We start from the raw sequence: 72,089 nt of genomic DNA on the forward strand, positions 1-72,089 counted from the left end.
TTTTGAAATTAAAATGCAGTGAAAAAGATGTGTACCTGTATGCTTTAAAACAATATAATTATACGGGACGGATCGCATCCCCCAGCTTAGGTGGAGGCAAAAGACTGGTTTTGCCCTTCGTCGGACAGAGTAACGACTTACGGATGTCGGGTAATAAGACCTCGGACAGAGTAATGGCATCGAAAAATATTTGGAAAGTAATTACCCGGATGTCGAGCAGAGTAACGGCTCACAAGTGTCAAACACTAGAACCTCAGACAGAGTAACGGCGCCAAAAAGGAAAGTAATCTCCCGGATGTCGGGCAGAGTAACGACTTATAAGTGTCGGGCACTAGGACCTTGGACAAAATAACGGCATCGGAAAGCTTCATAAATTAGGCATTAGGATGTCAGATAGGGTGACTAGGCCATGGGAGACTTCAGGGGTTTGGCCGAAAACGGGTTAGGGAAGGCGGATCCGGGGGACCTGGACTGCGGACAGAGGGACAAGGCTCGAAGGCTAGAAATCGGACTAGGGAAGGCCCCAAAACTAGGGAAAAAAAGGAAAAAAGAAAAACTGGAGCTCTGGGGGTGCCCCCTCTCCTCAAATTGGAACATGTTGAAATGAGAGGGGGAAGGGGGTATTTATAGGCAAAAATCACGTCTAGCGACGGTGCGGTAAAATCTGCGGCATCACGGGGCAAAAAAAAGTAAAAAAAAAGTTTTTTTGGGTCCCTACGATGCTGCGCTGTAGTGCGGGGCCGTGGTCCTTTTTGTAGGGCCGCCATGTGGGGCCACACCAAGGATACTAGGGGGCTGTGGGTGCTTTCGAGGTTGAACAGGGGTTGTCTGGGTTACTTTGAAAAAAATGGGCTTAGTGGGCTTTGCTAGTCTTTCGCGTCCGATTGTTGTCATCGTTGGGGGGGTGACAAAATTCAGCGTCTATAGGCGCATTTCAAAAGCCATTGGAATAAAAGAGATGTCTCCAAAGACCTCTTATCTTGGTACCAAGATTTTTTACCCTCGATCCAAGTTTGCAGGGCTTCAACACATAGTTCATCGGATAAAGAGAAGATTAGCAGGTTGGAAATCTAACCTTCTTTCCTATGCATGGCATAAGATAATCATTCAATCTGTTCTTGTTGCTATTCCCTCTTATCTTATGTCCTATTTTGCTTTTCCTCTATCTGTTTGTCAAATCATTGCTTCCATTTTCTTAAGATTTTTGAATGGTGATAAAGAAGGATCTAGCGAAATCCCATTTAATTGCCTAGTCCAATATCTGCACTCCTAAACCCTTTTGGTGGACTGGGTTTAAGAAATTCAACCACCCATAATAAATCTCTCCTCTTAAAACTTGGATGATGGCTTTTTATTGAAAACCAATCTCTTTGGGATAAATCCTTTAGAGCCAAATATTTCACAATCAGTCTATTTTTTATACTTCTATTGTGACGCCCCGCATCTCGTATTACTTATTTATATTATTTTATTCATTATGCTGGCAGTTTTATGCCAGACACTGAAGAGGATTTTCGATGATTTCGATGTGGATTATGCTTGTAAGTATTTTACTTGATTTTAAGAGATTATTATGGTTTTCATATATTTCACGGATTTATTAATATTTTAATAGTCTTATATTAGTTATGTTGGTTTGATTATTCTAAGTATTATATCCTTTGTTATTTGATTTGTATTTGAATGGATTTATAAGGTTTGATTGATGGCAATGGTTTATTGAGGAATTATTATGACGTGGTTTGGTTCATGGGTTCAACCCATGCTTTGATTTAAGTGATCTTTTGACTTAAGGTTAAGGGTAAGATTGGAAAATGAAGAGTTGGTGAGCTTTACATTAAATCCTATTGGTCTATAGGAGAAGTGGAAATGGAATCTTTTATGGCTTAATTGGAAATCCTCTGGAGACTTGATAAAAATTACAAGAGTGTCATTATTGTGTAGTCAAATATGGTTTAGGGTTGAGAAGTTCATTTTAAAACTTCACATTCAAAGAAAAGAGAAGAAGAGAGAGGAAGAGAAGGAAGAAGAGCTTGAAAGATGAAGGAAATGTTGTACTTGATGTTTTGAAGCTTGTTTGAAGCACCTAATAGAAGATAGATGCTAAGATGGAAGTGGGAGATGGTTCTTCCAAGTTGTGAGCTCAAATTGATGGTTTTCTAAAGTAAATGGCTCTAAAACTCCTTTTGTTTTGAGGGCTTTGATCCATTTTTCGATTTTGATCCCTTATATGATGTAATGGAGGTGTTATGCAATTTAGGGTAACCTTTATTTTTGAGATTTTGGACTAGGATGAAGGTATTCAAGGTTTGAGGTCAAGTAAAGGGGTTTTCAAGGTAAAATTCGATGAACTTGATTTGGATTTGCAACTAAGCCAAGATTTGTGTAATAGATGATTGATTCAAGTTCAATGTGAGGTGTTTTACTAGAACATTGCTAGGATTGAAGAGATTTCATGTTTTGGTTGAGGATTCAAGTGAAGAACCCTGGGTTTTGGGGTTTTCATTAAAAAAACTAGGTATATTTTGATTTGATTTCTTAGATTGTTGATGCATTAGTTGTTTGAGAACTCTAGAGTGTATAGGATCCATATTTTGATGGTTTTATGTGATGCATTTCGGGTATGAAGGTTTGGGGATGAAACCCCCATATTTGGGACAATTTCCCATGGCTGTAAATGTATATGAATTGTTGGCGATGATAAATAGTATATAACCTATGATCCTATGTTAATGTGTTCCTATATTCTTGAATGATAAATGAATATGCGAAGGTGAATAAACATGTTGATGATGTTATACGGTATATGAACATTTGATTTTATAATGATGTGTTTCTATATGCTTAAACAACAAATGATTATGGATGGTTATGCTATTGGCAAATGATAACCTATTAAGGTAAGCGAAATGATATAGGGTTGAACGTGATAATTGATGATTGGCTGCCATGGATAATGCAATGACATATGAATGATTGTGATAATTGATGATTGACTGTCATAGATAATGCATCATGAATGGAATGATCTAGCAACAAGGAATGACATGATGAAAGATGACGAATAAAATGTCAAAAGCCAATATGCAAATCTATGAGGTATTCCAGGCCTTGTGCCAATCAACTGAAGCCACTTCGGTGGTATGGACTGAAGAAACTTTGGTGGTACCGACAGAAGCCACTTCGGTGGTATGGACTGAAGAAACTTTGGTGGTATCGACAGAAGCCACTTCGGTGGTATTGACTGAAGCCACTTTGGTGGTATGGACTGATGCCACTTCGGTGGTAATGACTGAAACCACTTCGGTGGTATGGACTGAAGATATACCAAACATAAGGAATGCTAAGGATGAAGATTGAATTGAAATGAGGACTGATATAAAAGACTGAATGAACGAATGAATGAGATGACAAAGGATGATTAGCAATGTTATTTCTTACTGGGAATTAGCTCATTCCTCGAATGATTACTTTTTTTTTTTTTATAGATGAGACAAGCAAGGATAGGGGCAAGAGTATTGCCATTGTGAAAGAAATGGAGGATTGATGATCTTTTGTTTATTTTGGGGGGTTTGTACCCAATGTCTTTTAATAGAACTTATGGAATGTAAATGTCTTATTTTTGGAGGAGGGTCTCAAACCTGAATGATTGTAAATATTTTTAAAGTTCTGTTCCTCTCTTTGGAGCGTAAGGATATGTAGACAGTAGAGCCATCAATACCATGTGTTAAGTTTTTAGATTGTTTGTCTATATATCACTTATTATTTATCTTAATTCCTGTCGATATTTATTGAAAGTATATTTATATTGAATGTTTCTCCTATGCGGTCCTGATTGGATTCTGGTGTCATGGGCCCCACCTAGTCATTGGATCGGGGTCGTTACATCTACTCTGAAGAAAAAGGGATATTGGGCATGGAACAACATTGTTAGCATTCTACCTCACTTCAAAAGTATGGTTATCTGAAAAATTAGATCGGGTTAGGACACTTTCTTTTGGACTAACTCTTGGGTTCCACAAGGAGTTTTATTTGATTTAATTCTTGCTCAACCCAATTTTAACTCTTCCCATAGAGTTTTCGATTTTTCCATTATGAACTTATGGAATATTAATGTGCTTTCCAATCTCCTACCTCAACACCTTTTTAGACATATTTTTAGAATACCAGTTATTCAGGGCCCTGATTCTTGGTAGTGTAATTTATCACACTTTGGTCTCTTCTCTACAAAACTGGCCTCTAGGTTCCTCCCATGAAACTTTATTCAGTCTCATGCAATATCTAACCGATGTTTACACCAATGGTGGAAATTTATATGGAGATTAAATGTGCACCAAAAATTTAAAATGGTAATCTAGAGGGTAAGGGCATTCCTGTTAAGGATATATTGGCTAAATGGACTGATCTCAACCAACTATATCCAATGTGCAATACTCATCTGGAATCAATCTGCCATATTCTATTTACCTGTGATTTTTCCAAAAGGATTTGAGCTTTGGGCCTATTAGACTTCTTACTTAAAATTTGCAGATGTCCTATGTGTTATTAGTGAAGCATGATCTTAGTCCAGAAAGTGTTGTTATGATTCTTCCGCGGGCGGTTTCAACTTCAAAACATGCCAAAATGGCCAAAAAATGCATACATCAGCACCTACAATGCTAATACCTGTAGAGCTCGTTGAGATCTTTGATTGGATATGTATTTCACCCTATGTTGGTTCAAGTCCAAACCAAACTAGGTGGGTCTCTAGGGGCAGTTTTGTACTTTTTGGGTTAGAGTTTTCTTATATAATGTTGTTATCTCTTTGAGAGATGTGAGAGTGAGGGTCTGTACTTGCTTCACAGAAGTAGTGGAATTGTTCTATCACTCAGTCGTGGATGTACCCTTCCTTTTCGGGGTTGAACCATTTAAATCTTGTCTTGTGTGCTTGATCTTCTCTTTATCTTCATCTTTCTTCTGCAAAATTACCATTTTGGGTGTTGTTTTTCTAACACTATGCTCACAGTTTCTTTCTCAATCTCTTTCAAGATCTATCTTAAAACAAAAGCCAATCCAAGAGGGTCTTTAGCGTTATTACAATTACCTCATATTTTATACGGAAGCACAAGAATCAAGTTGCTTTATCCAATGTTAATCTGAATCCGATGATGATTATCAAAAACACCAATTGGTGGATTGCTGATTTACACCTATCCCCACTTTATGATGAGGATGAGGCTCCTAATATTGGGCTCATGAGGCCCCTAATATCAGGCTCAATGTTAATGAATCTATTCCTTACACTCAAATTAATATTCTACATCTAACAAACCCTATATTGATTTGTTCAGGCTATGTTAACAGGACTAGAAAAGAAAGAAGGTTGGGCTTCTAGAATTTTACACCAAAATTTTTTGTTTTGGTTGAACCTAACTATATTTTGACAAACAATGTGTTAGAAGCTGAAACTATTCCTTAAAGGTCTTCAATTTTTTGATAATATAGGAAATACTAACATCCAAGTGTGGAATTTGTCACAGGATCTACATGCCCCGATCAAACAGCCATTTGGACATTCTCAACTATGGAATTTTGTTCATATTTTCTCTCAATTGAATGTATATTTTGGTAGAATTCTTTTTTGTAGTGATGGAGATGATGTGATCTGTATTTTGTTTAATAGCAGTTTGAAGACTCATCTTCTTATTGTTGCCAGTGCTCTACAAAAATGAAATTTTCTTCGGCAAAATTTTTATTTGGGATCTTGGTGAAAATTGGAATTCTATTTGTGTTTCAATCTTGAGGGCAAGATTGAATTTATGGGGGATGGATTGTCACGTGCAAGGATACCTTGCACTTATCGGTTATTGTAATTAGTTATTTACTACTTTTATTTGGCTTTGAAGGGAGTTGGGTAACTTGATCAATTATTGTAATTAGTGGGTCAGTTGTTGTAGGTGGATAGGAATCCATGAGAGTGGTAGGAGTTATCGTAAGTTGTAACTGTAGCCCTATTTATTATTTTAATACCTATGAATTAATGAATAGAACATGAGAATATTTACCTAAAAAGTCTCTATTGACATAAGAGGATTGGCTACCTCTAAACAAGCCAGACGTCCGGTGGCTTCGTCCGTAAAGCCCCAAACTCTATCATATTTTGTCTCAAGCGGTATGACTAGGATGCCAATTGCCATCCCACTCAGACTGCCAGGATCTCAGAAGCAGTACCTTTACCCTCATAGTACGATACCCAATAATACAAATCAGAGCAGAGGATGTCCTAATAAATAGATCTTATATTAAAGGATTCTAATCTGATAATTGAATATACAAATGTAGTTGATTCTTGGTCATGTTTAATACTCAAAACATATATATGTAAATATTTCATTCATATACAACCATGTAACCTCACAATATCAAAAGAGGAGATGAACCATCATGTTCACGACCATTGGCCATCACAGACATAATAATCACAAGTACAACGCGAGTTATGCTTCATAGGCTCTGGGTTCCACCAGTCCATCTTGTTGGCTTTAGCATAAGATAAGTTGTCCTCGCTCATTGACACCAAACATCTGCATCCACAGCTAAAAGAGTGTGTATACGAGGGGTGAGCTTCACTAAGCTCAATGAAGGGCGGGGACATGCAATCATAAACAAACATAATGACGTGGTGCATGAATTCAATTCCTTTAATTATCCTAAACAATACAGCTAATTCATGGGTTAGGTTCTACTGCAACACAGAAGGATGTATCACTGGTCCTTGAATGCGACCTGGGTCCCCCCAACGATACAACCCTAGTTGTGAAAGGGAGCTTTCCGGTCCCCGAATGCGACATGGGTCACCCAACAAATCCCGTTAAACCCCATCGATCCCGGAACAACCTCGGTCACCCGGCTTGGAACCGCCTCTAGCAACAATCACATCGTAGCGGATGTGGAATTCAGGAAAATCATCATCTGACATACCATGAAGGGCCAACCAACACATAACTCCATGTTGGCTAGGGTTTTAGTAACTAGGTTAATTATCCTAATTAACATTCATCTATATGTGCAGTATGTGGCGCATATATACATATATGTAAAGAGGTCAGGGCCACAGTACCGGAATCATCCATTAACCACACTGTCCTCCCGTCTCCTCCAACATATACATATTCATACTATAGAGTATGGAATTACGGTACCGGAATGACCTCGGCCACACTGTAACCCATTTCCAATTCTTACAGTTAATGTACATGATGAAATAGGAACGTATATCAATATGACAATCTCGGTAGCGGAACCTCCTCGGCCACATCAGATTCCATTTTTCTCACAACACATAATCTCAACATTAAGCAATAAAAATATACATTGTTAAGTTATAAATATCAAACAAGCATTATTTCATACCACTTATATTATTACATGCTATGAATGTAAATACAATCCTAACTAATAAGAAACATGCTAAAAGAAGTTCAAACTACACCCACTTACCTTCTCAACGATGAGGTGGTTCAATTCCAAAATCAAAGCTCATTAGATTCCCGATATGCCTCACCGTCGTACTAAGGTTGGCCTATTCATTTTTACAATGTGTTAGATTCAATATTGGACAAGTGCCCAATGATTTTCCAAAAGGTCAAAGTGCAGTCCCACAGTGAGAACCAGCCGGTTGATGTGACCAACTGATGTACTCATTGACCAGTGGTAAGACTGATGATCAACTGATGACCTTAGCAGTAGCTTAGATTCTCAAGTTTTATCCACCGGTTGATATGAACGGTTGATGGAGCCATTGCTGGGTGGATCCCCAGTTATTGACTGGTTAGTGCTCCGAAAATTGTTCTTCAACTCAGATGAAGATCGATACTTTGCCAGGATCACTTCTACTCCATAGAGAATGTAGGGGATCACCCCACCTACTCACATAGCTCAGTTACATTGCATTTCACCAAGTAAACTCAAAGATACGATTAAGTCTCCAATCAAAACCCTAACTTTTAGGTATTGACGGTTTTGACCTGAAATTACTGGAATTCAATCTGTCAACCAATTAGGTCACATACACGTGGATGCTAAATCAGTAACCAATGCAAAGTCTACTGATTCTCGATGTCGGCACGGAGTTTCCAGCAAGACCTGACCCGAAACTACAAACCCTAGTTTATAAATTAGGAAGAAGGAAGGAGAAGGAGCACAAGCCTAACTGGAGGGGTATGGACAACAACCATGAAGTAGCAGCTGACAGTTCAAGCTTCGAGCTCACTTCCTCTTCTTCTTCTCCTTTCTTCCTTTCATTTCTTTCTTCTCTCCTTTCTCCTTCGTTTAGGTTTTGAAATAATGAGCTTTGAAAGCTCACTCACTCTTATATAGGTAAAAGGCACTAGGGTCTATTTGCCTGTACACCAATTCGGGTCGAAACGAATTAATTCCCCAATTGGACCCCGTGGAGTCCCTTCCTTGACTTCATACTGGTCGTGAAGTTAGAGGTAGGTCACATCATAAGTCTACTACACGAGGGTTGATATGATGCTGGATTTGGGGGCCCCACACACAATAATCCGAAATAAGACTGCAAGACCTACAGGTAGGAGTAGCCGGTTGATGTGGGTCTGCCCATGTTGATCAACCAGTAGGTCAATTCTAGCTCTGCTTGGGCTAGGATTTGATCGGGACTCTTGCCCACACGTGGGTATTACAAGGAATGTTTGTGCTCAGCAATATAGATGTGTCCTTCCACACCTAGAAAAATTTAAATGAGGAGTTCAAGTTACCTCACGATCATACATCCGGAATGGATTAGGATCTTTACTTCAATTCTCCTCGCACTTGTTTGCCAGCTAGGATAGTTAGTGGCATAGCATATACACATTAAGTGCAAACTAGGACTGGTTTGGGCACGGGTATAACATATATATATATATATATATATATATATATATATATATATATATATATATATATATATATATGGAGAGAGAGAGAGAGAGAGAGAGAGAGAGAGAGAGAGAGAATATGCTTTATAGACAAAGCAAGGGCGTCTGGCTTGGGTGAGGAAGCTTACATCATCTCTAAGAGATAAATTAGGGAATTCAATTTTCTTTCTTCCATTTCATATTAGCCTATTAAATAGGCAAAGCCAAAAAAGTAATTAGTAACTCCTTAAACTTCTCCCACATCTCCTACTCCTCATGTACAACTCCAATAACCTCCCTAAATAACTACCTAAATAACTATAGTAATGTAAGTAACATATAACAAGTGAAGCAAATCCCATAGCGGACTTCTTAGCCAAATCAACTGCTTCTATGCAAGTCTCTTCGCTGATGGTACATGCCTTTTCCTCCTTCGATTCAGAATGATCACTTGATGGACGTGCAATGTAGGCCAAGATTTCAATGGTCTCTCCATGATTTAGCATGTTTTCTTTGTAGGCGCTTTTATTTCCCTCTCGATGGCATTGCCGAAGGTGGGGAGATAATCTCACTTTTTCTTGGTTTTGTGTAAGGCTCTTAGCTTTTCCTCATGTACTATATTTTGTTCTTTTTTTCTTCTTAATACAAATGATCTTTTAGCAAAAAAAAAAAAAAAAAAAAAACAAAAAATAAAATAATTTAATAATATGTAAAATCCCTTCTCCCTTGAAAGTGTCATTGTCATCAAGGACAAAGAAATTAAGGAAATCATAATTCCATCAGGATCCCATATCTTAATATGGAATATCCCAGTTACTAAAGTCAGAATGATAATCTCACAGTGAGTCAATCTGGTTGTAGAGAATGGAATCTCCTTAAAGGACATCTTCTTCATCATCTTCATTTTCTTCTTCTTCATTCTCTTCGTTGGTTGTTCTGGGTACACCATTATGGCTATCTTTTCTTCCTTCGGTCTCCTTACCTTGCTTGAAGATGCTTCTTTTGCAAGGTCGTTGGTTGACGTACTCAATTCAATTATGGGAAACAACTCGGTAAGCTTTTCCATGGTCCGGGTAAACTTCCCCATAATTTGTTATTGCCCAACATGAAGTGAATGCACAACATCTTCAAATTTCTCAACTCTTTTTCTCAAACTTGCACTTATTGGTTATTGTAATTAGTCTTCTCGGTTATTGTAATTAGTTATTTACTATTTTTATTTATTTATTGAAGGGGGTTGGATAACTTGATCGGTTATTTTAATTAGTAGGTTAGTTGTTATAGGTGGATAGGAGTCGTCGAGAGTGGTAGGAGTTATCCTAAGTTGTAACTGTAGCCGAATTTATTATTTAAATACCTATGAATTAATAAAGAGGACATGAGAATATTTACCTAAAAAGTCTCTATCGAGATAAGAGGATCGGCTACCTCCAAATAAGCCTGTCTATCCAGTGGCTTCGTTTGTAAAGCCCCAAACTCTATCATATTTTCTCTCCTATCTTCTCTCTCTATCCTTTATTTTCTCTTTTTTCCTTCTATTTCCTCTCAACAATATTCGTGCACTTATCATTTAGCATCAGAGTCTGGTTGATCCTACAACTGTGGGTACGGAGATTGAGATCATCGAGGCCATGCATTCATCCATCCGGGACATGATGGTGATCTCGAACGAGATGGCTAAAGTTTGGCCGGGTTGAGGAAAGAAGCACATTGTTAAATTCATGAAGTCTTATTTGACAAGCACAAGGAACCTATGAAGGGTTTGAGTTTGAACAAAATTGTGATAGTTTTGGAGGAAGCAAAATTAGATGATGATGAAATATTGCAACACAAGAAGATTTGAATGTTATCATGTGACGAAAAGACTGTTGGTGGCACTAACTATTTTGCTTCATGGATTGATTTGGTTGTTTTGAAATATTCCAGTTTGAAGATTCATCTTCTTATTGTTGGCAGTGGTCTTCAAAAATGAAATTTTCTTCGGCAAAATTGTTATTTGGGATCCTAGTGAAATTAGGAATTCTGTTTGTGTTTCAATCTTGAGGGCAAGATTGAATTTATGGGGGATGGATTGTTACGTATCCTTGCACTTACCGATTATTGTAATTAGTCTTCTCGGTTATTGTAATTAGTTATTTACTACGTTTATTTAGTTTTGAAGGGAATTAGGTAACTTGATCAATTATTGTAATTAGTGGTCAGTTGTTGTAGGTGGATAGGAATCATGGAGAGTGGTAGGAGTTATCGTAAGTTGTAACTGTAGCCTGTTTATTATTTAAATACCTACAAATTAATGAATAAACATGAGAATATTTACCTAAAATGTCTCTATTGAGTTAAGTGGCTCGGCTACCTCCAAACAAGTCAGACGTCCAGTGGCTTCGTCCGTACAAGCCCCAAACTCTATCATATTTTCTCTCATATCTTCTCTCTTTATTTTCTCTTTATTATTCTATTTTCTTCAACAATATCCGTGCACTTATCAGTATGGAGGGTTGTGTTGGGCTGGGCCTCACCAATAAATTCCAGTTCAGGTACCATCTAACATCCTAAGCTCTCGTCTCCTTTAGGGATGGGCCCTCTCTTAGCTCTTACCAAGCCCACCAAAGGGACTTTGTAACTGCATTGGTCCGCCTAGCCTTGGACTTTTCCACCCAACCTAGGCTCATCTTAACCAGATAAAGCTGAAACCCTCTCCACCTTTCACTTGCTCTTGGGCTTAAACCTTTAGAAAAAACCTTCCTTGTCTCCCACTGATCATCATACTCCCTCTCCACCTTCACTTGGCAAGCTTAAGGAGGTTGCTCTGCTGGAAGGCCTTGTTAAATGCTGCAGCGAAAGTGATTCAGTACAATATACATCTAAAAAAATTTTACAGCCAAGAATCTCAATGAACACATACATTAAAACTAATAACGGGAATTTGTAGTTACCTATGACACATTGATTGTGTGTTCGTCCAGAAGAATGCAATTCTTGAATATGATCTACGCCGAATACATCATCTTCAATAGCTGAGTTCCAACCTTGAAGAAGAAAAATAATCTTTTTTTATAATTATTTGTTGTACAATTTAGGTTTCAGCCAAGCTTTCTCTTATATAAAAAACCTTAGAGAAGTTTAATATGAAAACATCCAAGGTCCCAGACCTATTGATGTGCTCTAATTTTCAACACAGATAGATGCAATTTTGAATTAAAAATGCATAGATTATTTTCATTTCAATCACACCAGAACAAATCTTCAATACTTCAACATTATTTTCGTTACATACTTTACCAAGAAAACCAAACCAGAAGAAAAACTGAACCGAACCAATCTTCAATACTTCAATGTTATGTGCAATAGTCCCACATCGGTCCCATATGGGATTGGATGTGGGCATATATAATATTGGGTTCCCTCCCCTTGTAGACCGGTTTATGAGGGTGAGTTCTTCCCATCGTAACATTGGTGCTTTCATTGACCCGTCCTTTGCGGTTAGCTACTTGGGACGGGCGACCTGGTGCCAAAGTGTGAGCCGCTAGGAAAGGGCTACCTGCCGCCGGGAAAGGGTCCTGGAACAGAGTGGAGCCGCCTAGAAAGGGCTACCTGATCCAGAGTGGGCTGACGAGGACGTCGGCCGTTAAAGGGTGGGGTAATGTTATGTGCAATAGTCCCACATCGATCCTCCCCTTGTAGACCGATTTATGAGGGTGAGTTCTTCCAATCGTAACATTCAACATTATTTTTATTACAGTCGCACTTGAACAAACCCCAACTTTTATTAAACATGACAACACATTGGCAAGTTCAGAGCAAAGTCCAATTTATTTATATGCTTATTAGCATTTAACAACTTATTGAATCTTTAAGTTATAAGCATAATATCCTCAATTAGCACTGCCTTCCCCGTTTTGAATCCTCAGGACTTCAATATAACCTTTTCCATCAAGCTTCCGAGAAAAGAGTGCCTTGATGTAATCTTCAACCCCTACTCTTCTAAACAATGCTGGTCTACCTGGTCCGATCAAGCTTCTTGCAGGGCCCACTTCTTTATCAGGATTTGGGCTGTAGAATGTCGCCATAGAGAGTCGCTCTTTCTCTGAGTTCACTGTTGCCCTGTGCTCAATGCTGCGGTATGTCCCATTGCTCACAATCTATCATAACAAAGAAATCAAATCACCTATATATGTGAATGGCTGAAGACCAATAACATGAAGACCAAGACACTAAGAATATGTAGTCTTTACCTCCATGATGTCTCCAATGTTGACTATAAAAGAATCTGGAAGAGGTTTAATTGGAATCCAGTTCCCATCTTTTCTTATCTGAAGTCCTTCCATTTCGTTAAGTTGAAGGAGAATGGTTAAACCCACCGCATCTGAGTGTGGTGAAAGTCCAATTACTTGCTCTGGTCGAGGACATGGAGGATAGTAATTCATTCTCATTGATTGCATCCCATCACTAAACAGCTCTATTATCTCACCAGTCTCCATCTTCAGGGCTTTCCCCATCTGTTCCAATATGGCCATGGCAATCTTTTTCAGCTCCAACGAATAAACATCCAATGTGTCTCTGCAAGAGAAGACATTTTAGCATATAAATAGGTAGTTAATTAGCAAATTTGTGAGAGAGAGAGATACTAAACCTGAAAGGAAGGGGGAGTTTGGGAAATAATTGGGGCTTCCGTAGGTATGTTGGCTGGGTTACCAAGAAGAACATGTCTCCCCAATCAAGTTTCTGCTCCACAGATACAACAAAGGCCTGCCCAAAGCCTTCCAAATCTCCTGGTTGCTGCCAGAACTTCTTTTTCTCTTCCATTGGTAGCTTGAAGAACTCTTGAATCTCCAACTTTGTTTTCTCAACCAGTGAAGAGCTGACTCCATGGTTTATCAGCTGCAGTACATAAACAAGTAGTTACTAACTCCTGCATAGTAAAGATCGCTGTAGCGTAATATAAATCAGTAATACCAGTAATCAAAGCTTAGGAGAAGAAGAGTAAGAAGGATAAACGATGGAAGAAAAGAAGAAGGATGCTGAACCACAATAGACTCAGCGTAGAGATCTATCATGGTCTATTCCCTTTTATTTATGGGTGGGTGGTATGGGACTTGGCTCTTGTGCAGCCGTGACGAGAGCTGCACAGGTGCAGCAAAAAAACCACCCCAAATACAAGGGGAGGTGGTCATTTCACATGTGGGGCCCAGGTAGGACCCACCTGTGACTACCGTACCCCTTTTTTTTTGTTATTGTTCAGCGGTGGTGCACCTATGCAGCTCCCGCCTCGGCTGCACAAGATCTTTTTCCGGATGGTACGTCCTGCAAACTTATTTCCACCTACTTAAATATTAACCGTTGATTAACCATGAGATTAATCTCAACCATTCAATGAATGTACATCTGGTCATCTATTACTGGCTGTGACAGCTTCTATGAAGTGGGTTCAGTTTCTAGATTAAGTAGCCTGTGCTCTTCCCGTCGGAAATTTGAGCTGAGGAGCAACTCTTCTTGTCTCAGCCGCGGAGAGAGGGCACCACCGCTTTGGTCCGTGCTTTCCGTGAGTGAGAAGAAGAAGAAAAGGTAGAAGTGAAGGTAAGAGAGACAAGAATGATGACGAACGGATACGGGAACTTAACACCAAGATTGAACTCATTCAAGGTGGTATATTCCGGAGAGGGGAAGGTGAAGGTGAAGGCGAGAATAGTCGTGATAGAGTTGGCAGATTCTTTTGCTGTGTTTTTTCTCTTGGCGGTGAAAGTTTTGCAGCTCACTTCGCACAGCCCAAACGAATCCATTACTGAGTCCCTTTGTTTGAACTTTTTTTTTTTGGTAACACCTCTGTTTGAACTTTGAATGATGTGTGTGTGGGAGTTTGCATTTCTTTTTTATTCGATCTGGAAAGATGGATTTGAAGGGTCTGTACTTAGATATCTAGATGGGCAGAAGAGGGATGGGTTTTTGAGGCCCTTTGAGAGAATTTTTCTCATGTAAATATTCAGATGTACAATTTAGATTTATTTTATTTTTGCTACAATTAGTAGATGATCCTATCTTCTTTTTCGTGTTTTTCCTGATTCCCTTACCTAAAGCTTCTGTTTCGTATTTATGTTTAGAAATTTGGGCTTTGATTATCCAGAACAACGATTTGCTAATTTTTCAATGTTCTGAAGAATTTGTTAAATGGGGCAAACTAAGGGGATGGTGGAATTTTGCTAGAATAGGTTTTCCTTAATTCTTCTTATCATGAAGAGATAAAAAAAAATGCTCAGATTGAGAAAAGAATGGTTCCACAAAGACATTGGGTGTGAGGATGGCATTTTGATGAATGATAGCTTTGTTGTAGAGAGTCTTACCTGTCCAGCCACACACACTAACGAGGCATCTTGTACAGCTGTCATGTAGATTGACTAGAGTCAGCTACACTATAGTGTTCAGTTATTATCTTGCCATGTATATATCTATATATCAGTGTAATAGCTCAGTTATTAATCAATGAGAAAATCCTTTCACATGGTATCAGGACTTAAAAGCGTCTCTTCTTGGTTCCTGTGTCTCGTTTCCGTTTCTTGGTTCTTGTCTACTTTTCTCATTTCTTGGTTCTTGGTCCTTTCAGTCATCATCTTTTCTCTTCTTGATTTCTTCTTGCCATGGTGTCGCCTTCCACATCTCCGACGACAACTCTAGCGCTTGTTTCTGCTAATATGTCACCGCAACTGCCTTTGACGCTTGGTGCTTCCAATTATATGCTCCGGCGGGCACAATTCGTGCCTTTGTTGCGTGGATATAACCTCCGGTAGCTCTTCTGATTCTACTAGCTCCGGCGTCTCTGCACCTGATGTTGCTGCAATTCTTTGGGAGTGGCAAGATCAACTCATCCTGAGCTGGATCATTGCTTCTCTCTCTGAAGCTACTGTCTCTCATATTGTTAGTGCGGCGACCTCTCATGATGCCTGGGATACTCTAGCTCGTGTCTTCGCGCCTTATTCCCGCACTCGGATCATGGATCTAAAGGACCGTCTCTTTCGTCTGCGGTGTGGATCTGATTCTATAACAGATTATCCTCTCTCTACACTCTCTATTGCTGATACGTTGGCTGCAATCGACCAGCCGATCGGCGACGAAGACCATGTGTTGACTGTGCTTCGCGGTCTTGGCACTAATTATCGCTATTTTGCGACATCCATTCGGCTCCGGCCTACTAGGGTTACCTTTGTGGAGCTTTTTGGTTTGGTTCTCAGCCATGAGAGCTTCTTGCGCTCCTCTGACGGTGTCTTTCCGGTCTCTACTGTGAATATGGCTGCTACACAGTATGGCTCATCCCCTGACTCTGCAAGATCTGTGGATAATTCCAAATCTAATCGTCATTCCCGCGGTGGTTCTCGTTATCATGGTGGTGGTCGTTGGTACTTCAATAATTACTAGACCAATAACTCCAAGAAACCTCAGTACTTGGATCAGAATGCTAGATCCTCCTATCGCTCTTCTGGTTCTTACATTCCTTGGTCTGATCAGTTCTTTGGTGGCTCGCAGAACTACCCTAATGTTCATGGCCCTCTTCTTCCGTTGCTGTGCCCTAGGGGTGGCGATACCCAACCCGAACCGATGAAACCGGCCCGAACCAGCCCGAATGAGCCCGGATCACACCGGACCGAACTCTTAATGGTTCGGTTTGGTTTGTGGATCCAGAAAGGCAAACGGTTTGGTTTGGTTTGGGCTAGCCCAACGGTGCACCGGTAGCCCGAACCGTTAGGCTCGAACCCAAACCAAACCGACCTAACCCGATAAATGAGTAAATCAATAAATGCCTAATGCCCCATTGCCCCCTAAATGTGTTGTGATAGTTTTTCACTTTATCTCATATCCTTTGTTAGTGATTACCCAACCAATTGTATCCATAGGCCATAGGACATAGGATACAAAGATGCATTGTATTTGAAATATTTTATGTACTTAAAAGAGAAAGAGAAGAAAAATTAGCACTAATCGGACCTTACTAGTTATATAAAATTGGTACCAAACCGAATCCAAATCGATATCAACCCGTTATCATAAATCGAAACCGACACGAAACCAAACCGCACCGAAACCAAAATCGCACCGAAACCGAATATTTTTTAATGGTTTGGTTTCGGTTTCTATAAAAGTCACACCGAAATCGAAAAGCCCAAACCGAAATCGGCCCGAATTGGCCCGTTGACACCCCTACTGTGCCCTACTGCACTCTTCAATGGTATGTCAGATTTGTACTCAATCTGGTCATGTTGCCTCCCATTGTCCCCAACGTTTCAACCAGGCATTTGTTGGTACGTGTTTTCCTTCCTGCTCCTCTGTTTCTGTTTCTCCTTCTTCTCTGTGGCTGTTGGACACTGGTTCTAATAACCATATCACTGCAGACATTAGTAACTTGGCTATTTCTTCTCCCTACTCTGGCTCTGATCAGATGTTGTAGGTAATGGTAGTCGCCTCTCCATTACTCATATTGGTACTTGTCATGTTTCCTGTTCTGCTCATGATTTTACTTTACAAAATGTGTTATTAGTACCTACAATCCATCGCAATTTACTCTCAGTTCATAAATTTTGTTTGGATAACAATGTTCATCTTGAGTTTCACTCTTCATTTTTCCTGATCAAGGACAACAAGACGGGCCAGACATTATACCGAGGCCAGAGTAGTAATGGCCTCTATGAACTGCCATTAACCAGGGGCATTTCCACAATGTCTTTCTCTGCTGTTCGGATACCTCTGGCTGCTTGGCATTCCAGACTTGGCCATCCTTCATTCAAGACAGTTCGAAGTATCATACACAAGTTTGCCTTACCCATCTACACCACAACACATTCTCTGTGTGGGGCTTGCGCTTGCTCCAAGAGCCATAGGCTCCCTCTTTCTCTTTCTGATTCAATAAGCTTGTATCCCTTAGATTTGATACACTGTGATGTTTGGGGCCCAACCTCGGTTGTATCTGTGGACAATTATAGCTACTATGTTGTGTTCGTTGGTGATTTTAGTCGTTATGTGTGGTTGTTTCCTATGCATCATAAATCTGATGTACTTTCTTTGTTTACACGTTTTAAAACCCTTGTTGAAAATTATTTTTCCCAGACTATCAAGTGTGTTCAAATTGATGGTAGGGGAGAATTTCAGGCCATGGATTCCTTTCTACAATCTCATGGTATATCCAAACGGGTATCTTTTCCTCACACTCAGGCACAAAATGGTGCTGCAGAACACAAGCACTGAAACATTACCGAGTCTCGCCTTGCTCTTCTCCTTCATGTTTGTGAAATCACCTAGAGGGGGTTGAATAGGTGAAGGTAGGGAATACAAAAATTATTGCAGAAATAAATAAGTTATCAATGAAAAGACAAGCAATAAACAAAGATAACACAAGAGATTTATAGTGGTTCGGCCAATACTTGCCTACGTCCACTCCTCTCACCTTAGAAAGAATTTCACTAAAAAGAATCTTGAGTATGAGCAAGAGAACTCGTACAAATCTTGATTAATAAGCAAGAGAACTCAACAACAACTAATCTTGATTAATGAGCAAGAGGACTCAACCTACTCATGATTCAAAGCAAGAGAACTCTTACAAATCTTGATGAATGAGCAAGAGAACTCAACAACAACTAATCTTGATTAATGAGCAAGAGGATTCAACCTACTCTTGATTCTGAGCAAGAGAACTCAACCTATTTATATAAAATATGCAAAAGTGGTACTAAAGATTAGAGTTACCTCAAACCTTAGTAGAGTTTTGCTACCTTTCAATCTTTGAAGCTTAATACAAAGTGAATGAAGGAAGCTTGTGAAGACTATACCTTGAATGGATGCTTGAATTCTCACTTGGAAGTAACTTGTATTGGAGGCTCTTAATTGTGATTAGCAGTGGTGTTTAGAGCCTTAAACAAGTGGGTATATATAGGCTAGGTGGCTTAATTTAATTAGGATTCTAATTTGAGATTAGATTCCAAAGCCAAAGCTAATCCGATATGTCGGATTACCAAATTACCTAATTTAAGCCTTTGTCTGAACAGTCAGAATATAACAGTCAAATTTGGATTCGGTATGCTGGATCATGATTCGGTATGCCGGATCATGATTCAATATGCTGGATCCAATCCGGAGTACTCTGTTTGTTCTCTATGACTGTACATCTAAAAGTTTAATGTGATCCGGTATGCCGGATTCAGATTCGGTATACTGAATCAGCAGACTTGTGTGAATTCTGCAAGTCCTTTAAAGGGCTGATACGGGGTGATGTCCAATTGGCATGGGCACATGGAATTGGGTTATTTTTCACCTCCTAAGGCCTTTCTTCATGTATGCATGCGTGTGTGTGTGCAATACATTGAATTAAAACCTTAATACATCTTTGTACAAATTAAAATACAATTTCAACATTTCTTCAAGTCTTCAAGTCTTTGAGTGCTTGATGTCTTGAATATGTCATAGCTTAGTTTGAATTCCTTCCAAGCATGAATTGAAGTGCTTGTGTTGCATGTGTGTATGTACTCTTGAGTTTGGTCCCCCCCTCACTTGTTGCCATGCTCTTGTAGAGGGCTTCTTATTTATCTAGACTTATTAAACATCTAGAACAAGAGTTAGTACACAAGGTTTTATTTGTTATCATCAAAACCACAAAGGAGTGTGTGAGGTCCTTTCCTCAACAATGTTAATGTCCCTGCTGCATTTTGGACACTTGCCTTCCTTACTGCTGTATACTTGATCAATAGGCTTCCATCCCCACTAATTGGATCCCAGAGTCCTTTTCAGCGGTTGTTTCACGCAGTTCCAGATTATGGTTTTTTGTGCACATTTGGGTGCCTATGTTATCCGTGGCTTCGACCCTATGCATTGATTCATACTCTCGGCCGTGTCTATTTCTTAGATATTCCTGCACTCACAAGGGGTATAACTGTTGGGATATGGCCTCCAAACAGATGTTTGTTGCTAGGCATGTTGTCTTTGATGAGGCTACATTTCCCCTGTCTGCCACTCACACCTGGGATGCATCGTCCTCTACCCACTTAGATCCTTGGTTCTTTAGTCCACCACCTGTGTTGCTTCCCTCTTCTCCTCCACCACGTCCATCGACTACATCATCACCTACCTTTACTCCTGGCCCATCCACTGGCCCATCACCTAGCCACCTGGATGTTCCTCTGCTGCCCTTCCTAGTTCAGTGTTAGGCCCATCTACTGCTCCACCCAGCCCATCCAACCCACCTACCATTTTACCAGCGCTTAGTCTGCCCTCTATACGCACAAATGAGCCTCCTCCTTCTGGGCCTTTGCTTCCTGCTCATCCTATGACTACTTGCAGTAGAACTGGTTCCATTCACCACACCCAACACTTGAATTTGGCTAGCACCTCACATCCATCCTCCTTTGATTTGGTTGAACCAACGAGCTACACTCAGGCCATACATCTCCATGGCGGGAGGCTATGTAAGAGGAGTTTGATGCTTTGCTCCAGAATGGTACCTGGGATTTAGTTCCCCCTACTCTAAAACAAAATATTGTGGGGTGCAAGTGGATCTCTTGTCTTAAGCGAAAGGCTGATGGGTCTATTGAGCGTTACATAGCCCATCTTGTGGCCAAGGGCTGCCATCAGCGCCCTGTTGTGGACTTCAATGAAACATTTAGCCCAGTTATTCGGTCCACCACGATCCGGCTGATCTTGTCTTTGGCGGTTACCAACCAGTGGCCCTTAAAACAATTTGACATCCAAAATGCATTTTTGCATGGGACCTTATCGGAAATGGTGTTTATGTGTCAGCCACTCGAGTTCATTGACCCGGCTGCAGCCTCTCATGTATGCCGTTTACGTAAATCATTCTATGGCTTACGCCAAACGCCCCGGGAATGGTTCAACCAATTGAGTGGTTTCTTGCTCTCCTACAGGTTCTATGCCTTAAAGACTAATGTTTACCTCTTTATATACCGTTGCACTACCACTGTTCTGTATCTCTTGATATATATTGATGATTTGGTGCCTACTGGGAATGATTTTACGGCTATGGCTGCTCTAACACGACACATGTTCATTGAGTTTCCTCTCAAGGAACTTGGTGACTTGAGTTTTTTCTTGGGTATGGAGGTGCACCCGACCTCGGCTGGCTTATTCCTCAATCAGCGCAAGTATATTCGTAATCTCTTGCATAGCTCTCATATGGATTCGGCTAAGTCCATCTCTATCCCCATTGCGAGTGGTGTTCCCTTAGCTCTCACTACTAGGACTCCCCTACCGGATGGGTCTGAGTACCGGCGTGTTGTTGGGGCCCTCCATTACCTAACCCTCACTCGGCCAGATTTTAGTTTTGTGGTGAATCGGGTTGCTCAGTTCATGCACAGTCCGACATAAGCCCATTGGGCTGCTGTGAAGTGTATCTTGCGCTATCTGTGTCACATGCCTACTAATGTTCTCTTTTTTCATACGCAATCTGTGATCTCCCTCCTCACTTATTCGGATGTTGATTGGGCTGGCTGCCCTCTTGATCGCAAATCCACCTCTGGTTACTGTGTGTACCTTGGTTCTCATTTGATCTCTTGGTCTTCCCATAAGAAGATGGTTTCCCGGTCTTCGACGGTGGCAGAGTATCATGCTGTTGCCTCTGTTACTACAACTTGTGTGGCTTCGCTTTCGTGAGCTAGGTGTTTTCTTGGCACAAGCTCCGGTTATCTGGTGTGATAACATCGGCGCCACTTACCTTACAGCCAACCCGTTGTTTCATACTCGTACCAAGCATATCGAGATCTACTTCAACTTTGTTCGTGACACGGTCGCCTCAAAACAACTTCATGTTCGTTATGTGTCGACTGTTAACCAACTTGCTGACATCTTCACTAAAGGGTTATTGCATCAACGGTTTGGCTATCTTTGGTCCAAGCTCACCCTTGGTTCCCCACGGCTGATCTTGAGGGGGCATGTTGTAGAGAGTCCTACCTATCCAGCCACACACACTAACGAGGCATCTTGTACAGTTGTCACGTAGATTGACTAGAGTCAGCTACACTATAGTGTTCAGTTATTATCTTGCCTTGTATATATATTAGTGTAATAGAATAGTTATTAATCAATGAGAAAACCCTTTCACAAGCTTCGGGTGAGAAAAGAACGGTTTCACAGAAGGATGAGGTGGGGAAGATAGTAACTTCAGTGACCTGTTGTCACAGTCTTAGGTATGAGATCAAACATGTTTAACGGCTGAGATTTAGCATAGCTAAATCATTGGATAAAAATGATCCAATGTGCTGTGAAGATATTCTTCTGCACGCATTGCGACATTTAAGCCTTCATTTATAACCTGGATTTTTTTTTTGCTAACGGATCATTGCATTAAGAGAACCAAAAGAAATACAAAAGGAACTAAGTCCAGGCACTAGCACCCAACCTCAAAAAACCACTAAGGAAGGTGGTAGAAAACAAGGATGAACCCCACATTACTGAAATCTAAATCAAGGCAAACCCATGGCATCATGAGCCAGCTGATCTTCAATGTATCTTGGGAGGGCACTGTTGGAAACCAATTCCCCAGTCTTAGCTGCCCGCTTTACCAAGTAATCAGCAATGGGATTAGCTTCCCTGTAACAATGAGAAATTTTCCAGTTGCAAGACGCCAAATACGGCTTGAGCACTTGCCATCTTTGAAGTACAAACTATGGGATGTTTGAGGAATGGATAGACCAATGAAGCCGAATCAGATTCAATCCACAGCTCCCTAATCCCCAACTGCTTCGCAATGAGAAGACCTTCCATCAGGGCCTCAAATTCTGCTACATAACTGCTGGTAGCCCCTAAAGACTTGTTGAAGGAGTGCACCACTTGAGTGTGGTGATTGGAAAAGACACCACCCGCCCTCGCCCTGCCCAGGTTCCTAAGAGAGCTACCATCAATGTTGAGCTTGATCCCGTTGGGGGGAAAGGTTTGCACCAGGACACCTCTAATATGCCACTGGAGGCAGAGGTAGAGGTTACCAGGCCTATAGTTCTGACACAACTCAAGTCTTGGAGGTTCTTAATGCCCTTGATCACAAAGTTACAATCCCTTATTTCCCCTTTAATACAATCCATTATCTTCCTCAGACTGCGAGAAAAGCCCTCATGACATCTTCTATTACACTCCTCCCATAAGATAGCACAAATGACAATAACACCTGCAGCCCAAGGTTCTTTGATGTTCGAGCACCTCCATTTTCTTTTCCACCACTCAAAAAGATCCGAAATAGTGGAGGGTCTACCCCAGACATGGCCAAACTAGGAAGAGAACTCTCTCCATACAGCAGTGCTAAAATCACAATTGAGAAAAATGGGATGTAAAGAATCACTATCCTTCTTACATAGATTGCATCTGGAGGCAAGGCCAATTCCACGCTTTTGGTATTTCTCATTAGTGGGGAGCTTTCCATGAGCTATCCTCCAACCAACCATAGAATGACGTAGTTGAAGATTTTTATGCCAAATCAGTTGATTCCAGGGGACTTTTGGGAATTTTTTCGTAATACCTTCCCATGCCGAGGTAGTGGTGAACTCACCCGAATTCGATAGGCACCAGTGAACTGTGTCCTCCACATCATAAATCAGAATTTGGGTATTTTTTATCACCTGAAACACCTCGGTCATTGCTGTCGAAGTGACCGACGGTAATCTCCAAACCCCAGAATCAATAAAGTTCCCTACTTTGGGCCCATCATTAATGAAGAAATCATCACTGAGGCGGGGGGTATCTTTAATGGAATTTGGGCCCAACCATCTATCCAACCAAAAATTGATGTTCTTACCATTCCCCAAGATCCATCGTTCATTAGCTACCACAAAAGACCACATTCTTCTAACCCCCGGCCAAATAGAAGATGCTCTATAGCCTGGACGAATATTACCCCACTTATTGACGAAGCGATGTCTAAGAAAGGTGCTGGAACTTGAAGCTTCATTCCTAATCTTCTAGGTTGTCTTGCTTAACATGGCCTTATTGACATCCCTGAGTCTCCTAATCCCGAGGCCCCCTTCCTCCTTAGGTCTGCAGATATTGTCCCAGCTAACAGTAATAGCTTTAGCAGTTTCCCCATCTCCCGTCCAAATAAAATTCCTCATCCATCGTTCTAGAGTCACGATGAGGGATGAGGGCCACCAGTATACTACGAAGCTGTGCAGAGGCATGCTAGACATTATTGACTTCACAAGTTCCACTTGCCCCGCTATAGATAAGAGTTTTCCTTTCCAACCCGCAAGTTTATTTCGGACTCTGTCAAGCACGGGGAGCAACATATTTTTTCTAACACGACCTTTTGAAATCTCCACTCCAAGGTATCTAGTATGGAAATTACAGACTGGAATTTGAAGCACCTCCACTATAGCTTGGCGTCTTTGAGGCGAGATGGTTCCCAATGATAATTTAATTTTTTATAGATTTATTCTTTGACCTGAGAATTCTTGGTACCTGCAGAGGAAATCTTTGAGATTCCTGACATACCTTATAGAGGCATTAGTAAAAATAAAGATGTCGTCTGCAAACAGGCAATGTCCCAGAGTTTGCACACCTGGCGAGCCTCGAAGGGAAAGAATTTTCTTTTTTGCCAACAACCTTTTAAGCCCCCTACACAAGACCTCCTCCGCAATTATGAAAATTATGGGCGGGATAGGATCACTCTGACGCAGCCCACGTTCCACACGGAAGAAACCCACCGGGCCTCCATTCATTAGCACTGAAATTCTAGTGGAGGTGAGCAATTGACGCAGCCAATTTATCCACCTTTCCGAAAACCCAAATTTGAGGACCACTTTAAAAGTAAAGTCCCACGAAATTGTGTCATAGGCTTTCTGAAAGTCGATTTTCAGCCCCAAGCCTCCTCCTCTTGTGGCAGAGGACATTAAATTTGCTAGCTCTGAAGCAATAGCAGTGTTATCATGGATGACCTTCCCTTTTTAGAAAGCGCCCTGTTCCTCTGAGATCAGTCTGGGCAAGACCACCTCCAGTCGCCTAGCCATAATCTTAGAGAGAATTTTACAATAAAAATTCCCCATGCATAAGGGCCTAAATTTGTCCAGAGAAGCAGCACCCTCCACTTTGGGGATAAGAGCCAGTAGGCAGTTATTAATTCCCGTAGGGATGTGGCTAGCAAAGAAGAAAAATTGCACCGTCATGCAAACATCTGGTCCAACCATCCCCCAACAGAATCTGAAGAAAGCCCCAGGGAAACCATCTGGTCCTAGCGCACTGTCTGGATCCAAGTCCCACACAGCCACTCTAATTTCCGAGTCAACCAGAACCGCGTCCAGGCGAAAAATATCTACTTCCTCCAGAACCCGAGGTATGTAGTTCAGTAACTCCGCATGCTCCATTACCTCCACAGCCTTATGGAAATTCTCATAAAAATCTACCACATAGTTTTTGATTTGGTCCTAGTCAGTAAGCACCTCTCCAACAGCATTTTTTAGAATGCGGATAGTATTTATAACCTGGATAATTTACAAATATAGTCTGAAAAGGAAACATACTTAAAATGGGAAAGAAACTAATTACTAACTCCTAAAACCTACTTATTACTATTACCAAAAAAAAAAAAAACCTACTAATTGCCAAAGACTTAAAAGAAATAGAGCAAAGTACATATAGAAAAGATGTACCACTATGGTACACCTTTAGCACCAATTTGGCTCTCCTCCAGCTGTGGCGGGAGCCGAAGGATCCAGCCCAGCAAACAAAGGGGTGTTTGGGTCATTTCATAGGTGGGTCCCATGTGGGCCCCCTGAGAAATGACCAAACCCTCCTATTTTTGTTGGGCTGGATCCTCTAGCTCTCACCACGGCTGGAGGAAACCCAAGTCCCCTTTAAGACTCCCCCTCGCAAATGAGTGATGCAGGCCCAACCTGCATCTTGAAGACCTTATCATTAAATTTACCCAAACAAGGTTGGTTTTTAGCTAAGACCACTCAAGTCCAAGAACACCAGACCAAAAGAGAACCATTCTAAGATTAGCCTTATTAGTAGAGAATCTCTACAATGTCTCTTGATGTACCCTAGTAGATTGATGATGTGGAAAGCTTCTTAGTGGATGATGATGTGGCACCCACTTTCTTGAAGACAACATGAAGACTTTTGAAAATAACATCAAGACTCCTCAAAACAATAATCAAGGCACCTTGAAACAAGAATCAAGACATTGTACCTATGCTTGGAACAACCAACAAGAAAGTGGAGAAGAAGCTTTAGAGTTTTTCCTAAGTTAAGATGTAATCTCAACCTTATTTGAATCAAGGGCTGACATATCGTAGGAACTTTTAGGATTTCACTTGCTTTGCCTATAAAAGACCTGACTATATTATTTATAATGGAGACTAGAATTGGATGAATGAAAATTGCTTTAAGCATATGTTAGAACCATGATGAGTTCTCCCTTTTGAACCTAGAAGAGTTTATTCTTTGAAACTTTGAAGGGTTTCATCCCTTCCTTGAAGAGTTGGAGCTTTTCACCCTCTTACATCCTTGAAGATTTGTTAAGTAGGTGTTGGAAAATTGCCCATATAATCTTGAAGAGTTGTGCAAATTCTCCTTTCTTACGACCAATTTTTATAACCATACTTGTTACCCTTTCTTACACCTTAAAAATGTAATTTACCTCCCCCGGTCTCACACTTCCGCCGCCTACATCATTTGGTATCAGAGCTTTGCAAGAGAGGAGACCTTGTGATGGCACCTAAGTATAAAGGTAGTCGTATGGTCTTTTTGAAAGATGAGTCGACTGTAAATATCGTCACCCAGAAACTTCAACTGAAATCAAATCTTATTTTTGATGACTACCTAGATGAGCACATCGACACACATGAATGTATTGAGGAACTCGTATCAGACCTTGATTTGAGTAAACCACTAGTGTTCAAATACCCAGAAGAAGAACCCTATGAACACAGTGACTTCAACTTGCTTGAACCAACTATTGAATTGGAATGTGAGGTACATCAAGAGGTTAGTGGTGATATTCCTCAAGATCTACTTATAGAAGACTCTATTCTCCACCTTGATGACATCACCCCACCATCATCACTCATTTTTACAAGGCATGTTCCCCTACCCCCATTCCCGGTTGAATTCATCTTTGAAGAGACATGGAATGACAATCTAATTATCAACTTTGTTTGGAGTATCGACGACACAAATCAGTGGAATAAAACCTTTGGTATGTATGTTGATCGGTTTTTGGAGATGCTTTCGCTATCATATCATTAAATGTTAGTCCAAACTATTAGAGACTCAATGGCGGGCACCTACTTTGTCAATATGCACCACTCCATACCAACAACTCAAGGACCAAAATGGAGTGTCATTATTCCCAACATAATAATTTATTTCCATGCCTTCAATCCCATTAAAGCAGGTTGCCTCATGCATGAGGTGATCCTTGAGCTTCCATTTGATCCCCATGGAGCTCGAATACTTCTTGGGTGGCATAAGAATTCAGGGACGAATTATTTTGAACAAGGGGAGAATGATGCAGGCCCGTACCAAGACCACTTAGACCACAAAATAATTGTTAGAAGATCAGCCCATATTCAAGCTCAAGTCCAGCCCAAGGCCTAGTACTTAGGCTTGACCCATAATGCAAAGCAAGCCAATGACTAACATCTTTTTAATCTTTATTATGCAATGTAAAGGTTTAATCTCAGCTGTTAAAGCTCAATTGGAGTCGATGGCTGAGATATTAGTAGAAAATCTTAGGGTTTAATATGTTAAAAGCTTCATAGTAGAAGGTGATGTGGCATCCTCCTTGGTGATTGTTTCAACTCCCATAGTAAAAGATGATGTGGTTGCCCTTCTCCCAAAGATTCTCTTGATCCAACTCCTTCAACTGCTTCTCCCAAGAGTCTTCCTTGAAGACTACAAAGTTTTATTAGTCCAAGAAAATCTTCCTAAAAGACTATAAAGAAACAAACATCTTCTAAGGTCTTTTCTATTAGATACCCACTTCACCCTTGACGCTTACATGAAAGCACATTGGAACAACCCCTATGTCTTGGAATTTGCTTTTAGTTATTTGTTTTTTATAATTTTTATTTCCTTGGAATTAAGCATGTAATCTCAACCCTTGAAAATCAACGGCGTAGGAGCTTTTAGGATTTTCTTTATTTTTCTATAAAAGACCTATCTATGTTGCATGTAAGGATCCTATTCTTGAATAAAATTCTCAATTGTTGCCTCAAGTACTCTTGTGAACCAAGTTGAGTTCCTCCCTCTAAAACCAAGCTGAGTTTTAACTTTGATCTTGAAGAATTGAAGATACTCCGGTGACCTCAAAGTGTTGCCACCATCAACCTTGAAGAGTTGGTAAGCCTACCTCAACCAAAGGACCTAGAAGAGTACTTTCTTGGAGTTATTTTCATCCTCACCTATCCTCTATCTTTTCCATTATTTTATGATATTTTTCTATATCCATCTGATCCTTTTCAATCCAAAACCTATTTCATAACATCAATCTGTGAGGATCCATCTCCCTTTGGCGCTTGGTGCCGCACAGAGGTTTTTTTTTTTAATTTTTACTCCTTTTGATTTCGAGAGGGAGAGAAGGGAATGCATCTTCTCAAGTGGTATGGTATTAATTTATGGGGGTCATACAATAAAATGAAATGGAGTGGCCACCTAGGGTTAGGGCTTAGGACCCATTGGTGTAGCCCTAGAAGGGCTACGAGAGTTCGGTTGGTCCGGTCAGAGATTCAGGGTAAATGGTCAGATTATGAGAGTGGGAAGGTGTTAGGTACCCACCTTGTCGGGATAAATCGATCTTTTTACTAGATGTTTGTTTTCGAATATTCTCCCTTCATGAATGTCCTATTCTCACATGCATGACTAAATATGATGCACAAACTATTTAATTAAATTAAACTATGTTACACTAACTACTTTACACTACACGGGAGTACTTGAAAAGACTACATTGTACAAAATTTAAAAGTTAAAGAAGGAAATGTATACATATACACTTTAAATAAATGCAATTATGCAAAATGGACGACGTCCCCCATATCAGGTGGAGGCAAAAGACTAACTTTGTCCCTTCATTGGAGAGAGTAACGGCTTGCGAGTGTCAGATCTTATGATCTTGGATAGAATAACGACATTCTAAGGCTTTGGAAACTAGGGGCTCAAAGGTCGGACAAAGTGGCTATGCCACGGGAGGTTTCCCAGATTTGGCCAAGAAAGGGTTGAGAAAGCCAGACTTGGATAGTCCGGACTTTGGACAGAGGAATGAGGCTTGAAGGCTCGAAATTGGATTGGGGAAGAGCCCCGAAATGAGAAAAATAAGGAAAAATTGGAAAATTGAAGCTTTGGGGGTGCCCCCTCTCCCACAAACTTTGATTCTCAAATGTGGGGGGTGACCCCCTTTTATAGGCAAAGTTTGGGTTCAGTAGCGCCACGAAGAATGTGCAGGGCCGCGGCAGAGCAAAAATAAAAACAAAAAACTCATATTTTGGACGCCGGCGGGGCCACACGGCAGGGCCGTACAAGTTACGGCACCACGTGGTAGGACTGCGTGGTATAGGGCACTGCCTTACAGGGCCGCGACCATGATGCCTCCTCATGGGGCTACGTGAGACGTCTGGGATTGTCTGGGGGTCACGAGCATGATGTATGCTTTATAGGACAGGAGGAGATGTAATGTGTTTGGTTTTCGGGGGCATTGCCAGTCTTCTGCGTCCGATTGTCATCATCGTTAGGGAGGGTGACAAAATTCAGCATCTATAGTTTGTTCCTCTTTGGCTGAGGCCTGTGCCAATAGCCAAAGGGCAAAGATAAAAGATCGCATATTTTGTCATCAGGAGCATCCATCACCGCCACTTTGCTCATAGGTGACGGAGTTGAATGATAAAACCTTGTTTCGAAAAAACCATTCAATGAACGAAAACTACCATCACTTTGCTCATGGGCGACGGATTTTTAAACAACACTTTGGCAAACCATTTGGTAAATCCTTTTTGAGAATTCAGACGGCATTACCTGAGTATGTACTTACCTGATGGGGCAACATTGATCGGCTGGATTTTTTCCTGGCATTCAAATACTTGCCTGTAGGGGTTCTGATCTTTGAACATTGCTCGACCGGATTTCCTCCTGGCATTCGAACAGTACTTGGCGGGAACCTAATCTTTGGGCATTGCTCGGCCAGATTTCCTCCTGGTGTTCGAACATTGCTTGGCGGGAACCTGATCTTTTGGCATTGCTTGGCCGGATTTCCTCCTGGCATTCAAACATTGCTTTACCTATACTCTTGTGATGTGTTAGTATTGTAACGATGAGACGGCATCACAACTAAACATTTTGAAAGTGTAACGATGAGATGGCATCCCGACAGAATTTTTGAAAAGTACAAAGATGAGACGACATTGCAATCGAGTGATGATCGTGTATGATGAGGCAACATCGTGACCGAATTTTTGAAAAGTGTAACGATGAGACAACATCGCGATCGAAAATTTGAAATTGAAACAATGAGATGGCATCACGATCAAATTTTGAAATTGTAACGATGAGACGACATCACGATCGACTTTTGAAAGTGTAATGATGAGACATCGCGACCAAATTTTTGAGAAGTGTAACGATGAGATGGCATCGCGACCGAATTTTTGAAAAGTGTAACGTTGAGACGGCATCACGATCAAATTTTTTTGAAGTGTAACGATGAGACGGCATCGTGACTGAATTTTTGAAAAGTAAAATGATGAGACGACATCGTGACTGAATTTTTGAAATTGTAACGCTGAGACGACATTGCGACTAAAAATTTTGAAAGTTTAATGATGAGACGGTATCGCGGCAAAATTTTTGAAAATGTAATAATGAGACGGCATAGCAATCAAAAATTTTGAAATTGTAACGATGAGACAGCATCGCGATCGAATTTTGAAATTATAACGATGAGATAGCAGCGCGACAAATTTTTGAAAAGTGTTATGATGAGACGACATCGCGACCAGATTTTTGACAAGTGTAGCGATGAGACAGCATCGTGACCAAATTTTTGAAATTATAACTATGAGACGGCATAGTGACCGAAAAATTTTAAAATTGTAACGTTGAGATGGCATCACGACCGAATTTTTGAAAAGTGTAATGATGAGACGGCATCGCGACCGAATTTTTGAACAGTGTAACAATGAGACGGCATCGCGACCTAATTTATAGAAATGTAATGATGAGGCGTCATCACAACCAAATTTTTAAAAGTGTAACGATGAGACGGCATCACAACCGAATTTTTGAAAAGTTTAACGATGAGATTGCATCGCGATCGATTTGAAAAGTGTAACGATGAGACAGCATCGTGATCAAATTTTTGAAACGTGTAACGATGAGATGGCATCACGACCAAATTTTTGAAAAGTGTAACGATGAGATGGCATCGCGACTGAATTTTTTAAAAGTGTAACGATGAGACGGTATCGCGATCGAATTTATGGAAATGTAACGATGAGGTGGCATTGTGACTGAATTTTTAAAAGTGTAACGATGAGACAACATTGCGACCAAAAATTTTGAAATTGTAATGATGAGATGGCATCGCAACCAAATTTTGAAAGTATAACAATGAGACGGCATCACAACTGAATTTTTGAAAAGTTTAACGATGAGAAGGCATCGCGACCGATTTGAAAAGTGTAACGATGAGACGGCATTGCAATCAAAAATTTAAAAAGTGTAATGATGAGAAGGCATCGCGGCCGAAAATTTTGAAAGTTTAACGATGAGACGACGCGATCGAATTTTTTAAAAGTTTAATGATGAGATGGCATCGAGACCAAAAATTTTGAAATTGTAACGATGAGATAGCATCGCGATCGAATTTTGAAATTGTAGGTGCTTTCAAAAGAAAATCCTAGAGTATGGCGACAAGGCCCAAGGGATCATGGCATGGAGGTCCCATAATTTTTTTTTAAAGCTTAATGATGAGACAGCATCGCGACCAAATTTTTGAAAAGTGCAATAATGAGACGGCATCGCGACCGAGTGATGATGGTGTACGATGAGACCGTATTGCGATCAAATTTTTTAAAGTGTCACGATGAGACAACATCACGATCGAACTTTCAAAAGTTGTAACGATGAGGCCGTATCGCGATCAAATTTTTGAAAGGAAGGAAGTTTCCCGGTCCAAAATTTTTGAAAAGAATAATTTAGGGTATGGCGACGAGGCCCAAGGGAACATGGCATCAAGGCCCAATTTTTTATTTTTATTTTATTTTATTTTTTGAGATTTTACCTTCTCAAAATGAAACCAATCTAGTGTGGCCAACTTGGCGATATGAGGGATTCTCGGGATTACCATGAAAACTGCAGTCGTAATCAAGCTGAGGAGAACAGACATCTTAGGGGGCAATTGGCATTCATAGGAATTTCCCCTACCCCCTTTGTGCCACATGATGATGAGAGCAGTGATGATGAGGGTTATGCTGATGATGATGAGGATGAGATGGTGCCAGATGGTGAGATCTTATCCTCTAGTGATGAGAACTAGTCTCGCCTTCTTCCCCTCTTACATATCACATACATTTTCCTTGAATTTTATGTTTTTTAAATGTAAGAATGTTGGTGGAATGATTGGACAATGTCCTTTTTATTTATTTATTATGCTTTATGGAATGGGAATAATATTTTAATCTAATTAAGACACTTGCTTTTTCCTTTGCAATGCACAATTCTAGATATTTTTATTTAATCCCTGATCATTACAAGCATAGAAATGATAGAGGGGTAAGAAAAACCAAAAAAAAGGTGGGGAATTGACACATAGACCATAATGTTACTAGTTGAGGCAAGTAGAAATTAGTATGAGTCAAACCCATTAACCTCACAGCATTGTAGCCTGGAGTCTCGAGAACTGAGGTTTTCATGTCCCACCAATGGCAGTTCCATTGAACCTGCTCGTCTATTCTTTCTTCCAAATACTTCTTCTAGTCCTTGATTGCACAGAATTCCTCAATCTCTCTTCAAATTTGGAAATGCTTGGACTGAAAACTAGCATTAGTTGTAGGTTTGACCAACCATAGTCTCTCCATCAACCATATTTGTAAGATCGTGGGTGATCCTGTGCAATAATCTTTTCTATATCTTCGGGAAGCACTCATTTCATCCAAACCCTTGAAAGTCTTTGCCCATATGGTGGGGATGATGTCGCACCCATCTAGGAGCTGCCAAACGAGGTCCGTCATCATAGGGGGAGCACCCCTTTTTGGAGTTTGTAACAAGTATCTTCCAATCATGCAAAAGAGATATGCTCTCCTTCTGTTCTTTTGTTGAGTTCCCCTGGCTCCTTTTTGCCTGGAGAAAATCCCTTCTACCTTTAAAATATCCACCTTTCTATAATTCAAGATTTCTTTGAATCCCTCTTGGTCCATCCAAAGAAATCTTGTAAAACTTCTTCGTAGTCACTGCACAAGGGGGGCAAAAGAGTCTCCCTGGTGGTGGTGAGAGCATGCAAGCTCGGAATTCTTCAACTGTGGGTGTTGTCTTAACTTCTCTAAATCTGAAAACCTACAGTTTTGGATCCCAACATTGGTGCGCTTATTGGAGCATGTCGTGATGAATCTGCATACACATAATCCTTTTTAGGAATGGTAATTAGATGTCTTTCAAAAGAGTTGGATCATTAGAATTCATGTTAAGGGTCCACTTTCGTAAGATCTCATCGAAGGAGGTCGCCTTCTGTGGATGACACATGTTACCTGTACTCAATTAAAGAGCTTCCTTTATAAATTGGAACAAGTCTTTTTTTAGACTCAAGGATTAGTCAGCTCCTATTTGAAACACAAGGGAGAATGCCAAATGGCGGATCCTTTTTTTTTAACCAACAAAAGTGCCGAGTGGCAGAACTGGCAGAAGGGGTTCCTGAATGATAGAAATGCTGGATGGCAGAATTAGGGGGATGTCCCTGATGGGGACTGGCTGTTGTGACCGCACTTGAGCATGCCAGGTTGCCTACGTATCCTTTGGGAAGGAATCGGGTCAAACGTAGTTCATGTAGACCAAATGGCTACACGAAATATTTTTTAAGTTGGTCCATGTTGACAAGGCCCTTTAGATCCTCTCCATCCAAGTCAGTGAGACAAACTGCTTGCCCAGCCAAGATTTCCTTCACATAGTAAGGTCCGCTTCAATTAGGCCTGAATTTGATCATAGCTTTCATCCCCTTTTCATCAAGGAAGTTAAGCTTATCATGTCTTACTTACATCCATCCTCCTTCAGGCAATTTGCTTTCCATCAATACTTTGAGAGATGGCACTTGGATTTCTACAGGTAATACTACCTCCATTCCATAGACCAAGGAAAAAGGGTTTGCCCCAGTAGAGGTTTGATAGGCCCATAACGTGTGCGGGAGCTTTTCTACCCAATCCTTATGGGTATTAGCCATTTTTTGCAATATGACATTGACATTCTTGTTGGCTGCTTCCACTGTCCCATCAGTCTGTGGTCTATAAGTCATAGACCGATGCCTTTGGATACCAAACTTGGTGCAGAACTTGTTCGCCTTTCCCCATAAATGTGCCCCTTGATCGGATATGAGGGCATGTGGCACTCCATATCTGCATATGAGGTTCTCTTTGATGAACTTTGCTACCTTCGCAGCTGTAAAGATAGCATAAGACTGCGCCTCCACCCATTTGGTGAAATAGTCTATGGCCCTAAAGATGAATTCATGTCCATTGGATGCCTTTGGTGTGACTTTCCCAATTATATCAATGCCCTATGTTGAAAATGGCCATGCAACATTTAATGAATGGAGCTCCATTGGAGGAATGTGAATGATATTGGAAGGTGACATCTCCGCACAATGGCGTGCAATCAACTTCCATGGTTGCCCAATAATACCCATTTTGAGAATTTTCTTGGCAAGCATCCTGGCATTCATGCACGGCCAGCAGATTCCCTGATGGATTTCTTCCATGATGACTTGGGCCTGTTCCTCGTCTACACACAGTAGTTGTATACCATCGTAGGACCTTTTGTATAGCAGGTCACCTTGAAGTACAAACTGCGTGGCGTGCTTTTGTAACTTCTTCTGTTCACTGGTTGTGGAATTTAAACGATCTTTTCTTTCTCTGATGAAGTCAATGATGGGTGCACACCATGACCTTCCATAAGTTGTCAGAACATTTACTAACTCTTCACATGCTGATCCATGCCTTCTATCTACCAAGAATGGGTGAACTTGAGTATCTAGAGTGCATTCAACCATTAAAGCCAAAGTAGCTAGGGCGTCAGCGAATCTGTTATTGTCCCTCAGCAAATATTCGAAGGTGATTTCATCGAAGCTCTTGATCAAGTTCTCCAAATGTTCTTGGTAAGATTTCAGCTTTTCATCCTTTGTCTTCCACTTCCTTTGAGTTTGAAAAATCATGATCGACGAATCCCCATAGACTCTTAGCTTCTTGATCTCTAATGCCACGACGGCTTTGAGACAGATTGCACATGCTTCGCACTCTGCAATGTTGTTGGTGCAAGGGAAATCTAACAAAAATGCAGACGACAGATAGAGATCATTTGAGGTTATCAACAATATTCCTACCCCATATCCTCTTTGATTGGCTACACCATCAAAGTACAATTGCCACCAGTCTTCACAGCCTTCTTTCTCCACACATGCCAAACCTTCATTAAGGAATGGCTATGAATCCACTCCGATCAGGTATGCAGCTAGATAGTCTAAGATTGCTTGTCGTTTTATGGATCTTTGGTTGACATATGTTATGTCAAATTCTGACAACAACAACAACCATCTGGCCATCCTTCCTATCAATGTTGGCTTCTCAAAGAGATACTTAATTAGATCCATCCTTGAGATGAGCCAGATTTGATGTGCAATCATGTAATGTCTTAGCCTCTTGGTCACCCAAATCAGAGCAGTGCATTTCTTTTCCAATGGGGTATAGCGAGTTTCATACTTCAACAATTTCTTACTTAACTAATACACTGCGTGTTCTTCCCTACTCTTCTGATCTTGTTGCGCCATCATGGACCCCATTGATGTTTCGTCGATAGATAAGTACAATAGCAGTGATTCACCCAATACTGGTGGAACAAGGACGGGTGGATTCATTAGGTATTATTTTATCCTTACGAACGCCTCTTAGCAATTATCATTCCATCGCTTTGGTTCTTCTTACTTTAGGAGCTTGAAGATAGGTTCACATACGGTGGTTAACCGGGCTATGAACTAACTTATATATTGAATTTGTCCTAAGAAACCCCGGATTTATTTTTCTATTTTTGGTGCTGGCATTTCTGTTATGGCCTTTATCTTGTCGGGGTCCACTTTTATCCCTTTCTCATGATGAGAAATCCCAAGAGTTTCCCTGCTATTGCTCCGAACACGCACTTCTGAGGGTTCAACCTTAGCTTGTATCTTTAATTCGTTCAAAGAATTTACTCAATGCTGCAAAATGCCCGTATCAAGCTTGAAGATAGGTTCACATACGGTGGTTAACCTGGCTATGAACTGACTTATATATTGAATTTATCATAAGAAACCCCAAATTTCTTTTTCTATTTCTACTGTTGGCATTTCTGTTATGGCCTTTATCTTGTCAGGATTCACTTCTATCCCTCAAGCGCTGACGAGAAATCCCAAGAGTTTCTCTGCTGTTTCTCCGAACGCGCACTTCTGAGGGTTCAATCTTAGTTTGTACACTTTAATTCATTCGAAGAATTTCCTCAATACCGTAAAATGCCCCTATCGAGTGACTGACTTGACAATCATGTCATCCACATACACCTCCACTTCTTTGTGTATCATGTAATGGAGAATGGCAATTGCCACCCTTTGATATGTTGCCCCAGCATTCTTCAAACCAAAGGGCATTACCTTGTAATAATAAGTTCCCCATGGTGTAGTAAACGCTGTCTTTTCTCTATCCTTTGGACACATGCTGATTGATTGTATCTGGAGAATCTATCCATGAATGATTACAAGGCGTGTTTTGTTGTGTTGTTGACCAATATGTCAATATGCAACAAAGGAAAGTCGTCTTTGGTACTGACTTTGTTGAGGTCTCGGAAATCCACGCACATTCTCACCTTCCCATCTTTCTTGGATACGGGGACAATATTTGACAACCACTAAGGGTATTGTGTCACCTATAGAAATCCTGCATTCCATTGCTTTATGACTTCTTCCTTGATCTTCTCACTCCATTTAGGTCTCATCCTTCTAGGCTTTTGCTTGACCGGCCGTGCATCTGGATAAGTAGGCAGTTGGTGTTGCACTATCTTTGGATCGATGCCGGGCATATCTTCATATAACCAAGCAAACACTTCTTGAAATTCCTTTAACAGGGCTGTCATCTGACCAACTTTCTCTTTACTGAGCGAGGCACAAATTTTAACTATTCGTGGCCATTGTTCAATTCCCAAATTTTTGGGGCATACGTCCTCTCGGACATGTTGGGCTTTTCTTTGTTTTAATTGCTTTATAAAACGATGATGTTCGAGAATATCCTCGTCATCAGAAGAACAATGAAAAGAGGAATCAGATGGGGAGAAGACATACTCGGAATGGTTGATTTCATTCATGATAAGAGCAGAAAAACAAGCAGACTCGACAGACTGGAAGGTACTACCCTCCTTGATTACAACAAACTCATCGACAAACAGGACTAACTCGGAGCTAACCCCTCCATGAGACTCTATCTTACTAAACCTTTCAGAGACACCAATCTAGTTCACAATTGGCTCTTGGATAGGGTGAATTAATAGATAAGGTTTTGGCCCTTCTTCCTCCCCTGTAGAGATCATAGCTTTCAAACAGTCCTTCGATGTTCAGTTCTTCTTCAGTGGCTTTCAACTTCATCTATTCTACTTCGAGGTTGATCCAATCGATGTCATCCTGAAAGAAGATTTCAAGTCTTGGCTGGAGACTTCCACTGTCGTGATCGAACCATGTCGCCTTCTTTGACAAATATCCATTCAAAGTCTTAAAGTACGGAAATGGTTTCTTGGCCTTCTGGCATGCTTGGCTCATGTGCTTAATGATGAGCACATTTATGTATGAAATCTTAGGGCATAAAGCATACATTTTACCACATTGGACAGAGTTACTTGGTGCTTTCTTGTGCTTTTCAGGGTTTAGGTGAATTATTATGAAAATGGAGGAGATGATGCTAAGGAGATGTTTATAAGCTTTCTAGAGGTGTTAATAGTATGGATGCATAGCCCATCGAGTCAGCTTCGTAACGGTTCAAACGGCACTTAATTCCGAGTTGAAACGAAGAAGTTATGGCTGTTTCTGTAACGACGCGCGAAAATGGCCTGCAGGGGTTTATTCATAATTATTGACAGTCGGACAGGGACAAAGTGAAGCGGAAGTTCCGATTCCAGGGGCCTTAACAAAATTATCAGAAGTTACTTTACTGTACCCGAAAGATTCCATTTGGAAGGCTCTGGACAGTCCAACTTCAACTTGAGATATCTTGGGCTCTCCAACTCCGAATTGGACGAAATTTGGGTCTATTTTGGGTGATTTTTTGCAAGGAACACAATGGTGAGGCCTATATAAGCACCCCATGCTCCACGTTTTCTGAAGGACAGAATGAGTATTTTATTTATTCTTGAAGGAATCCTAGTCATCACCCTTACTCTCTCTCTCCTCCAACTTCTCAAGGGCACTTTTGGAATTCTACTTGGGATAGATTTATATTTTCTCATTTATGGAAGGTTGAAAAATCAAAGATGCTTTAATTTTATTGCTTGGAGAAGATATCTACAAAGAAAAGGAAGCACTTGTTAGAATTGGAAGTTTATTTTTCTAGAAATAGAAGGTCTATGTAAACAATCTTCTCTTCTTCTTCTTTCTCTTTTTTTTTTTTTTTTTTTTTTTTTTTTTTCTTAGGATTCAAGGCATTGTAAAAGAGGAAAGAGAAGAGAATATTCTCTTTTCTTAGGGAATATTTCTCCTACACTTAGTGAAAATTGCCCCCTACCTCTCTTGTAAAAATTGCTCATTCACTTAGTGAAATTTCTTCCCTTCTTCTCCTTTTAATTTGTGATTTTTGGCTTTTCTAAGTTCTAGTTTGCTTTTATGATTTTTAGTTAATGGTTATAATAGGTTTAGTTTATGCTTTAATTTCAATTTAAGTCTTCAATTGGGTTGTAATTTCTTTATTTTAGTTTAGGTTTTAAGCCTTCTAGTCTAAGTTCTTAAGTTGATGACAAGACTTGAAGATTTAGAAGAGGAGGCCATGGTAAGTTTATGCAAGTATTCAAGTTTTTCAATTACATTCATGCAAGCACATCCAAGTTTTACTATCTAAACTCTCAATCTCATTCTCCATCTCCTCTATCTCTCTCTATCTTCTTCTTCTTCCTCTTCTATTTCTTTTATTTTAATTTTATATGGTTGTGGTTTATGGATGCATTTTTATTCTCTTATTTCTTTTTATATGGTTAGTATGTGTGGCTGTATTTTTATTCCTTTCAATTTGCTTTAGTTTGATAGGTTAGATGCTCATGTGTTAGGACGCCGATTTAATCCCCTAATTTTGTTAGATGCTTATGAATTAGGATGCATTGATTTTCGTTAGTTTAATTAGATTAATTTAACACTTTAACTTGGTTCACTTTGCATTACTTTTAAGTTAGTTAAATAGAGTGGCGTATATCTCATCGTGTTCTACCCGTAGCTACGATTGACTCGTACACTTGTGATTTTATTTTAACTCAAACAAGTTTTTGGCGCCGTTGCCAGGGAGATTATTGTCCATTTTATTTATCTAATTTTTAAGTAGTTCGAAGTGTTTTAGTTTATTATTTTCTCTTCTTTTTTTTGAAAAAAAAAAAGAAAATTAGTTTTTGAAAACCTCTTCTTGTTTCTCTTCTGTTTCAAATAGTGTGCGCCCAATCTAAAGTCCTTCATATGCTTCAACCCTCCATCTTTTGGTGTCCCTCATAGGATTAAGTTACCTATGACGTTATATCTTGACTTGGTTGGGTGGAACTACATGTGACTTATCTTTGGAGGTGACCACTCTTGATAACAGGAAAGCGACATAGTGAGAGTGTTGGAAACATAAACGTATAGTAGACCTCCATTCTACATCAGAATCCATATTGCAGTCGCACGTAGGTGGCTATAGAAGACTATACGGGTTCCCTTGTTGTCAACCTATATGACATCCTTACAGCTTTTGAACCATTGTTTCGCTTTTTGAGGGATAGAGATGCACTATCTACCTTAGGCTCCCTCTTGTTTCTAGTTTTTTTTTTTAAGTGTTTTATTTTTCTTTAATTTTTCTAAAGGAGACCTCATATCTGTTTAGGTGGCTAAGGTGTGGACTCGTGATTCAAGTAATCGTTTTATTAAAAGACCACCTTCTCTACCACCTTTGACCATGGGTGACCAACAACCCAAGACTCTTAAGGATAGGTTTTACCCCACTAGGGCTGCACAGCCCTCATGCATTAGTCTGCCTGTTGTTATAGGGAATAACTATGAACTTAAGACCAACTTCATCAGCATGCTACCCCATTTCCATGGGATGGCTAATGAGGATGCATATCTCTTCCTTAGGGAATTTGAGGAGGTCTGTGCTCTAATTAAGGTCCAGAATTTGACTGATGATGCAGTTAGGCTTAGGTTTATACCCTTTGCCCTAAAAGACCAGGCCAAGAAGTGGCTCTATGGACTGCCAACAAACTCCATTAATACATGGGATGAGTTCACCATTGTCTTTTTGAGAAAATTCTTCCCTCTTCACAAGACCAATAAGTTTAAAAGTGACATCCTCCAGTTCAGGCAGAAACCACATGAGTCCTTTTTTAAATTCATGGAAAGATTCAAGGACCTCCTCTTAGAATGCCCTCACCATGGTTTTGACTTGTGGCAGCTATGCCAAATTATTTATGAGGGTATTGATTATCAGACCAAGCAACTTGTAGAGTCTATGTGTCAAGCAGGCTTTACTTCTTTTTCGAGGAGAATGATGCATGGACATTCTTAACCAACTTGGCTGATAAGACTAGGGAATGGGAATCTTCCCAAGAGGCTAAAAGGACCACTAAGGAGTATCTCATTGAGGGTATGCCAGCCAAGGAGGCCAAACTTGATAGCCTCATAAAACGGTTGGAGTCCATAGTTCTTAAAGAGTCTATACCAGTTAATCCGGTCAACCAGGTCAATCATGTGTCGGTATGCAGTTGGTGCCAAACCCCTGGACACCTTTCTGAGGAATGCCCCAATACCTTGGTGGGCAATTCCAGCACTGAGAATGTAAGTGCTCTCTATCAAAATAACCCATATAGCAATACTTACAATCCAGGATGGAGAAATCACCCCAATTTATCATGGAATCAAGGGAACCAAGCAGGCCCATCCAACTTTAACCATCAAGGCCAGGTTGGTGCTCAAAGGCCCAACTATGCACCACAAAGCCAAGGAATGTCTCCTAACCCCTTTTCCCCTCGTCCAGGACCTTCTATTAATTCTACTAGGTCTCCTCTCCTTGCACCTTATTAGCAACTCCCAAGGTTTATCGATACAAGAGAGGCAACAAGACTGAATGAGATGGACAACAAGATAGCTCTTCTCATGGCAAGCCACAATAACATGAAAAAATAACTCACCCAGCTTGTCACAATCCTGCATGAGAGGGAAACAGGGAAGTTACCTAGCCAGCCTGAGCCAAATCCTAGGCATCAGGTTCATATTCAACAAGGTACCCAAGCTCCTCCAACCAATGTTGCACAAGGCCAACTGCACCAAGGGCCCTCCAGACAGGTAAATGTTGTTTATGCTTTAAGGAGTGGCCGTGAGTATCAACAGGCTAGTGCACCTTAGTCTTTACCATCTCATACTCCTATTGACTCTCCCCCTTCTGAAGAGGCCATTGAAGTGCCTACTGTTCCAGGTTCGTCTGATGAACCTAAAGATATACCAGATGATTTGGTTGAGAAAACCAAAGAGGATTCTGTTGAGGAAGTTAAAAAGATCAACCCTGAAAGAATTTATACCCCACCTGCCCCTTTCCCAAATAGGTTGGTTAGCAAGAAGTCTCCTTCTATGGAGAAGATATTGGATGTGTTCAAACAGGTTCAGGTAAATATCCCCTTGTTGGATGCTATTGCCCAGATCCCCGCTTATGCTAAAGTCCTCAAAGACTTATGCACCCAAAAGCGGAACACCAATGTGCCCAAAAAGGTATTCTTGGCTGCTAACATTAGTTCTCTAATCTCACAGCCAGTAGCAGCGAAGCATAAGGATCCTGAAAGCCCCACCATCTCTTGCACTATAGGCCATACCACTATTGATCATGCCTTATTGGACCTTGGTGCAAGTGTGAACCTCTTCCCTTTCATGTCTACCAACAACTGGGATTGGGAGAACTAAAACCGACCCAAATTACTCTTCAACTTGTAGATCGGTTGGTTAAAGTTCCTAAGGGAATGATTGAGGATGTCCTATTGAAGGTTGGGGAATTTATTTTTTCTGTGGATTTTATTGTTTTAGATACCCAACCCACTGCCAACTTCAAGGACCAAATCCCAATCATATTGGGTAGACCATTCCTAGCTACCAGTAATGTTTTAATCAATTGCAGGAATGGTCTCATGAAATTATCTTTTGGCAATACTTCTGTTGACTTCAATGTGTTTAGGTTGGGCAAGCAGCCTGACATGGATGAAGAGGTGTATATGCTTCAAGGATTTTCGATGATATTTATACGTTCTTTGAGATTGATTTTGATTCGGGATTTTAAGAATGTATGCAGGAATTGGAGGGTGTTGATGATACTCCCTTATCTGAGGTCTGGAGCATCCAACCACCTTTGGAGCCGTTTGGACCCCTAACCACTTTCATTCTCAAATCCTCTATTATTGAGCCCCCCACATTAGAGTTGAAGGCATTGCCCTCCAACCTCAAGTATGCCTTCTTAGGACATGATCATACTCTTCCTGTTATTATTGCTTCTAATTTGACTTCTATTCAGGAAGAAGAGTTGATTAAGCTTCTAAAGGACCATAAGGAAGCCATAGGTTGGACCATGTCTGACATCAAAGGTATTAGCCCCTCTATTGTTCAACATCATATACATCTGATGGAGACCCAAAGGAGGGCTAATCCTGTGATGAAAGAGGCAATCAAGAAAGAGATCCTAAAATGCTTGGATCATGGCATCATTTATCCTATTTCTGATAGCCAATGAGTGAGTCCTGTGCAGGTTATGCCTAAGAATGGAGGAGTCACGGTAGTTAAGAATGCCAATAATGAGTTGATTCCAACCCGTATCCAAACGGGATGGAGAATGTGCATTGACTATAGGAAATTGAATGCGACAACTTGGAAGGACCACTTCCCCTTGCCTTTTATCAATCAGATGTTAGAGAGATTAGCTGACCATGAATATTATTGTTTTCTTGATGGTTATGCAGGCTATAACCAAATTCCTATTGCTCTAGAGGACCAACACAAGACCACTTTCACATGCCCTTATGGAACTTTTGCTTACCGGCGTATGCCTTTTGGGCTTTACACTGCCCCTGCTACATTCCAAAGGTGCATGATGAGTATCTTTTCTGATATGGTAGAGCACTTCCTAGAGGTGTTTATGGATGATTTTTCTATTCACGGCTCTACTTTTTCTAATTTCTTGCATCATCTCTCTTTGGTTCTTAAAAGATGCACAGAAAAGAACTTGGTCCTGAATTGCGAGAAGTGCCACTTCATGGTAAAGCAAGGTATAGTTCTTGGTCACATTGTGTCCAAAGAAGGGATTAAGGTTGATAGATCTAAGGTGGACGTTATTGCCAATTTACAACCACCCAAGAGTGTGAAGGACATTAGATATTCTCTTGGCCATGCAGGTTTTTACAGGAGATTCATCAAGGACTTTAGCCAGATAGCTAGACCTCTCACTTCTCTTTTGGCAAAGGACTGTCCATTTGATTTCTCTTCTGAGTGTCATGATAGTTTTGAGCAATTAAAAAGAGCTTTGACCTTAGCCCCCATTATTCAAGCTCCAACTTGGACAGTTTCATTTGAGCTTATGTGTGATGCCTCTGATTTTGCTATAGGGGTTGTTCTTGGGCAAAGAATCAACAAATTGCCCCATGTGATTTATTATGCAAGTAGGACTCTTAATGATGCACAGCTTAATTATACCACCACTGAGAAAGAATTTTTAGCTGTTGTGTTTGCTTTAGAGAAGTTTAGGCCCTATTTGGTTGGATCACATGTGATTCTTTATACTGACCATGCAACTATCAAATATCTTGTGCAGAAGAAAGATGCCAAGGCTCGCCTCATTAGGTGGGTTCTTTTGTTATAAGAATTTGATCTTGAAATTAGGGATAAGAAAGGGTGTGAAAATTTGGTTGCAGACCATCTATCCCGGCTGCCTAATTCCTTGACTGTTGATTCTCCAATCAACGAGAATTTTTCTGATGAGTATCTGATGGCAGTGTCTAGTGAACCATGGTTTGCTGACATTGTTAATTATTTGGTTACGGGTGTGACACCTGCACATTGGTCCACCTAAGATAAGAATCGTTTCTTTTCACAAGTTAAGTATTTCTTTTGGGATGATCCTTATCTTTTTAAGACCTGCCCGGATCAAGTAATCCGGAGATGTGTCCCTGATCATGAGCAACAATCTGTCTTATCTTTTTGCCATGATCAGGCTTGTGGAGGCCATTTTGGGCCTAATAAGACTGCGGCCAAAGTTTTACAGTGTGGATTTTATTGGCCTAGTCTGTTTAAAGATGCTTTTACTTATTGCAGGGCATGTTCTTCATGCCAATCCTTAGGGCGTCTTACTAAAAGAAATATGATGCCCCTCAACCCAATTCTGGTGGTTGAGGTGTTTGATGTATGGGGTATTGATTTCATGGGGCCTTTCCCTAACTCTTTTGGTAACCTGTACATATTACTTGCTGTGGACTATGTGTCCAAATGGATTGAGGCAGTTGCTTGTAAGACCAATGACCACAAGGTGGTTGTGAAATTTTTGAAGGAGAACATCTTCTCCCGTTTTGGTACTCCCCGGGCTATCATTAGTGATCGTGGCAAGCATTTTTGTAATCGACCTTTTGAGGCCCTCATGAAAAAGTATGGTGTCATCCATAAGTTGTCCATACCCTACCATCCCCAGACCAGTGGCCAGGTTGAGATTTCAAATAGGCAGATCAAGCAAATTCTTGAGAAAACCATCAACCCGAACCACAAGGATTGGTCTAACCGGTTGATAGATGCGTTATGGGCCCATAGGACAGTCTTCAAGACCGATCTTGGTCAATCTCCGTACCGTCTGATGTATGGAAAAGCATGTCACTTACCTATAGAGATTGAGCACAAGGCCTTTTGGGCTATCAAGAAGCTTAACTTTGACCTACGCACTGCAGGTGCCTATAGAAAACTCCAGCTATCTGAGTTGGAAGAGCTTAGGAATGAGGCATATGAGAATGCCCGGATTTACAAGGAAAAAACCAAGGCTTTCCATGATAGGCACATTTTGAGAAAATCTTTTGAGGTAGGCCAGAATGTTTTGTTGTACAATTCTCGTTTGCATATCTTTTCAGGTAAGCTACGTTCTAGATGGGATGGCCCCTATATTGTTCAAAAAATTTATCCTCATGGGGCTGTTGAAGTCCTCAATCCAAGTACAGGAGCTACTTTTAAGGTCAATGGCCAAAGATTGAAGCTGTACATAGAGATGCCTACTCCAGTTGAAGAAGAGGTCATGGATCTCCATGAGCCTCTTTACCTTGACCCCTGATATCTTGGTATGTATCCCCTCCATTGTCCTTATTCTTTCTTTTCTGCATGCATTGAGGACACTGCATGAATTAAGTGTGGGGGGGGGGGGGGGTGTTGGACTTTAATTGTGAATTTTGACTGTGGTGATAGTTTTTGGTTATGTGCATAAGTCTCTTCGATTTGCAAAGCGAGAGTGAGAGGGAATTAGATGCCCTCCTAGCATGCGAAATAATAAAAAAATCCCTTTTCAAGGATGGTAGTTGGTTTGTATCCGGTGATGGGGATTGAGTTTGAAAATATGAATGCTACTTCATGTGATGGTTAGATTCCTCTATGTGTTTATGGACCCCTTTGATCTTTTGGCTAGTAGTTGAGACCAATTTGTTTGTGGCAAGGCATGAAAGTAAAAGTGAATGAAAAAAAAAAAAAAAAAAAAAAAAAAAAAGAGAAAAATAGAAAGAAAAGTGGAATTCCTTGGGACTAGACAGGGTACTGTGCCTCATGAAGCAGGGTGACTTGATCGAAATTCCTTGCAAGGAAACTCCAAAAAAAAAAAAAAAAAAAAAACTCTTGCATCAATGTCTCAATGTCTTATGGATACATGCAAAAACCAAAGCTACCAAGCATTTGGGTGTCTGGTGTATGCTCCACCATGTCATTTAGAGAATAGTAGTAGAGTAGAAAAAGAGTTTGTTGTTGAGAAAAAAAAAAAAAAAAAGAAAAAAGCTTTTGCCTTAATGCTTGGAAAAGAAAGTATGGTAAAAAATACTCAAAGCCTAAGTCTTTGGTTCCATCAGTACTATGAGTGGCTTATTTGAAGGTGAGTAGTGTTCAGAAAATATGAGGAGATCCCTTGACCTTGATGCATGCTTGTTACTTGAATTGATGTGGGGTGATAAAATTCAAGTGTGGGGGAACCTTTGGCTCCTTAATCTTTAGTTGAGTATTTCTTTGAGATTGTGTGCCCTATCTTACTTATGCCATGAGAAAAATTTACATCATTCTTTTTGATTTATTGAATTTTGGGTGTATATTCACTGCAAACACCTACGAGACACAACTCGTCCACTAGGGGTAACCTAGGGGTTGAAAGGCTTGTTGCACATGCTAAGTGCAACCGTGATTCCTACGAAAGTGAGTTAGGATTTTTTTTTTTTTTTTTTTGCATTCTAAGTTAATTTATCTTTTGCTTTACTTGAGGACAAGTAACGTTCAAGTGTGGGGGAATCTGATGAACACATTTATGTGTGAAATCTTAGGGCATAAAACATACATTTTACCACATTGGACAAAGTTACTCGGTGCTTTCTTGTGCTTTTCAGGGTTTAAGTGAATTATTATGAAAATGGAGGAGATAATGCTAAGGAGATGTTTATAAGCTTTCTAGATGTGTTAATAGTATAGATGCATAGCCCATCGAGTCAGCTTCGCAACGGTTCAAACGACACTTGATTCCGAGTTGAAACGAAGAAGTTATGGCCGTTTCCGTAACGACGCGCGAAAATGGCCTGCAGGGGTTTATTTATAATTATTGACAGTCGGACGGGGACAAAGTGAAGCGAAAGTTTGGATTCCAGGAGCCTTAACACAATTATCAGAAGTTACTTTACTGTACCCGATAGATTCCATTTGGAAGGCTCTGGACAGTCCAACTTCAACTTGAGATATCTTGGGCTCCCCAACTCCGAATTGGAAGAAATTTGGGTCTATTTTGGGTGATTTTTTGCAAGGAACACAATGGTGAGGCCTATATAAGCACCCCATGCTCCACGTTTTATGAAGGACAGAATGAGTATTTTATTTATTCTTGAAGGAATCCTAGTCATCACCCTTACTCTCTCTCTCCTCCAACTTCTCAAGGGCACTTTTGGAATTCTACTTGGGATAGATTTATATTTTCTCATCTATGGAAGGTTGAAAAATCAAAGATGCTTTGATTTTATTGCTTGGAGAAGATATCTACAAAGAAAATGAAGCACTTGTTAGAATTGGAAGTTTATTTTTCTAGAAATAGAAGGTCTATGTAAACAATCTTCTCTTCTTCTTCTTTCTTTTTTTTTTCTTTTTTTTTTCTTTTTTCTTAGGATTCAAGGCATTGTAAAAGAGGAAAGAGAAGAGAATATTCTCTTTTCTTAGGGAATATTTCTCCTACACTTCCATCTTCTCTCTTCTCCTCTCTTCCACCTATAAATACCCCCTACCTCTCTTGTAAAAATTGCTCATTCACTTAGTGAAATTTCTTCTCTTCTTCTCCTTCTAATTTGTGATTTTTGGCTTTTCTAAGTTCTAGTTTGCTTTTATGATTTTTAGTTAATGGTTATAATAGGCTTAGTTTATGCTTTAATTTCAATTTAAGTCTTCAATTGGATTGTAATTTCTTAATTCTAGTTTAGGTTTTAAGCCTTCTAGTCTAAGTTCTTAAGTTGATGACAAGACTTGAAGATTTAGAAGAGGAGGCCATGGTAAGTTTATACAAGTATTCAAGCTTTTTAATTACATTCATGCAAGCACATCCAGGTTTTACTATCTAAACTCTCAATCTCATTCTCCATCTCCTCTATTTCTCTCTATCTTCTTCTTCTTCCCCTTCTATTTCTTTTATTTTAATTTTATATGGTTGTGATTTATGGATGCATTTTTATTCTCTTATTTCTTTTTATATGGTTAGTATGTGTGGCTGTATTTTTATTCCTTTCAATTCGCTTTAGTTTGATAGGTTAGATGCTCATGTGTTAGGACGCCGATTTAATCCCTTAATTTTGTTAGATACTTATGAGTTAGGATGCATTGATTTTCGTTAGTTTAATTAGATTAATTTAACACTTTAATTTGGTTCACTTTGCATTACTTTTAAGTTAGTTAAATAGAGTGGCATATATCTCCTCGTGTTCGACCCGTAGCTACGATTGACCCGTACGCTTGCGGTTTTATTTTAACTCAAACACTTAAGATAACTTCCTTTCTTTGGTGCTTTGCATCCTAGCCCCCTATGGTTGCTATAGGTCAGAAAGTCAGGGAATTGTGGAATCCCTTGTTGTTTCCTTCCTAATCCAAGTCCCAAAAAATATCCCATGTTGTTCATTGTCTTTAGAATTGTTCCGCTCCATGTGGATGGGTAACCGGATGGAATTATCTCCTTCATTTCTAAGGCCATTACACTAATTGCCCCAATCTCAAATCCTCCCATCTGGAAATCTACAAGAGCTTCTCCACATAGTTCGATGCTTGCCAAGGTGTGGACAATCTCTGGATCACCAAAGATAGTGATTATTTTACCTTTATAGATGAATTTCATTTTCTGATGTAGGCTTGAGGCTATTACTCCTACTGAATGCAGCCAAGCCTTATATAGGATGTCATGAGTGGTCGACATTAGCTCAAGGATGTCTTGCACTTGGTAGAAGATGCTCATATTCCATTTGTTAAAGTTTTCCCCTTTGACGCACCACACCCTTCTTCGATTTGCTGGAGACCTTACTTCTTTGTCGCCACTTCGTCCTTCGTCTTCTTGAGGGATAGGCTGAATGAAGTCTGTTGGGTCTGCTTCATCATCATCAACTTTGATGCTATTTATGCATTATAGGGTTTCAATAGACAACTCATCTTTAGATTACGGCTCAATGTTTTCTTCTTCACTATTGTCGATCCCACCTCCCATCTGGATAAGGAAAGTGTCTCCAGATAGAGTTTCACTAATGGGTAGTGCAGATACAGCTTGGATCAGACTCGGTGTAACCTCTTCAATTGTTCTCATGTTGTATTCAGACGACCCTTCCTCAATGGGTTGAATGTGAATTGTGAAATCTTCTTCTTCCAAATCCTCCCATGTGACTGATCTCATAATCGATGAACCCGAATGCTCTCGGTTGTGCATTGGGTCCGAGGCTATCAAGTCCATTCTCTAGAAACTCAAGCTTCATCATCCGATGATCCGAGGCTAGGCCTTTCCCTCGATCACAGCAATGTCTGCCTCCTCTGAACTTTCCATTGCAGTTTATCCTTGCACAGTAAACACATACCATCATTCTCTTCGCTCTCCTATTCTGAGCGTGCATGCTACGGCCACAAAATGATGTTGGCTGACTTTTGATCATATCTTTTTTGTACATTTCCTTCAGGAAATTACTGATATTGGCCCTTGCTTCTGCAGGGAGATCCATCTGTGACATGAGGCAGACTTTGTCCTCCATACGATTTTCAATTCCCTCAAAGGTGCTTTAATAGGTCGGATTAGAATGGTTGGGTCCAAACCCGTTGTCCCTTCTTCCAAAGCATTCACAGATCTCATAGATGATCTTGGGGAGTGGAGTTCATCTTCATCAAGTGAACCATTTAGGGTGGCAAATGTTTCTAGTATCTCACGCTGTTTAGGGTATAGATACTCATGATATACTCCATGTAGATTCTCTAGGATTATCTCCACTTGCTCTTCCTCTGTCAGAGGGTTGTGCATCCTTTTGGCTTCTTTATGGAACCTTCTAATGAAGTCGGAGAACCCTTCACTTGGCTCTTGCTTTAGTGCCTCCAATTCTTTTCTTTTCTTCATACTCTGCTCAGTTTGGATTGCTAGGATAACCCTATAGATTCGAGCATCCATCAGCTTTCACTCTTGCTTCACAGCTTGAATCAGGATCATCGGGTCCTTAAAAGGAACATCCTCTTGTACATGCTCAGTCCATGATCTGGCAGAGGGTTGGTAGTCACATTGGGCTGTTGACCTATCTTCAATTCAGTTTTTCCAGCATCTATCAAGTCTTAGATTACAAGCTTGAGGTGTATACATCTATCTATCTAATGACCCTTCTAATTGTGGTAATAATAGTGCCACTTTGACTTATATCCTGGAGGTGGATTAGCTGTATTCACAGGCCGTAGTGGTATGACATCCAACATCCCTTCCCTCTTGAGTTTGAAGAAAAGGCGAGTGGGTGTCATACTGCCGAAGGTAAACTGTCTGTGAGGGGTTACCATTCAGCTTGGATTACCAAAGGAGGAGCAACTGTTGGTGAAATTTGCTTCTCGGTGTACTGAACGGTAGTAACTGCATTCACTTCGGGGCCTTTCTATCTTCCTCCTCTGTTGTTCTTGCCAGAATAAGATCCAAAAACTTCTTTGGTTGAAGTCTGGGCTTATTTTCCTTTGAAGAGCTTGTCCTCAATGTACTTCCCAATGGCTATGAGTGCTTCGAAGGTCTTGATATGCTGACAGTAGAGGCGATCATGGTGCTCTCCATGTAGGTTTTCCAATATGATTTTCACCTGTTCTAATTCATTCGGGCGATTCCACATCTTAGACGCCTTTTCATGGAACCTCATGATGAAGTTAGAAAATACCTCATCTGCTCCTTGCCTCATGGTTTTCAACTCACGCCGGGTGATGTCCACTTCGGTGTTGTAAGAGTACTGTTTGGTGAATGCCTTCACAATTGCCGACCAAGTTTGAGTATGAGTTTGGTCCAATTGGGTCAGCCTCCTTAGAGCTGACCCTGCTAACGAGTAAAGGAATGCTTGTCCCATTTGATTTTCTGTGAGATTCCATGACTTGGCTACTGTGATAAAAATCTTCAAGTGAGCTTGGGGATCTCCTGTCCCGTCGAACTTGTCAAGCTTCCATTTGAAATCTTCAGGTATTCTTTCTCCAGCGAAACAGACTATGTCTTCTTCTGGTTTCTCAACAGCCTTTCCTTTTATTGCTACTTCGAGCTTCTCAACTTTCTTCCTCATCTGCTTCTCCCTTTCCATTTCTGGTGGATCTTGGTGAGCATTGATGGCTATATCATCTTCTTCTATTATGATCCTGGGGTGTGCCCTAAACATCGTTGGGGTCACCCTCGGCTCTCCAGGGGTTGGTGCATTATCTGCTTGAGATTTACCTTGCATTGATTGGACCAACTACGTAACTAGCTGCTTCATCTCTGTCATATACCTGTGCATGCTTACCATTTCCTAACTCAGTGCTTCTTCTGAAGAATTGGCCTCTGGTGGATCCATGGTGTTCGTAATAGAAGGTGACCTTGTTGGACTTTGTGTCGAGGGACTAGAAGTCAAGGGAGGTGAACCAGAATTTTCAACTAGTGTCGAAGGTGAGAACTAGTAGAGAATAGCCCGGTTCAATCGACTGCCACGACGGTTCCACATGGGTAACGAGGATTTTCTTTGTCGTAGAATTGTGCCTTGCAAAGGTAAAAAGGGACAAATTTAGGACTCAAGTGTTTCAGGTTTTTATCTTGTTTTAATATTTTATAGTTTTTTGGTTTATAAAAAAATATATACACGCATATATATATATACACAAAGTGACAATTCACTTTCAGTCTCCTAATTCTATTTTACTCGAGTAGTCAATGGTAAGGCTTGCATCTACATTCAAGACTACTTGGGAATAACCCTTGTGATATTGTGATGTGTTGCAAGCTTGCCATAGATCCTTCATCGTTTAATAGTTCTTGGAGATCAATTTTGAATTATCACAAGGAGATCTAATCGAGGACTTCTATCATTGTCGCATTATTTAGACAGTGTATCTTTTTTCGAGGGATAATTGAGGCTACATTTTTCGATACACTGATCTAAATGGATATGCGACGTGCATCGAGGGACATTCGAGGGATAGATAGAATTATTCCCTTGATCGGTATTCTGTATTAAGAGAAAGTATGCTGATGGGATTTCCACTTTCGACCTCGAAAAGCTATGAGGTTAGTTTATGGCGTATCCTAGTCATATATGGTCTAATTTCCCACATGATGCATACAATAGGTAGGCTGATAGGACGGAACAAGGTCACCCTTGATAGGACCGATATACCTTTCGCTTGTGATAGTGAATTGCGAGTATGTGGTTCTTTTGTGTAGCGAAGTACCCCACGGCACACTAGCGAATAACCTCGTCAGTAATTCTAGACCCGTATAGTAAATATCAAGGCTGTGGTTTCGACCGCGAATTACCCATGACTACACATGAGGTTCAACGACTAACCAAGGGACTGTGTGTTCTTATGAAGTATTGTGTATGCAAGATAATGGTGCAGGAAGCAGGTGTCATCCGATCTCAGAGTACTTAGTATGATGTGCCCCACCTCCCCAAGGGTAGAGGCACAACAGGGAGTACCCTCGTTGTTTGATTTCACTTCGAAAACGATGCATGATGCAGTTAGTACAACAAAAGGGGTTAGCCAAACATATTTCAATCAATCAATGCAGAAGGGAGAAAATTCTTGCATTCAACGGTAGCATCTAGTATTGAAAGCTTGACCATCAATCCCCAATGGAGTCGTCACTGTGAGGATCCGTCCCCCTCTGGTGCTTGGTGGTGCAGGGAGGATTTTTTAATTTGTGCTCCTCTTGATTTCGGGAGGGAGAGAAGGGAATGCATCTTCTCAGGTGGTATAGTATTAATTTATCGTGGGATGAGGGTCATACAATAAAATGAAATGGAGTCGCCACCTAGGGGCCTAGGACCCATTGGTGTAGCCCTAGAAGGTCTACGAGAGTTTGGTTGGTCAGGTCAGAGATTCAGGGTAAGTGGTCAGGTTACGAGAGTGGGAAGGTGCTAGGCACCCACCTCGTCCGTGACATTAGTAGTGGAACAAAAGTATGACATGCGAAGAGTTAGACACATATGATAATAAAAAAATTAGTTCTGATTTACCAGCCATATGGATAGAGGCACTAGAATCAATGATCCATCGGGTGGAAGAGGATGTAAGGAAGATAGATGTACTTGTGTGGGTCGGAGTGGCTATGGAAGGAGAGACATCAATGCATGGATGGAGATTTTGAATAAGCTTTAATAAGTGACTGTAATCATCTCAAGACACAGAGCCCGATGAAGATATGCTTGATGAAGATGTAGTATAGGGGTCGCCAGAGAATACTTTTGCAGTACTACCACCAAAATAGAAGTAGCTAACAGTGGACCCCAATCTGGTCAACCATGTTTAGCCCAACATGTATTAATAATGTGACCTGATATTCAGGGTTGAGTGCTCAAATTAAGTGCTTCTTTATTATTTGGTTAAAAGATCTACAAAATCTTGTAGATCTTTGATCAGATGAAGGGTGTGTTTGTCACTCGTAGTGTAACTAGGGAAAGTGTAGTGGCAATAGAACAAATATTCTAGACAATAGAACTCAAGTTTCAATTCATCAGTAATCACTAGAATATAGTATTAGAAGCTCAACTATTTAAAAAATTCTCTACAGTATTAAGAGAGGCGGTAACAAAACCGACTCAAGCCGTATTAATGTAAGTTACATATCAAGGTCGTAATTAACTATTGCAAAAAAAGTTTTAGAGCTGGTTATTTCCTGCATCTAAAAGAAATAATGTAAATAAATTTAGAGGCAATTCATTACTGCCTTCAAATGTATAGTTTTGCAGTATTAACAAAAAGCTGCTAAAGAACTGTCTCAAAATGTAACAAACATGGTCGGCGGCCAAAACCATCTCTAATAATTTGCAACCACATATCTTGAGGTGGTTCCATGCAATAGTCTTTACTGTGGCGTGGTTAAGATGTTAAAAGCTATTTTACTCGGTATTAATAACTCTTGGACTCTAATCACTTGAGTGGTATTTTTGGCAGACTAGAGGGGGCCTGAGTGTAATTGGGGAAAATACGGAGAAGGAATATATAATTAGGCCATAATACAGGAGAGGGACATAATTTTTCCTATAAATAAAGGATACCAAAGCATGGTTGATCTAGTCTACTGCTTGGTGAACAGAAATAATCTAAAATCCTTTGAAAAAAGATTGATAACGCATTTGTACGCCTCATCTGGAAAAGTAAAGACAAAAAAAAATATGCTTCATTATTCTGATGACACTATTGGGAGAATAGCTCAAAAAAAACAAAAAGGGTTGACGCACACGACACCACTATACCTCTAGCTAATCCTCATGCTTATCCACGGAATCCCCTTGTAAAGGTAAGTCATCTATCTAAATCTATCCCTTTCTCTGATACCTAGGCTAATTGAAAACCCAAGCACTCCTCCAAGGTAACAACGAGTTTTTAAACCGTGAGGGGTTCATCCGTATCATGGCTTGGTGTAAGGCTGGGGCGTTATAATGGTATCAGAGTGGACCCGACACCATGTGGGGCCACAATAGAGTCGTTGGGTTGCAAGAGGGGGGAGAATGTCACGCCCAAGAAATGACCCAGATCTGTTGAGCCCAGAAGGTTGGGCAAGAAACGGAAGAGGCGTTCAGGGAGGCAGACTCTTTATTCCCACATCAGTTAGGGGGAAGAGACTGGGCTATTTGATAACCCAAAGCACTCCAAGCCCACGACTGTGTTTTAAAGGATACCAAAGCATGGTTGATCTAGTCTACTGCTTAGAGGAGAGTCAGGACCGGTGGGCTGGCTTCCTAATTTCTATGTTCTGAGTCATACCTAAAATAGGAGGATAACTAACTTGAAAGTTTCTGAAACCCTAACATGAATGATAGAGAAATGAAAACACTAATCACTTACTTGGAAGAAACCCCAATCTTGACAAGCAGAGTGTAGTCTCGCCAGTTCTGAGTCCATGGATTCTACTGAGAGTAATTTCTGCAAGTCAATTATAGGGACTGCAGGGAGTGAGACAGTATCAGAGATGATTGGAGGATCCTGATCGGGACGGATGTAGCGGGGTGGGACAGTGTTGATGGGCTCCTTGATCAACTCCTGAACGTTAGGTACAGCAAGAGATCCTCCATAAGTGACCGGTTTGGACGCCATAGTTAGTGAATATGCTCTGCAGAATCTAAGACTAGCTCGGGAAGTTTTGAATTCCCTCTCTTCTTTTGAGCTCTTCAAGTAGAAGATTAAGTAAGAGGAGGAGACAAACCTATGACCTGTGTAAGTGTAAGTGTTCTCATAAAAAAAGTGTTTTCTTTAAAGAATATCAAACAACAGCGGAACCACTAATAAGTAATAAGTTAAGGGGCAATATCTAAAAGTTGGTGTGTTGCTGGATTCGGAGGAAATTTCCATTCTATTTGTTTATAATTTTTTGTTTTTTTTTTGTTTTCATTAACAGGTATTTTCTTCTGAAAAAACAAGACATCCAACCACCAACATGCATTAACTAATAATGCGAATAGTACCCCCACCTAGTCACCAACCGTTCCATTTTCATGTTTTGTTTACTAACCTGCCGCGTGTCACGGTGTTTCAGATGGCAGAAAATGATTTCAGATTTCCTTCTGGAGAGAGAGATCAAGGGTATTGACGATATGATCTCTATCATCAGTTGTACATTCCATGTACAACCCAATCTTGTATTTTTGGTAATCTTCATCACATGCGATATGTCCTCTTTCTCAATTTGGAAGCTATGATCACATGCGATATGGATCCTACCTTTGAATGGAAGTCTCACCGTCAAATCTCTGTCAATATGTTACCCAATATTTCATGTATCCTTCATATTAGTTGTTTCCTTGTATATCTACCAGCTTGTAATCTGTATATATATATTCCTCAATTGAGGAATCATAAATTCAAGGAAATATGTCACATTAACATGGTATACAGGGGCCTATCACTCCAACGAGTTTCATTCCTCTATAAATATTTTTTTTCACCATGCCGGACGACTCCAGCTCCACCGTCATCTCTTCCCTTGGTCAGGACACTCCTCCGGTTGGTGTGTCTCCTTCACTCCACCATGCTCACCACTACATCTCTATCAAGCTCACCTCCACGAATTTTCTATTTTGGAAAACTCAGATTGAGCCCTTTTTGACTGGCCAAGACCTCTTCGGTTACCTTAATGGCACTCTCCTTTGCCCAACCGACCCTACTGCTACTGCTACTTGGCATCGCCAGGACTCTCTGATTCGGAGCCTCCTTATCTCCTCCCTCACTGAAGAAGCTTTTCCCCTCGTTATTGGGAAAACCACGAGTCTGGACATCTGGCAATCTTTGTGCACTACATTCACTTCTCCCTCTAAGAGCCGTCTAATGGCCCTCACCATGGCTATGCAAGACCTGACTCAGAAACCAGAGGAAACTGTTTCTCAGTTCCTCCAACGCGCCAAGTCCATCTCTAGTGAACTCAATGCTGCCGGTCAACCCTTGCGCCCCAGTGCGTTCAATCGCCACATTTTTCATGGCCTCAAGCTTGATTTTCGCTCCATGGTTGATTCTCTCTTGATGCAGACTTATGCTATACCTTATGACGATCTTCATGCTATGGTACTAAGCCATGAGTTCCTTCATGGCTCCTCACTCAAGAAACTATCACTTTCAGAGTCTTCTGCAACCGAGACCTCTCCGACTGCCAACTCTATGCAACACTCCACCACATCCTCTGCATCCAGTTCTCCTCAACCAAACCGTGGTGGCAGAGGTTATGGTGGTAGAGGTCGTGGTGGTCGGGGGTGTGGTGGTGCTCCTGGGTAGTCCTCTGGTCGGTTCTACTGTACGTATTGTGGCCGAACAAACCACTCCATTGAACGATGCTTTCTTCGCCTAAAACAGGGTTACCAACAGTCCCCTCCATAGTACAATACCTCCCACCCCTTTGGCACACTACACCTACCCCACCACTGCCCCATCTTATTTTAACCCTCAACCTCCATTACTTCCTACCCCTCACCATGCCCCACCCCTACCTTGGTATCCTGACACTGGTGCTTCTCACCATGTTACCCCAAACCTTCAAGCTTTATCCCAATATGATGATTACATTGGTACAGATCAATTACAGGTTGGCAATGGTAAGGGCTTACCCATTACACATCTTGGTTCCACCTCTCTTCCTTCTCATTCTTCTAAAAATTTTTATTTAAATAATGTGTTTCGTGTTCCCACCATTAACAAACAACTTCTTTCTGTTCAGCAATTTGCTCGTGATAATCATGTATTTTTTGAATTTCACCCATCTCACTTTCTTGTGAAGGATCAGGTCACCAAGTCAACTCTCCTGTCTGGACCGTGTAAAGGGGGCCTCTATGAATTCCAGCTCCCCCCACTCTCCTTCTGCTAATACTGTTGTTCGCACTTCCTTGGATCTTTGGCATCGTCGATTGGGATGATAATACTAAACTTATTTGGTTTCATCCCCTTGTGCGCAAATTTGAAGCATTTTCTATTTTCTCTGTTTTTCTATCTCTTGTTGAATGTCAATTTGGTAGGAAAATTAAATGTGTACAAACAGATTGGGGTGGTGAAGTTTGGACCCTCCTTGACTTTTTTTGGAAACTTGGCATCAGTCATCGTTTGTCGGCCCCTCACACCCATGAACAACAAGGGACAGTTGAACGGCGTCATCGCCACATTGTTGAGACTGGCCTGTCCCTTCTTGCCCATGGATCTGTTCCTAGGCACTTTTGGCACTTTGCTTTTGAAACTGCTGTTTACTTAATCAATAGAATGCCATCTTCTGTCTCCCTCGGGGTCTTCTTGTTTTAACTTATTTTTCATAGGTGCCCCAATTATAAATTACTAAAAGTCTTTGGTTGTTTATGTTTTCCCTACCTCCGCCCCTACAATAGGAATAAAATGGATTTTCATTCTTCCCCGTGTGTTTTCTTGGGCTATAGTGCTTCTCATATGGGATACCGGTGTCTCAATTTGCATACCAATCATTTTGTCATTGCTCAGCATGTTCGCTTTGATGAGGAAAAATTTCCATTTTTTGCTTCCATCTTAGGACCCCTTCCACTCCCTCCCCCTCCTTGTCTCCTTGGACTTCGGTTCCTTTACAAGTTCTTCACCCCGCCCCCTTTACAAGTTCCTCATCCCCCTGCCACCCCTCCAACGCCCTTACCAGTCTTCCCTCACGTCTCACCGGTGCACTCCTTACCACCTGCTACCCCTAACCAACTCTCTCCATTACCTATGGCCTCCCCCGAATCCCCTACCCAGCCTGCCTACCCAACCCCTGCAAATACTGTCTATCCTTCTCCTCCCCTGCATACCCAACCCCTCAGTTACCTTTACCCACCTACTATACCTCCCCCATCACAACCAGCCAATCCATCCACTCACCCTATGCAACTTCGCTAACGTACCAAACCCCAAGCCCATACTACTGACATTATTCCTGTGGAGCCCACTTGTTTTACGCAAGCATCCAAGGTATCTGAGTGGCGAGTTGCAATGGCTGAAGAGTTCAATGCTTTGGTTCGTAATGGCACCTGGTCTCTTATTCCCAAGACCCCTGATATGAATCTGGTCGGTTGCAAATGGGTCCATCGTATTAAGCGCAATGCGGACGGATCCCTTGAGCATTACAAGGCTTGTTTGGTAACCAAAGGCTTTCACCAATAGTTTGGGATCGATTACAGTAAGACTTTCAGTCCCGTGATCAAACCCACTACCATCCACTGTGTACTATCCATTACGGTTTCTCAGGGCTGGCTGGTTTGCCAACTGGATGTCCACAATGCTTTTCTCTATGGCCTGCTACAGGAAGAGGTATATATGACCCAACCACAGGGTTTTGTTGATTCTAATCATCCATCTCATGTATGCAGACTCCATCGCTCTCTCTATGGTCTTAAGCAGGCTACTCGGGCATGGTTTCATCGTCTCTCGATGTTTCTCATTCAACTTGGTTTCATTGGATCCAAAATAGACACTTCTTTATTTATCTAGTGCAGTGGTTCCCATGTCTGTTATGTTTAAATTTATGTGGATGATATATTGGTGACCAGCAGTGATGCCTTTGCGGTTCCTGTTCTTCTTCATCAGCTGTCCATCGAGTTTTCCATTAAAGATTTGGGTCTCTTCACTTTTTCTTGGGCATTGAGGCTAAAGTGCATTCTCGTGGACTCCTCTCTCAGTCCCGTTACATATCAGATCTATTACGGTGCACCGGTATGGTTGATTGTAAACTGGTCAAAACGCCTATGTCCACAGTCAAAGATTCAGACTCCGGGGGTGCTTTGCATGATAATCCCATAGAATATCGCTCTGTGGTTGGGGTGCTCCAATATGTCACCCTCGCTTAACCTGACGTAGCTTTTTCGGTTAACCGTGCATGCTAGTACATGCATGCACCTACCAAGAATCATTGGCAACTTGTGAAATGGATCTTGCGCTACCTTAAGAGCACTTCCACTCATGGTCTTCTCCTAGAGCAGTCGCCTTCTCGTCGAATACAAGCCTTCTCTGATGTGGATTGGGCCGGTGATGGAAGTATCGTAAATCCACGGGTGGCTTTTCAAATTTTTCTTGGGCCAAACTTAATTTCATGGATATTGCGAAAGCAACGAATTGTTGCACGCTCCTCCACTGAGGCCGAGGACAAGGCCTTGGCTGATGCATCTGCTGAATTGATTTGGTTGGAATCCCTATTCAAAGAACTCGGGTTTCCTCTTCCTAGCCCTCCTGTGCTGTGGTGCGACAATATTGGCGCCACTTATATCTCCGCCAACCCAGTGTTTCATGCCCGCATCAAACACGTCGAGGTTGACTTTCATTTTGTCCGTGATCATGTGGCCAAAAAACAACTCCAAATTCAATTCATCTCTACTCACGATCAACTGGCTGGCACATTTACCAAAGCTCTATCTACTGCTCGTTTTGATTTCTTGCGAGATAAGCTGAAGATTCGGTTGCCTGATTCTCCACCTTGAGGGGGTGTATTGACTATATGATCTCCATCATCCGTTGTACAACCCAATCTTGTATTTTTGGTAATCTTCATCACAGGAAGCTATGATCACATGCGATATGGATCCTACCTTTGAATGGAAGTCTCACTGTCAAATCTTTGTCACTATGTAATCCAATATTCCATGTATCCTCCATATTATTTGTTTCCTTGTATATCTACCATCTAGTAATCTGTATATATATATTCCTCTGCAATCATAAATTCAAGTAAATATATCACATTAACAAAGAGAAAGAATGTGAAAGGGAGCACTTTGAAACCAGTTGTGTGTGTGTGTGTGTGTTTATGAGTGAGAGAGAGAGAGAGAGAGAGAGAGAGAGAGAGAGAGAGAGAGGACCATGGTTTAAGGTATCACTATCGTGTCCCTCGTATATGTACTGGTTTTGTTAGTCATTGATTCCGATATCGTGTTGATATTGTATCAATGACATGATACAGATGAGATAGAACAATAAAAAAAATCACATTTTTAAGAAAATCATGGGTAAATTTGTCTGATACGATTTATCTATGTTGATTATGTATCGGCATTGTATCAGTTTTGCAGGTAACTGATGCCCCCATCCCATAACGTGCACTAAAACCATGGGGTGGGGTTGATAGTCTGATTGCCAAATACCAAGTTACTTAAACAACATATTAAAGACTCAGAAGTGAGCCGCAAAAAAAATTATGGAAAGTGAGAAGGCTATTAAATTTGGATTTGTCTAGATGTACAAAACTGTTGTAACCTATTTTTAGTTATTGAAAATACCCCTAAAGTGAAAGAGATGATTAGTCTGAGAAATAACAAAAGGGTCAGGGGTGACTGGTAGCAGCGCTACCCTCTAAAACGTTAAACTCACCCTTAAATGCCACACTTAAATCTCAATCGTTGAAATTTTTACCTTTTAATAGTAGTCGTTGAATAAATAAAGCCATCAATCTGCTCCCCGTGACAGCAGGTTTCTTCTTGTTCCTATTCTTCTTCATTGCAGGGGAGTGCTTCAGGTGATTTGGGAAATTTCTTCGTTGGATTCGATTTCGTCGATGAGGGGGCTTTTGTCTGAGTTCTCCCCTACACAGAACAAGAAGAAACCTGTTGCAACTCTTTAATTTTGCTAGGGGTGCTCGTACTTGGCATTGCTACATCACGGGGGCCTTCTGCAAACCGGCCTAGCCAATCACCACTCACCATAGCTGATAGCTAAGTACCTCTCCAAGCTTATCTGATGCTAAAATGGCAATAGTCATCCACAATTGAAAGCTCTTTTTGTAAATGAAGACACCTATCTCTTCAATCCCCTCTTTCCTTACGTTCCATACTTACCTTTCATTCCATATATACATGCTGTTCTTTTTCACAGCCTTCTCTGCACTAACTAACCTCTTCTTTACTAGGGCACAATTGTGACACAGAGAGGACCACATTACATGGAGACCTGAGGTTGGTTCTGGCTTCTCTTTTACATTTTGTTTTATGTATATTGGTTCTCTCTGGGATTGCAGAGAATGGGTTCACAGGGGAGTGCTTCAGGTGGGGCTCACGGACATGGGTTTTGGGATTCAAGAGGTTTCCATTATATAGGAGGGGGTGGTTCATTGGTTCTTTGGTTGTGTCTTTTAGATTTTGTTTTATTTTGTAAATTGGTTATTTCTCTGGGTTTGCAGAGAATAGGTTTATAGTGGAAGAGAGAGATTTACACCGCCGGAGTTGAAGCCAAAAAAATATTGGCCCTTCTTCTTCTTCAAATATTCAGCTTTCTTAAAAGAAAAAAAATTCAAGGCAGAGAATCGAGGAAAAAAGAGGGTTTCGAGAAAAAAAATCAAAACAAAGAGAGAATCAAGGATGAGAAAAATGAGTGGGGAGGAATGAGGCTCAGATCAGTGAAAAAACAGGGATGGAATCTAGAACTCTTCAACCTCTGCCATTGTTGATCGAAAGATTGGCACTGTGTTGTTCTCCCTCTGGTACGTTTTGATCGCTGCTGCAGGATCAATCTCACGATCTCCTGCTCCGAAACGTCTTATGTTCGGAGGAATTTCACCAGTGATCTCTTCTAAAATCTGCTCCAATCTTTATCTTGTATTTCATTTTTCTCTGGCATGCAGACATCATTTTGAAGCTGTGGAACTCATCTGTAGATCACCATCATTGCATTCCTGCAGCTCTATTCCCTTTTCTTTTTACATTCCATATATTTGGGTTTCTTGGTCGTCTCCCTTAGATTTTCCCCAAAAGGCAAAAACTTCTCTGTTCTTCTTCCAAATGTTTTGTTTCAAAATCTGAAATTTCACGGTGTGGGGTATTAAGAGGAACTGGCAACCAAAGATGTTGTGAGCTTGAAGACAAACCAAATGATGGGGTGGTTTCATATTTGTTTTCAAGTTCAGAAGGAACTCTGGGAAGATAGATGCTTTCATGGAGATGGGGAACATTTACCGGTCTTTTTTAGAAAGGATGGGCTGAGGTCTGTAGCCGAAGAAGAAGAAGATGGTGGGAGAGCCATTTGCAGATTGAATGTTTTTATATTTTCAATGGTTGAGATTTAAGATTATTTAATCAATGGCTGAGATCTGACTGTTGCATTTAATGGTGCTTTTATAGTTAGCACTGCGGCATTTTTCCTAGAACAAAAAATAATTTAACATGTACATAAAAGCTAAAAAGGTGGTGCACGGATTTCTATAGAAAGTACTTAAAGCAGGGGTGAAAATGGAATCTCATCTCCAATAAAACCCATACAAGACGTTTCAAATGACAATTAATTCCTCACGTACGCGTAATAGTCCTTCTCTCACTCACACACATGTTTTGAGAAAAAGAAAATGTGAAGATAATTCCCTATTTCTATTACAGTCACACATTTTACATTAGGTATAGTTCTTTGTCTAGGAGTGTGGTCTATGCTAGCACTCTCATGTGTTTATCTTTCTCCTCCTGAAAACAAAGGGGCAGAAGTGTTTTTTCATAGGGGGAGGAAAGAGATAGACTCATGGGAGTGCTGGTGTAGGCCACATTCCCGAACAAAGTTCTTTTTCCTATTACATTATTATATGAAAAATAAAAAGAAAGTATAATTTTTTTTTGAAAAAATCTATGGACAAGTTTTCCTCCACCCATACAGGATGGTTCACCCACCATCCCCTCCTAGGGTTTTAGTATGACGTTTGGTTTCGGCGTAAAATTTTAAAGGTAAAATTTTCCGTGTAAAATATTTCCCAGTAATATTTTACATGTTAAAATTTTGTCAATGTTTGTTTTCATTAGGTAATAGAAGATGTAAAGTATCGTTGACTCATTGTAATATTTTCAAGACACTAGATTTCTTTGAGGCATTTCATTGAATGAATGCTTTAGTCACATCCACAGTACCAAGAGGTGGGATCATCATATCCTGGTGTCTATAGGTACATTGCTTCCAACCAACAGTTCCATTCTATGAGTGCACTAGAGATCTTGAGAATCTGTTAAGATCCTTCGGTACAATTCGTGAGCTTTCATGGTGATTGTAGAAATTCTATTTGCCCCGTTTCGGCTATACTCCTCTCCCAAGTCCTGATTGACCAGTCCATCGTAAGAGATTGATTATACGCTTCTTCTATTTGCCCTGTTTTGGCTGTACTCCTCTTCCGGAGCAACATCAGACGTTGTGATGAAGAACAAAACCCCAACCTAATCGGTAACTATTAACTCCTGCACTCATATCAGCTAAGGATAGAAAACATTGGTGTTATGATGACTTGTCTCGATTCACCTTCTCCATACTTGCAAGAAGAGATCAACATGCGATTCAACCTCTTCAGATGCTAGGAATTCGTCAACAAGGAGAACTTTCCCAAAGCAAACTCGAAGTCCATTAGAGCCATCGTATGCAACACAACGGTTGTTGCGGGTGTCAAGACAATTGATTCGTTGCATAATTTGGAGATCGTCTCGACTTTCAGCGTCAGCCTTGACTAGATCGATCCAGTGAAATGCAAGGAGAAGGGGACTAGGGTTACTAACACCCCTGATGTTCCCACGGACAAGGTTAACAACATGGCCATCGCTTTGATCTTAGCAACATTCAGAAGGATCTGCGAGAGTGATCATTACGTGAGTGGATCGTGACTGACCAAAGGGGATTTCAAAACGGCAAATTACAAAGCTGTGCCTAAGAAAGGAAGACTAAGAGGGGGAGAAGGAGAGAGGAAGAGACTAGAAGAGAGAGAGAGAGAGAGAGAGAGTAGCCTACCTATGAAGTTCTTGTAACACAGAGGCGACACTATCAGTGAAGAAGATGGGAGAAGGACCATCGGGGAAGACGATGGGAGAGATGCCCTGACTTCTTTTTAGTTCTTTCGATTTATCGAGGATATTGAGCGTCGCGTCAGGAAAACTCCGGTCTGGTCCACCTGGGATGAACCTACAAAAAACTGAGTGAGCAAAGGAGAACCGGTGTGGCTCCGGCCGAGGACTTTCCGATGCCCAAGTCAGGTCTCCAAAGTAATAGCGTTTCAACTTAGTAAAAAGTTAGATGGCGTTTGAGCCTCATACCTGAGTATTTATAGTGTGGCCTTGGGTGGTTATGGGGAGAGTCCTTGTAAGGAAAGAGTCTGGTTTAGGTAGGAGAGCTTGTGCAGGAGTTATATTTGGAAGTGGACTCTTTTCATGGTAAGAGTCCTTAGTTGAGTGGGACACGGTTCCGCCAAAGGATGACGGTTGATCCCAGCTAACTCAGCATATCTCGTGATCTTCGGGATGAGGTGACATGGCTCCGCAATTTGCGCGGGATACGGTTAGGATTTTATAGGGAGATTCAATCCTTCGTGCTTGACTAACCCTTTGCTAGGCCGACTGGGATCCGAGGCCGACCCTACACAAGGGCCAAGTGTAAAACCCGAATCCAAGTGGATGCGCTCAATCTTGCCCTATCATGATCCGAGTGGGAGCACTCAGGTCTTCTTTGTCCTCCAATCTTGAACCTGAATCCGAGTGGGTGCACTCGGCCTTCTTAATTATGATCCGAGTGGGAGCACTCAGGTCTTCTCAACTGTGATCCCAATGGGAGCACTCGAGTCTTCTTCAACTATGGACCAAGTGGGAGCACTCGGCTCTTCTTCACTGTGATCCAAGTGGGAGCACTCGGGTCTTCTCAACTGTGATCCGAGTGAGAGCACTCGGGTCTTCTCGGCTGAGTGTGCTAACGCTGATTGGGAGTACTCCGCTACATCCAAGGGTATACCACTTGGACCTTGAAGGTATGTCCATGGTTAGCTTTGTCGTCCAAGTGTGGACCACTCGTGTCTTCCTAGTTCTTCAATCTTGAGCATGAGTCCAAGTGAGAGTACTCGGCCTCGACTAAACCTCATTTGAGTGGGAGTACTTAGCTAATCTCCATTATAAGCCGAATGTGAACACTCAGCTCTTATTCATCTCCTAGGCCAAGTGTGGGCACTCGGCTCTTCTTCGTCATAGACCGAGTGTGAGCACTTGGCTCTTCTTCATCCTAGGCCGAGTGTGAGAACTCGGTTCTTCTTCGTCATAGGCTGAGTGTTAGCACTCGGCTCTTCTTCGTCATAGGCCAAGTGTGAGCACTCGAATCTTCTTCCATTCCCCAGGTACGTATTGCTGGTTGACTGAGTCATGGCTTGGCCCGACCGGTTATTCTTGTTCTGTCTTTGGGTGGGCACATGCCGTTCTTTTATTGGTCCATCATTTCTTGACTCATCATTTGCCCCCATTCATCAAGGTTTAGCTTACCTTGATGAGTAGAGCTTCGGCCCTACTGACCACATTCGACTCGGCTAAGGCTGACTGGTGATGGCTCTGATGAGCCAAAGGTACGGATGACACTATTTTTTAGGGTCATCATTATACTCATCATCTTACAATCTGGGCCGTTGAACCACTTGGGATTTCCCTGGCCGTTGGATCTTTGTCTCTTCGGTTGCTCCCTAGCCCTTATAAATAGGGTGAAGTCACTGTTCATTTTTACTCTTGCTTAACTACGGAACACTCGAATTTTCCAGAGCACTCGGATTTCTTGGAGCACTTGGATGATTACTTTCTCGACTACCTAAGCTCCACTCAGCCTCCGTTTTTGGTTTCTATTGGATGCTTGGGCTCTGTCGCTCAAGGGGGTTATCAACGGCCACACAGAGGTTATGAACATCCTCCGTGAGTCCTACCCTAAGTTGGACTTCACTCTGCTAGAGGAGGATGTTACTACTCATGCTGGAGGTGACATAATAGAGGAGGGTTCAGAGGTTGAGTAGCCGGCCCTGGTGTTGACTGGTGGAGTCTTGTCTGAGCCAACCCAGAAGCTGAATGGAGAGGCCTTGACCAACCAGGCTCTGGGCCGACTGGGAAGGTTCTGGCCGAGCAGGCTTAGCTGATTGAGCTTGTCGCCATCGCCGACCTGCTGACCGCTTGAAGTTCTTCCTTTTTACTTTTCTCTCATTTTTTTTAAGCATGTATGTAAGGCTCCCCGAGCTCGGAGTTCTTTCTTGTACTTTGGCCGACTGGCCACTCTTATCAATGAAATCTTGCATATTTTTTCCAAGTGTTTTGCCTCAGCGTTGTTGCTTCTGTAGCCGTGTTGTGGCCGAATGACCAAGTGTAAGGGGACCCATTCCAATGAATCCGACCCTGATGGTCTTAGTCCTATGCCTTAGAACATTTTTCCTTGGCTTCTCGTACCTCTAATGAGCCGAGTGTTGCCCACTCATAAAGGTTGGATTTGAGGTCGGCCCAAGAATGCCTTAGGTATTTTCTGCGCTTGTCCTTTGAGGAAAACTATGGTTTACCAATTTGAAGCCGACCGTCCGGAGTTATCTTTATGATTGTGATGAGGCCGACTAGCTGGGATCTGTTGTTGTAGACTCGGGTCCACCGACTTATGAGGGTCGGTCTTATGACTCTGAGATCGCTGACCTATGAGGGTCAGTCTTAGTGATTCAAGCCTGCCGATCTATGAGGATCGATCTTATGACCTTGAAGTTGCCAACCTATGAGGGTCGGTCTCGGTAGTTTTTAGTCTACCGATCTATGAGGATCGGTCTTATGACCTTGAAGTCCGACCTATGAGGGTCGGTCTTAGTGATTCTAGCCTGCCGATCTATGAGGATCGGTCTTATGACCTTGAAGTTGCCAACCTATGAGGGTCGATCTTGGTAGTTTTTAGTCTACTAATCTATGAGGATCGGTTTTATGACCTTGAAGTCGCCGACCATAAGGGTCGGTCTTGATAGTTTTAGTCTGCCGATCTATGAGGATCGATCTTATGACCTTGAAGTTGCTGACCTATGAGGGTCGGTCTGGGTAGTTTTAGTCTGCCGATCTATAAGGATCGGTCTTATGACCTTAAAGTTGCCAACCTATGAGGGTCGGTCTTGGTAGTTTTAGTCTGCCAATCTATAAGGATCGGTCTTATGACTTGGAGGGCCGCTGACCTGTGCAGGTCGATCTTAAGCATTTGGGATTGCCAACCTATGAGTGTCGGTCTTATGCCTTTGATGACCTATCTCACTTTATGTTGAGTAGGAGCTTGAACAAAGAATTATTCTTTATTAATGTTGAAGAGTAAGTGACTTGGAAGAAATCCATCTAAATAACATGGGATTTGCCTGCTACCGAGGCCTACAATTTCTACTGGTAAAACTTCTTCAAATTCTCAGAATTCCAAGGTCAGGGTATCTTCTTGCCCCCTGAAGTCTTGAAACAATACGTCCCTAGTCGGATCTGCTTAGAGACTATGTAGGGTCCTTCCCAATTTGGTGGAAGTTTTCCTTGCTTTTTAGGCTGAGATGCTCTAGCCTTCCTTAGAACGAGGTCTCCATGCCTGAATAGCCAAGCTTCTTCTAGGTCATCCAAATGAGGGTCGGCCTTGTTGCAATTCACCAGCACATCATCCATGTATACTTTCATATTTTGGCCAATCTGGTACCAAAACACGTGATTGACCATTCTTTGGTATGTGGCTCCAGCGTTCTTCAATCCGAAAGGCATGACCGGTAGCACAAGTTTTCTTGATCAGTCTGAAAGGTAATGTACGGATCATCCTCTTCATACATGAGGATCTAGTTATATCCCGAATATACGTCCATGAAACTAAGCATCTCATGACCGGCGGTGGCGTCAATCAGTAAGTCGATCCGCGAAAGGGGATACTCATCCTTGGGGCATGCCTTATTGAGGTCGATGTAGTCGACACACATCCTCCATTTTCCGTTTGGCTTGGGAACCATGACTATGTTCGCTAGCCAAGTTGGGAATTTTTCTTCCCTAATGAAACTCAATTGTTGGAGCTTTTCCACCGCTTCCTTGATTGTTTATTATCGATCGAGGGCTTAATTTCTCCTCTTCTGCTGAACGAACTTCTGGGTTGGATCGACATGTAGCCAATGTTCGGCGATGTGCCTCAGAATCCCGGGCATGTCCGAGGTTGACCACGCAAACACATCTGAGTTCTCCTTAAAAAATTCACCGACCTTTATCTTTTTCTCTTCACTCATCAGTGAGCCTATTTCGACTGTCTTTGTAGGGTCATCATCGCTGAGTGAAAAAGGGATGAGGTCTTCCATCGGTCTTCCTCGGTGCTCAGTCAGGTCATCTCTTTGATCTTCGAGGAGATCTTTTATGCACATGGGCTTTCCTCGGATGTTGCCTTTGTTTTGCTTGATGAACATCACGTAGCATTCTCTGGCCTTCTTCTAGTCACCTCTGACTTCACCGATTCTGTTCTCTGCTGGGAATGGGTTGGGGAGATGATTGCTTGGAGGGCGGTGAGCGTTGGTTGTCTAAGTATCACGTAGAAGGGCACTATCGACCTCACCACCATGAACTTGACTTTGATGGTCGCTTGGCGAGGCTGTTCTGCTATTGTAACCATTAGCTTGATTGAGCCTTTGATAGTTGTCGAGGCTCCTAAGAATCCATGTATGGAGGTGCCTTCGGGTTTGAGCGCGTCATCCCCGAAGCTGAATTGTTGGTATGCGTCAAGCGACATCAATTCCACCGACGCTCCCGTATCTATCAATACCCGATGTATAGGTCTTTTCACAATCTCTACTTACACAACCAAAGCATCATTATGAGGCAAACTTATACCTTCTAGGTCGGCATCAGTGAAGGAGATGACTATCTCTGTCTTTGACATTTTATTAGGCACTTTTGCGACCCCCATGAATCGTGCACTAGCTTTGGCCTTCCTTGTCGACTCTGGCCCTGGCCCTCCCAGTATGGTATATATCGGGGCCCCCTTAGCGCCGCTTGGTCCGGAGTCATCTTCTTTCTTTTTTGGTTGAGTGTTGCTTTTGTCACGGTCAGTTCTTTGGTCTTCGGGCCTCGGATCATCTTTTTTCCAACACTGGTCACTGTTTTACCGATTTCCACGCTCATCTTGACCTCCCTTCACGTACCATTTTAGATGTCCCGCCTTTATCAGCTCTTTAATTTCTCTTTTCAGCTAGAAGCAATCTTTGGTATCGTAACCAGTGTCTTTGTGGAATTAGCAGTACTTGTTGGGATTCTGGGATGACCCTGCTTGCATCGACCATGGTTGGCAAATGTTCCCCTCATCCTAGATCTGCATCAAAATTTCCTTTTGGGATGTGTTCAGAGGTGTGTAGTCGGGGCTTCGGGGTCGATCGGTCTTCTTGGATCAGCGATCAGTCTTAGCACGCTTGTGTTCTCTATGGTCATCCGTCGCCGATCTCTTCTTCTCACTCTTCCCTTCTGTTGCTTTTCGAGCTTTTAACATCTCTGCCATGTTAGCAAACTCATTGCACCTCTCCAAGAGTTCAGCCATATTCTTGGTCAATTTTTTAGCCAGGTCTTTGGTGAGTTCCATGTTCGAGAGGCCATTACTCATCACCGTGTGAACCGTACCCTCATCCTGATCTTTGATGTCCAAGGACTCCATGTTAAAACAGGAGATGAAGGCTCAGATGGACTCATCAGGCTTTTGCTTCATGCTTCAAAGGTTGACGGTGGTCTTCTTGTGCTTCATACTAATCTGGTAGTGGGTGATGAAGGCTCGGTAGAGCTGAGTTAAACTAGTGATGGAATTTTGCCTCAACCATGAGAATCACGACGTTGCAGCACCTTTGAGAGATGAGGGGAAGGCTCGGCACGAGACTATCTCCGTTCCTCCATACATGGTCATCATCACGTTGAAGTAGTTAACTTGATCGGTCGGATCGATGGTTCCGTCATACCTATCGAAGGCAGGTGGTTTGAACCTCACGGGAAGAGGGGCATTCATGATCTCCGGAGGGTACGGGTGCCGCTCGATCATTGAGTAGGCATCCCTGACTAATTGCTTCTTCAAGCTTTCAACTTGCTCAGCAAGCTCCTGCAATCGCCGCTATACTTCAGTCTACTAAGGATGGCCTTCATGCCGATCTTCTTAAGGTCGGCCATTGCGCTCTTCGTCCAGTGGTCGGCCATTATAATAATCCATCCAAGATCGATCTTCAAGCTTAGTTTGGTCAGCTCGTCCTCGTCCGTTCACATGGTGACTCATCCTTCGGTGGCTTCGTGAATAATCTTCCTGCCGAGTGGGACTTTGGCGAGAGCCTTCCTGACGTGTACGACTTTTTTGGGGGTCTTCTTGTCAGCCTCAGTGGCCTCTTTATCATCCACTTTCCCCAAGCCGGCCCGAGAAGATAGGCCTTCTAGCTACCAAGTTTTTCGGGCCGAGCTCCTCACGCATTCTAGACCCCACTCGGCACTCTCGCTTTCTGAGATTTCTGTTTCCATTCAGCCAAAACGGGGAAGCTCAACGAAGTGGTCAGGATGACCCTACTCGACTCGACTCTCTTCTAGCTCAGTCATCTATGAGTTGAGGTCCCTCGCTAGTAGGTGCGGGGGTAGTGGAGGTGCGGCTGGCAACTGACCTAGGTTCCCTCCCCGATCCAACTGAGCCACGAGGGTACGTAGCATCTCGTTAGTGTACAACATCTGTAACTGAAGGTTCATGACTCGCCGATTACTCACCGGAGCATCTGGGTCCAGGTCCTTCGGTATGGGAGGTGGCAGCAACAAGTTTACCCCGACTTTGGTAGGGTCAATCCGCGGTTGACCCTCCCGCGCCGCCCCCAGGCTGCTACCGCCGTTGTCCCATTCACAAGTTGGAGGGGTCTATGGTACTGTTGGCCCCGCACTGTGTCACTCCTCCCCGGGGGTCTTCCTATTGCTCCTTGATGTGAAGTCTTGGGTGGATGTGAGTTCCTCGTGCCTCCATTGGGTTGCACCTCCTCCTCCCGGGAGGTGGCGGTACGCTTGCCCGATCTCATATGCACCATTGTCTTCACTCTTATTATTGGTAGAAACAAAGATTTTTAGCAGATTTTATTCCCACAGATGGCGCCAAATCTGTTGCATCAAGAAACATCCAGTCTGGTCCAATTAGGATGAACCTGTAAAAAACCGAGTGAGCAAAGGAGAGCCGGTGTGGCTCCGGCCGAGGACTCTCTGATGCCTAAGTCAGGTCTCCGAAGCAGCAGTGTTTCAACTTAGTAAAAAGTTAGATGGCTTTTGAGCCTCATACCTGAGTATTTATAGTGTGGCCTTGGGCGGTTATGGGGAGAGTCCTTGTAAGGAAAGAGTTTATTTTAGGTAGGAGAGCTTGTGCCAGAGTTATATTTGGAAGTGGAATCTTTTCATGGTAAGAGTCCTTAGTTGAGTGGGACATGGTTCCGCCAATGGATGACGGTTGATCCCAGTAGACTCAGCATATCTCGTGATCTTCGGGATGAGGTGACATGGCTCCGTGATTTACGCGGGATACAGTTAGGATTTTATAGGGAGATCCAATCCTTCGTGCTGGGCTGACCCTTTGCTAGGCCAATTGGGATCCGAGGTCGACCCTGCACAAGGGCCGAG

At 41.6% G+C, this 72,089-nt stretch overlaps 1 protein-coding gene across 1 annotated transcript; it reads right to left on the reverse strand.

The window, feature by feature from the left end:
- Positions 1–12,655: 12,655 nt before the first annotated feature.
- LOC122640480 (protein SRG1-like) lies at positions 12,656–55,384 on the reverse strand. Its single transcript, XM_043833694.1, has 4 exons — positions 55,099–55,384; positions 13,531–13,778; positions 13,133–13,457; positions 12,656–13,039 (listed from the first exon to the last, which is right to left on the reverse strand). The coding sequence occupies exons 1-4, from the start codon at positions 55,345–55,347 to the stop codon at positions 12,773–12,775; spliced, it is 1,089 nt and encodes a 362-aa protein (XP_043689629.1). The 5' UTR covers positions 55,348–55,384; the 3' UTR covers positions 12,656–12,772.
- Between the last annotated feature and the right edge of the window lie 16,705 nt (positions 55,385–72,089).

The sequence above is a fragment of the Telopea speciosissima genome, chromosome 9, assembly GCF_018873765.1.
Source record: "Telopea speciosissima isolate NSW1024214 ecotype Mountain lineage chromosome 9, Tspe_v1, whole genome shotgun sequence".
Classification (NCBI taxonomy): Eukaryota; Viridiplantae; Streptophyta; class Magnoliopsida; order Proteales; family Proteaceae; genus Telopea; species Telopea speciosissima.

Excerpts from the sequence above, each read along its gene's own strand:
- LOC122640480 (XM_043833694.1), bottom strand. The coding sequence starts at position 55,347 with ATGGCGTCCAAACCGGTCACTTATGGAGGATCTCTTGCTGTACCTAAC. Across the intron at positions 13,458-13,530 it reads AAACTCCCCCTTCCTTTCAG|AGACACATTGGATGTTTATT; the intron begins GTTTAGTATCTC and ends CTTCTCTTGCAG. Across the intron at positions 13,040-13,132 it reads ACATTGGAGACATCATGGAG|ATTGTGAGCAATGGGACATA; the intron begins GTAAAGACTACA and ends TTGTTATGATAG.